General features: G+C 43.5%; 1 protein-coding gene across 1 annotated transcript; it reads left to right on the top strand.

The window, feature by feature from the left end:
- Window positions 1-16,834: 16,834 nt before the first annotated feature.
- Window positions 16,835-49,649, top strand: XRCC2 (X-ray repair cross complementing 2). The gene is made up of 3 exons (XM_025380402.1): window positions 16,835-16,949; window positions 36,667-36,748; window positions 48,271-49,649. The coding sequence occupies exons 1-3, from the start codon at window positions 16,911-16,913 to the stop codon at window positions 48,990-48,992; spliced, it is 843 nt and encodes a 280-aa protein (XP_025236187.1). The 5' UTR covers window positions 16,835-16,910; the 3' UTR covers window positions 48,993-49,649.
- The last annotated feature ends 22,440 nt before the right edge of the window (window positions 49,650-72,089 follow it).

Below are 72,089 nucleotides of genomic sequence, written 5' to 3'. Positions count from 1 at the left end.
TCTCCCAGGCTGGAGTGCAAAGGTGTGATCTCGGCTCACTGCAACCTCTGCCTCCTGGGTCCAAGCAATTCTCCTACCTCAGTTGCTCAAGTAGCTGGGAATACAGGTACCCGCCACTACACCCAGCTAATTTTTGTATTTTTAGTAGAGACGGGGTTTTACCATGTTAGTCAGACTGGTCTCGAACTCCTGACCTCAGGTAATCAGCCTGCCTGGCCTCCCAAAGTGCTGGGATTACAGGCGTGAGCCACCGCACCCGGCCCATTTAAGGAATTTTTTTTTTTTTTTTTTTTTTTTTTTTGGGACGGAGTCTTGCTCTGCCGCCCAGGCTGGAGTACAGTGGCCGGATCTCAGCTCACTGCAAGCTCCGCCTCCCGGGTTTACGCCATTCTCCTGCCTCAGCNTTTTTTTTTTTTTTTTTTTTTTTTTTTTGAGACGGAGTCTTGCTCTGCCGCCCAGGCTGGAGTACAGTGGCCGGATCTCAGCTCACTGCAAGCTCCGCCTCCCGGGTTTACGCCATTCTCCTGCCTCAGCCTCCGGAGTAGCTGGGACCACAGGCGCCCGCCACCTCGCCCGGCTAGTTTTTTGTATTTTTTAGTAGAGACGGGGTTTCACCGTGTTAGCCAGGATGGTCTCGATCTCCTGACCTTGTGATCCGCCCGTCTCAGCCTCCCAAAGTGCTGGGATTACAGGCTTGAGCCACCGCGCCTGGCTAAGGAATTTTTAAAAATACAGCAAGGTAGACTTACTGTTAAAGTCGCAGTGAAACTGGCAACTGCTATTCCTCTGGTTGCATTTTCCATTTCATAGTTCTAATCTATACTGTCACTCTACTTCCCAATTTCCAATTGACACCCTTTGGATGTACATTTTGGGTTGATGCCTGGGGACATTTAAAAATAGTTTAGTGCTGAGCATCAGCTAAATATATTCCCATAATTCCTATGCTAATCAATTATTTATCCCTTACAAATGCTAAGATCAAAAATGAAAAAAAAAAAGTTACATATTTCAGTTTGACAGGAGGTCTTGGGAGACTAGCAAGAATAAAAAAAACTTTCAAGTCCAAAGTGAGTAAAATGGTTATACTTTAAACAAGGCAAAGAATACTCTTTTGCCACCAGTAGTTAAAAATAAATGTATAAATTATGAGAAATTTATAATTTATATGAAATGTTTTAGTCTTTTAACATGAGAATCATTGGGATTCTCTACTATAACTGGCAAATATATTGTGATATCTGCCACACTTTGCCCTTCATTTTTGCTTTAATACAAAAGGTGATCGAATACAATAAATTATCACTTTAAATAGAATCTGTTTATCCTTAAATGTTTCATTTGTGCTCATATATGTGTATATAAAATAAATATAAAATATATAAAATATATATATATATATTTTTTCTCTCTCTCTCTTTTGAGACAGAGTCTCGCTCTGTCACCCAGGCAGGAGTGCAGCAGCGTGATCTTGGCTCACTGCACCCTCTGCTTCCTGGGTTCAAGCAATCCTCATACCTCAGCCTCTCATGTAGCTGGGACTACAGACACGTGCCACCACGCCCAGCTAATTTTTTTTTGTATTTTTGGTAGAGACGGGGTTTCACCATGTTGGCCAGGCTGGTCTCCAACTCCCAAGTTCAAGCGATTCACCCGCCTCGACTTCCCAAAGTGCTGGGATTGCAGGCATGAGCCACCACACCTGGCCTAGTTCTATAATTTTACATTTACAAAAAAAAAGTGGAGACAATCGTGCAGAGTTCCCATATACCCAGCACCCAGTTTCACCCATGAATGGCATCTTACATTGGTATGGTATATTTGTTACATTTAAAAATATTAAGCCGGGTACAGTGGCTCATGCCTGTAATCTCAGCACTTTGGGAGGCCGAGGCTGGCAGATCGCCCGAGGTCTGGAGATCGAGAGCAGTCCAACCAACATGGAGAAACCCTGTCTCGACTAAAAATACAAATTAGCCAGGCGTGGTGGTGCATGCCTGTAATTCCAGCTACTCAGGAGGCTGAGGCAGGAGAATCACTTGAACCCGGAAGATGGAGGTTGCAGTGAGCAGAGATCCCGCCCTTGCACTCCAGCCTGGGCAGCAAGAGCAAAACTCCGTCTCATTAAAAAAAAAAAAAAAAAAAAAAAAAAGCTCCAGGCTGGGTGTGGTGGCTCATGCCTATAATTCTAGCGTTTTGGGAGACCAAAGCAGGTGAATTGCTTGAGTCCAGGAGTTAGGGAACAGCCTGGGCAACATGATGAAGCCCCATCTCTACTAAAAAAATGCAAAAATTAGCAGTCATGGTGGTGTACTCCTGTAATCTCTACTACTCAGGGGGGTGAGACAGGAGGATTCACCACTGAGCCTGGGAGTTTGAGGCTACAGCGAGCAGAGATTGCATCACTGCACTCCAGCCTGATGACAGAGCAAGATCCTGTCTCCAAAAAAAAAAAAAAAAAAGCTTCAGACTCATTCTGTACATTTCTGCCCCAGTTCTAGAATCAACCATTTCTCTGAGGAACCCTGATTCCTTTTGTAGGAAAATGGTATTAGAAATCATGGTCTTAGCCCGAGCACTGGGGCTCATGCCTGTAATCTCAGCACTTTGGGAGGCCAACGCAGGTGGATCACCTGAGGTCAAGGAGTTCGAGACCAGCCTGACCAACATGATGAAACCCCATCTCTACTAAAAATACAAAAATTAGCCAGGCATGAGGGCATGTGCCTGTAATCCCAGCTACTCGGGAGGCTGAGACAGGAGAATCGCTTGAACCCAGGAGGCAGAGGTTGCGGTGAGCCAAGATCGTGCCACTCCACTCCAGCCTGGGAAACAAGAATGAAACTCTGTCTCAAAAAAAAAAAAAAAAAAAAAAAAAGAAAGAAAGAAAAAAGAAAAGAAATCATGGTCTGGGTGCTATTGTATTCTAATGATATCAGAAATCATGGTCTGGATGTGCTCACTACTACTGTGATATCATTGCTCCTAAGACCTCTCAGATGACAGAGCACATAAATATGCATGAGTATAGTAACCCTCCTCATATCTGTAAATATTTATATATGTTACTACATGTATCTATATTAAGCAACATACGAGTTCTTACTAATCCATCTAACTCTATTCCATTACCATATGATTGTTCTAGCCTACTTCCCTTGCTTATATGTAAATTCCCACCCCAACAGTAAGACACCTTGCTCCCATCATTCACTATCTATCTATCTATCTATCTATCTATCTATCTATCTATCTATCTGTCTATGTTTATCTTTTGAGATGGAGTCTCACTCTGTTGCCCAGGCTGGAGTACACAGGCATGATCTGGGCTCACTGCAACCTCTGCCTCCCAGGTTCAAGCAATTCTCCTGATTCAGCCTCCCGAGTAGCTGGGATTACAGGTGTGTGCCACCACTCCTGGCTAATTTTTATATTTTTAGTAGAGACGGGTTTTTGCCATGTTGGCCAGGCTAGTCTCTAACTCCTGACCTCAAGTGATCTGCCCACCTCGGCCTCCCAAAGTGCTGGGATTACAGGCATGAGCCACCAGGCCTGGCCTTTACTGAACAATATTCTGTCCATACCATTTTCATACCTATATATAGATTTACATCCACTATGAGAGCTATGTACTATTTTGTTACATGGAATCACCATAATTTATTAAGCTAAGCATTTATTTACAGATATTTGTATTATTTTACTTTTTCTAGTACAAAGATACAGTTCACATCTTTGCAAATATTTATGTATACGTGCTATTATTTCTTCATTTTATTAGATTTTTTTCTTGTATAGATAGAGTATCACTATGTTGCCCAGGCTGGTCTTGAACTCCTGGCCTCAAGCAATCCTCCCACTCAAGTCCCCAAAGCGCTGGGATTGTAGGCATGAGCCACTGCACCTGGCCAGTGTGCTAGTATTTCTGACAGATGGATACTTAGAGGGGCATTGAGGAGTCCCAGGATATTGGCTGTAGTCTTTTAAGCCTTCTAGAAATAAAGATTTTGAAATAGTGAATCTGTTTTGTTAGTCTTATTTCTCCATCTTATTCACGAACTATTAAATGCTTGGTTTAATAAAAATATATCATCTCTATGACAATTGCATGATAAAAGGGCTTACTCATTTTTAGAGACTTATCTTTCTTTGACCCTGTTCTCTTTCAAATTATCTGCCCACACAGTTTCAGCTCTATTTTTTCCCTTCTCTGAAATTCTACTATTCTTAGGTCTAGGACATATCCGACTGGACCCCATGCTTCCTCTAAGATTACAAGCTTTTTTTCCATTGCCCTTTCCACTCTGTCAGAATTAAGTTGTTGCAGAATTAAGGTTTTTTTTTTTTTTTTTTTTTTTTTTTTTTTCATATAGATGGAATCTTGCTCTGTCACTCAGGCTGGAGTTCAGTGGCATGACCTCGGCTCACTGCAACCTCCACCTCCTGAATTCAAGCGATTCTCCTGCCTCAGCCTCCCGAGCTGCTGGGACTACAGGCATGCACCCCCACACCTGGCTCATTTTTTGTATTTTTAGTAGAGACGGGGTTTCACCATGTTGGCCAGGCTGGTCTCGAACTCCTGGCCTCAAGTGATCTGCCAGCCTCGGCCTCCCAAAGTGCTGGGATTACAGGCATGAGCCACGGAGCCTGGCCCAGAATTAAATTTTATGTAACAATTCCTCTCATTTAACATCCCTTTGAACAGTTTTTAAATTTTGTTACATCCAAGTAAAGTTTGTATCAGATGCTCTGTTTCCAACAGAACCAGATATCCACCAGCGAGCAGACGGCTTAACCTTTGTGTGCTCCTGGGATGGCTTTGCCTCTCATTTTCCCCATGGGCCTGGCAGTCTCTGGCTGGCTCTCCCCACAGTCACCTCCCTTCTCCATTTCTGCTTTCCTAAGCTTCCCACCATCTTCTCCACCAGGATGTGTGTTCCCACTAATAGGTGCACAGGGTTTTCTGTTGTTGTTGTTTATTTTTTATTTTTTAATTTGTTTTTGTTTTATTTTCATAGATTTTTGGGGAACAGGTGGTATTTGGTTATATGAGTAAATTCTTTAGTGGTGATTTGTGAGATTTTGGTGTACCCATCACCTGAGCAAGCACACAATGAACCACCCAATTTGTAGCCTTTTTTTTTTTTTTTTTTTTTCAGATGGTGTCTCACTCTGTCACCCAGGCTGGAGCAAAAACTCAGCTCGAGGTGTAACAAACACAGACCAGAAAAGAGTGCAGTTGTAAGATTTAATAGAGTGAAAACAGAGCTCCCATACAAAGGGAGGGGACCCAAAGAGGGTAGCCGTTGCTAGCTGGAATGCCTGGGTTTATATCCTGAGGTGGGCAGATCACAAGGTCAGGAGTTCAAGACCAGCCTGACCAACATAAGTCAAACCTGTCTCTACTAAAAATACAAAAAGTTAGCTGGGCATGGTGATAGGCACCTGTAATCCCAGCTATTCTGGAGGCTGAGGCAGGAGAATCACTTGAACCCGGGAGGTGGAGGTTGCAGTGAGCCAAGATCCCGCTATTGCACTCCAGCCCGGGAGACAGTGCGAGACTCCGCCTCAAAAAAAAAAAAAAAAAAAAAAAAAAAAATTGGCAGCAGTGGCTCATGCCTGTAATCCTAGCACTTTGGGAAGTCGAAGCAGGTGGATCACTTGAGGTCAGGAGTTCGAGACCAGCCTGGCCAACATGGTGAAACCCTGCCTCCACTAAAAATACAAAAATTAGTTGGGCATGGTGGCACATGCCTATAGTCCCTGCTACTGGGGAGGCTGAGGCAGGAGAATCGCTTGAACCCAGAAAGCAGAGGTTGCAGTGAGCTGAGATCACACCAATGCACTTCAGCCTGGCCAACAGAGTGAGACTCCATTTCAAAAAAAGAAAATCAAAATAACAACAACAAAAAACTATCCAGACTGGATTTGAATAACTATTTTAGTGTAGCAGTTCTCAAACTTTTGGGGCCAGTAACTCTGTACTCTTAAAAATTATTGCTGGCCTGGTGCGGTGGCTCACGCCTGTAATCCCAGCACTTTGGGAGGCTGAAGTGGGCAGATCATCTGAGGTCAGGAGTTCAAGACCAGCCTGACCAATAAGGAGAAACCCCATCTCTACTAAAAATACAAAATTAGCCGGGCGTTGTGGCGCATGCCTGTAATCCCAGATACTTGGGAGGCTAAGGCAGGAGAATCACTTGAACCTGGTATTAGCGGCGGGGGCGGGGGGGGGTGGTCCTTGCTCCAAGAGCTCCCAAGATGGTGGTAGGCCACTTCCAAGATGGTGGCAAGCCTCATGTTCTCTGACCTGGGGTTCTTGGCCTCACGGATTCCAAGGAATGGAATCTTGGGCCATGCGGTGTTATAGCTGTATTAGAAGCCATGGGTCACAGAAGAGAACCATGGAACCCAGTGACTAGTGTTCAGCTCCATTAGGATGAACCCGGGCCCTTAGCCGTGCAGGGACAATGACAAGCCTTTAGCCCGATTGGGGCAGCAATGGGCGCCTCGCTGGATCAGGAGCACAGCCGACACCCTGCCGGATCCAGAGGGATGGAAGTTGGCAGCGGGTCTGCGACAGCGGCAAACAGCAGTGGTGAATGGCGAGCAAAAGCTCAGCTCGAGCTGTAACAAACACGGACCAGAAGAGAGTGCAGTTGCAAGATTTAATAGAGTGAAAACAGAGCCCCCATAAAAGGGAGGGGACCCAAAGAGGGTAGCCGTTGCTGGCTCAAATGCCTGGGTTTATATCCCAGTCATTGTCCCTCCCGCTGCACTATCTGGCGATAGATGATTGGCTATTTCTTTACCTCCTGTTTTTGCCTAATTAACATTTTAGTGAGCTCTCTTTACTACCTGATTGGTCGGGTGTGAGCTAAGTTGCAAGCCCCGAGTTTAAAGGTGGATGCGGTCACCTTCCCAGCTAGGCTTAGGGATCCTTAGTCGGCCTAGGAAATCCAGCTAGTCCTGTCTCTCAGCGGAGGTAGAGGTTGTGGTGAGCCAAGATCGCACCATTGCACTCCAGCCTGGGCAACAAGAGCAAAACTCTGTCTCAAAAATAAATAAATAAATAAATAAGAAATAAAAAAATTATTGCCAGGTGCAGAGGCTCACACCTGTAATCCCAACACTTTGGGAGGCCTAGGCAGGTGGATCTCCTGAGGTCAGGAGTTTGAGACCAGCCTGACCAACATGGCGAAACCCTATCTCTACTTAAAAATACAAAATTAGCTGGGCTCAGTGGAGCATTCCTGTAATCCCAGCTACTCGGGAGGCTGAGGTAGGAGAATCTCTTGAACCCAGGAGGCTGAAGTTGTAGTGAGTTCATTGCACTCTAGCCTAGGCGACGGAGCAAGATTCCATCTCAAAAAAAAAAAAAAGTATATATATATATATATATATATACACACACACACACACACACACACACACACATATATATTAAGGACCCCAACAAGGTTTTTGTTCAGGAAGGTTATATCAACTGATATTTACCATACTACAAGTAAAATGGAGAAATCAAAATTTTCCTTATTTATTCAACCGATTACATGTGCACATAAAAAACTTACTTTATTAGAAACATTTTCTGGAATAAAATATTGGGAAGAGTAGCATTGCTTTTCATTTTTGCAAATCTCTTTAATGGCTGGCTTGCTTGAATGGTTAGCTGCAAGCTCATGTCAGCTTCTGAACTCAGTCTGTCATGGTACCAACGTAATGCGAATAGCCAATGCAACAGAAAAAGAAAATGACCTCTCAGTATTTTTAGGAACATAGTTTTGATCTTGTGAACCCTGTGAAAAGCCATCCTGAAAAGTCTTCAGGGGTCATTTTTTTTTTTTAATTTTTTTTTTGAAACAAAGTCTGGCTCTGTTGCCCAGGCTGGAGTGCAGTGGCGTGATCTCGGCGCACTGCAACCTCCGCCTCCCAGGTTCCAGGGGTCTTTAGATCATACTTTTACAACCACTGGTTAAGGCCAGGCATAGTGGCTCACATTTGTAATCCCAGCACTTTGTGAGGCTGAGGTGGGCAGATCACTTGAGGTCAGGAGTTCAAGACCAGCCTGGCCAACATTGTGAAATCCTGTTTCTTCTAAAAATACAAAAATGAGCCGGGTGTGGTGGTGTATGCCTGTAATCCCAGCTACTCAAAAAGCTGAAGTGGGAGAATCACTTGAACCCAGTGGTGGAGGTTGCAGTGAGCCGAGATCGCGCCACTGCATTACAGCCTGGGCGACTGAGCAAGGCTCCGTCTCAAAAAAAAAAAAAAAAGAAAGAAAAGCACAGTTAGGCCTTAAAATATGGTGTCCATAAAAAGGGGGAAAACTAAATGTATCAGCGGGGGATTAATCAGGAAAACAGAAACTACTTTAAGTTTTTTTTTTGTTTTTAGACGAAGTTCCACTCTTGTCAGGCTGGAGTGCAATGGCGCATTCTCGGCTCACTGCAACCTCTTGCCTCCCGGGTTCAAGCGATTCTCCTGCCTCAGCCTCCCTAGTAACTGGGATTACAGGCGTGCACCACCACACCTGGCTAATTTTTTTGTATGTTTAGTAGAGATGGGGTTTCGTCATGTTGGCCAGGCTGGTCTCAAACTCCTGACCTCAGGTGATCCGCCCACCTCGGCCTCCCAAAGTGCTAGGATTACAGGCATGAGCCACCATGCCCAGCCCCTTTAATTATTTTTTTATTATAAATATTAACTCATTTAGACTTTAAGCACTTTTAAAATAGAATTTGGGCTGCTTCTGGAAAGGGAGCATCTGCCGCCTTCCTCTTCCTCCCTCCTTTAGGCTCCCCACTGTAAGCTCAGAAGGAAGCTCACCTGGGAACCTGGAAACGCAGTTGGAAAGGTCAGCCCATGCCTCCCCTCCTTGCCACCCCGCTCTCCCGTCCCCTGCCCTCTCCTGCGATACAAAGCGGAACAAGGAAAGAAGAAGAGAATTTGAGAGTAAAAGATACCAGCCTGAACACCGACTGATCACAACTCTTCATACAAAGTACAAATAAGAACGCATTCAAAACAAAACTACTTTTTTTTGGCAGGGAAGTTATAGACACAAGTAAATATTTAAAATACATTAGAGTAATTGCCTATGCAGGGATGAGATAGGAAGTAAGAAATGGGACTAAAAGGGAATAAATAAATGAAGAAGAGCAGGGCCTGCAGGAGCCGAGAACTGGCCACAAACTGAAAAGTGCAATTAACTAACCCCAAGGTACATAAAAAAGTTCAGTGAGAATGACTTCAGCATAAGGGAATATTCATTTAGCTGATACTCATTTAGCTGTTGTTATTCCCCTGGGAAAAGGGAGTGGCAATTTAGGTTATGACCTATTGGCACCTTAATAAACATGCCCATTTCCTCGATCTTCTTGCTTCTTCATATTAAAGAATCACAGAATCTAGCCTTGTAAATGGCCTTCGATCCTTGGAATCATCTGGAAGCAACTTAACATGTTAGAAAGACCACAGGCCTTATAGTCTGATGGAAGATCTGTCATCTCATCCAAACCCCTCACCTCACCAAGAAAGAAGTGGAGGCCATCGTGTCTCAGAGGCCGGGCCCGGAATCATGTAGGGAGAGCAGAGCTGATGACAGATTTTGAATCTCTTGATCCTCATTCCAGAAACATTCCACCCGGCTATGCTGCTTCTGTTTGTCTGCTTCACCCTGAACTGTATTAATTGAAAGGCCAACGATTGAATGACTCTTTAGGCAGAGGTTTTTTGGTTTTTTTCTTTTTTCTTTTTTTTTTTTTGGAGATGGAGTCTTGCTCTGTTGCCCAGGCTGGAGTGCAATGGCATGATCTCGGCTCACTGCAACCTCCGCCTTCCAGGTTCAACCGATTCTCCTGCCTTAGCCTCCCAAGTAGTTGGGATTACAGGTGCCCACCACTATGCCTGGTTAATTTTTGTATTTTTAGTAGAGACAGGGTTTCGCCATATTGGTCAGGCTGGTCTGGAACTCCGGACCTCAGGTGATCCACCCACCTCGGCCTTCCAAAGTGTTGGGATTACAGGCTTGAGCTACCCCGGCATTTTTTTTTTTTTTTTTTTTAAAGACAAGTTCTCACTATGTTGCCCAGGCTGGTCTTGAGCTCCTAAGCTCAAACAATCGTCCCACCTTCGCCCCCCAAAGTGCTAGGATTATAGGGATTAGCCACCATACCTGGCCAGGCTTAGCTTTGTAGATTGACTTTCTATTTGTTTCTTATGATTTTAAATAAGTGAATTTGAAATTAGTTCATACTAATAGAAATATCTTTAGGAAAAAATCTTGGCCGGGTGTGGTGGCTCGTGCCTGTAATCCCAGTACTTTAGGAGGCTGAGGGGGGTGGATCATCTGAGGTCAGGAGTTTGAGAGCAGCCCGACCAACTTGAAGAAACCCTGTCTCTACTAAAAATACAAAAATTAGCTGGGCGTGGTGGTGTGCACTTGTAGTCTCAGCTACTCAGGAGGCTGAGGGAGGAGAATTGCTTGAACTGCGGGAAGCTGAGGTTGCAGTGAGCTGAGATTGTGCCACTACTCCAGCCTGGTGACAGAGCAGGACTGTGTCTCAAAAAAAAAAAAAAAAAAGATGTCTAAAGACATCAGTGTATATTTTCTTGAAACAAAGGCTTTCTCTCAGAACATTAGAGCATCATTTCAACATTATGAAATTAATATTGATAAAAAATTATCTAAATTATATACGTGGCCAGGTCCAGTGGCTCACAGCTATAATCTCAGCACTTTGGGAGGTCAAGATGGAAGAATCACTTGAGCCCAGGAGTTCGAGACCAGCCTGAGCAACATAGCAGGACCCTGTCTCTACAAAAATACAACAACTAGCCAGGTGTGGTGGTGCATGCCTGAAATCCCAGCTACTTAGGAGGCTGAGGTCTGAGGATCACTAAAGCCCAGGATGCAGAAGTTGCAGTGAGCCCAGATGGTGCCACTGCACTACAACCTGGGTAACAGAGAAAGACCCTGTCTCTGAAAAATAAACAAATAAATAACAGATGTATTTGACTTTTGTCAACTGTCTCACTAATGTATTTTTCTGGTTCAGAATCCAGTTCAGGATCACACATTATATTAATATATAGGTGTCATGCCTCTTTAGTCACTCTTAATCTGGAATATTTCCTCAGTCCTTGTTTTGTTTTGTTTTGTTTGAGATGGAATCTCACTCTGTTGCCCAGGCTGGAGTGCAGTGTCATAATTTCTGCTCACTGCAACCTCCATCACCCGGGTTCAAGCGATTCTCCTGTCTCAGCCTCTGGAGTAGCTGGGATTACAGGCACCTGTCACCATGCCTGGCTAATGTTTGTATTTTTAGTAGAGACGGGGTTTCACCATGTCGGCCAGGCTGGTCTTGAGCTCCTGACCTCAGGTGATCCACCCACCTCAGTCTCCCAAAGTGCTGGGCTTACAGGCAGGAGCCACTGTGCCCAGCCACGTTTTTTTTGTTTTTGTTTTTGTTTTTGTTTTTTTTAATGTAGATTTTTCAAAGAATACTGGTTGGTTACATTCTAGAATATAATGTACCTCAGTTTGCGTTTGTGTAATGTTTGTGCATGATTAAATTGGGGTTATGCATTTTTGGTGGGAATACCACAGAAGGGATGCTGTGTTCTTCCCAGTGCACCGTACTAGGAGGCACGTGATACCTATTTTTCTCATTACAGGTGATGTTAACTTGGATCACATGGTTAAGGTGACGTTTGATAGGTCTCTCCATGGCGCTAGGCATGGTGCCTCACACCTGTAATCCCAGCACTTTGGGAGGCTGAGGCAGGTGGATCACCTGAAGTCAGGAGTTTGAGACCAGTCTGGTCAACATGGTAAAACCCCGTCTCTGCTAAAAGTACAAAAAAATTAGCTGGGCAGAAGGCCACGGTGGCTCACACCTGTAGTAATCCCAGCATTCTGGGGGGCCAAGGTGGGCACATCACGAGGTCGGGAATTCAAGACCAACCTGGCCAATATGGTGAAACCCGGTCGCTACTAAAAATACAAAAATTAGCCGGGCATGGTGGTTCACATCTGTAGTCCCAGCTACTAGGGAGGCTGGGGTAAAATAATCACTTGAACCCGGGAGACAGATGTTGCAGCAAGCTGAGATTGCGCCACCGCACTCCAGCGTGGGCGACAGAGTGAAACTCCGTCTCAATAAAAAAAAAAAGAAAAGAGAAATAAAAAAAAGTTTTCTCCATGGCATGGTCACTCTTTTCTTTGTAGTTAACAAGTATCTTGTAGGGACAGACTTTAGGCTATAGTCTGTCTTTAATTATACTTTTATCTAATAATTTTAGTATCAATTGATTATCCTTAATCTCTTCCAAACTATTACTGTGGCAATTTTTTTTTTTTTTTTTTTTGAGACGGAATCTTACTCTGTCGCCAGGCTGGAGTGCAGTGGCACAATCTCAGCTCACTGCAACCTCCACCTCCCGGGTTCAAGTGATTCTCCTGCCTCAGCCTCCCGAGTAGCTGGAACTACAGGTGACTGCCACCACGCCTGGCTAATTTTTTTTTTTTTTTTTTTTTTGAGACGGAGTCTCGCTCAGTCGCCCAGGCTGGAGTGCAGTGGCTGGATCTCAGCTCACTGCAAGCTCTGCCTCCCGGGTTCACGCCATTCTCCTGCCTCAGCCTCTGGAGTAGCTGGGACCGCAGGCGCCCGCCACCCCACCTGGCTAGTTTTTTGTATTTTTTAGTAGAGACAGGGTTTCACCGTGTTAGCCAGGATGGTCTCGATCTCCTGACCTCGTGATCTGCCAGTCTCGGCCTCCCAAAGTGCTGGGATTACAGGCTTGAGCCACCACGCCCGGCCAATTTTTTTGTATTTTTAATAGAGATGGGGTTTCACCATGTTGGCCAGGATGGTCTCGATCTATTGACCTTGTGATCCACCTGCCTTGGCCTCCCAAAGTGCTAGGATTACAGGTGTGAGCCACCATGCCCAGCCTCTCTCTCTTTTTTTTTTTTTTTTTAGACAGAGTCTTGCTCTGTCACCAGCCTGGAGTGCAGTGGCGCCATAGACCTGAGCCACCGTGCTTGGCCTACTGTGGCAATTTGTAAACATTTTGATTTTGGGTTCAGGGGTACATGTGCAGGTTTGTTATACAGATAAACTCATGTCATGGGGGTTTGTTGTAGGAATTATTTTGTCACTACTAAGCCTAGTATCCAATAGTTATTTTTTCTGCTCTTCTCCCTCCTCCCACCCTCCACTCTCAAGTAGGCCCCAGTGTGTGTTGTTCCTTTCTTTTCGTGCATGAGTTCTCATCACTTAGCTCCCAATTATAGGTGACAACATGTGGTATTTGGTTTTCTGTTCTTGTGTTAGTTTGTTAAGGAGAGTGGTCTCCAGCTCCGTCCATATTCCTGCAAAGGACATGATCTTGTTTTTGTTTTGTTTTTTTCTTGTTTGAGACAGAGTCTCACTCTGTTGCCCAGGCTGGAGTGCAAGGGCATGGTCTCAGCTCACTGCAACTTCTACCTCTCTGTTCAAGCAATTCTCCTGTCTCAGCCTCCCGAGTAGCTGGGATTACAGGCATGCACACCACACCCGGTTAATTTCTGTATTTTTAGTAGAGACAGGGTTTTGCCATGTTGGCCAGGCTGGTCTCAAACTCCTGACCTCAGGTGATCTACCAGCCTTGGCCTCCCAAAGTGCCGGGATTATAGGCGTGAACAACTGATAATTTCTTTTTTAGGAGGTAAAACATCAGTATGATTCTAAAAGTTAGAGCTGGCCAGTCATGGTGGCTCGTGCATGTAATCCTGGCACTTTGGGGATGCCGAGGTTGGTGGATCACCTGAGATCAGGAGTTCCAGACCAGCCTGACCAACGTGGTGAAACCCCATCTCTACTAAAAATACAAAAATTAGCCAGGCGTGGTGGCAGGAGCCTGTAATCCCAGCTACTCAGGAGGCTGAGGCATGAGAATCACTTGAACCCAGAGGCAGAGGTTGCAGTGAGCCAGGATTGTGCCATTGCACTCCAGCCTAGGTGACACAGCAAGACTCTGTCTCAAAAAAAAAAAAAAAAAATTGGAGCTGTCAAAAAAAGTTACATGTAGAGAAGTATCCCTCATGCCATCTCTTTTACCCTATTTTCATCCTCTATTTTTTCCAACCTATTTTTATCCACCCTCTGTAGATAAAGAATCCTGTTTGTTTCTCATGTATTTTTCCTGTGTTTCTTTTTACCCAGATGAGCAGAGACATGTGTATCTTTTTCTTTCCCCCTCCCTTGTTACAAGAAAGCTAGCAAACTGTAGACACCCCTTCCCATTTTGCCTTTTTCACTTAATGCTATATCCTGGAAATCATTCCTTACAAATGTATAGAGATCTTGGCCATTCTTTGTTGCAGCTGCATACTGCTCCATTTTGTGGCAGTGCCATATTGTTTTCAACCACTCTCCTATGTATATGCATTTAGGCCATTTCCAGGATTTTGCAATTACAAACCATGCTGCAATATGCTTTTTTGCATACATGTTTTTGCAATGTTGGAAATATGACTTCAAGCTAAATTCCTAGAATTAGGATTGCTGGGTGAAAAAGTTAATAAATGCATCATTTTGTTAGATAGTGCCAATTTCGGCCAGGTGCAGTGGCTCATGCCTGTAATCCCAGCACTTTAGGAGGCAGGAGGATCACTTGAGCCCAGGAGTTGTAAACCAGCCTAGGCAACATGGCGAAACCCCATCTCTATTAACTTAAAAAAAAAAAAAGATATTGCCAAATTCCTTTCCAAAAAGACCGTATGTTTTCATGTCTACCAGCAATTTCTGAGAGCGCTTCAAGTATCCTTTTAAACAAGAAGGGATGTTTCTGGAGCATTAAAACTGAAGTAATTTCAAAACCATGTTGTGCTCACACAAACAGGTGTGCACTTAATGGACTAAACTAGTTCAGCTGACATGTCGTCTTCATTAGGAACAGTGTGGAGACTGAAAAACTAATTTAGCCTAGAGCAGTTATTCAATTGTAAAGTCTCCTTTCTCAAATATTGATTTACTATGTGAGGAAATATTTACTTTGTATAGAAGTGTGTGGAATGGACGAGGGGGTTGACCTACATATGTGGTTTGGTCCACACATATCCTCATTACAGAGGGCATAATGAAGATAGAGGTGGTTCGGCACCATAGGAAAGGGAAAAAAGAAAAAAAAAAAAGACGGTAGAGGTGGCCTCCCAAGCATCCACTCTCACTCCTCTTGTTAGTGATTCACAATTTGTTGTTATTGTTGTCATTCACTGTTCTGCACACCTTTCCACAGAGCCTATGTGCTTTGAAAGAATATGTCTGTACTCCGGATAGAAGTGGAGCACATGGGGCCAGGTGCAGTGGCTCACGCCTGTAATCCCAGCACTTTGGGAGGCCGAGGCGGGCGGATCACAAGGTCAGGAGTTCGAGATCAGCCTGGCCAATATGGTGAAACCCCGTCTCTACTAAAAATACAAAAATTAGCCAGGCGTGGTGGGATGTGCCTGTAGTCCCAGATACTTGGGAGGCTGAGGTAGAAGAATCACTTGAACCCGGGAGGCAGAGGTTGCAGTGAGCCGAGATCGCGCCACTGCACTCCAGACTGAGTGACAGAGCAAGACTCAGTCTCAAAAAAAAAAAAAAGGAAAAAAAAAAAGGAAAAAAAGAAGTGGGGCACACGGCTCAGGCCTGAGCTAACCAGACCAATCTCACTCCTGATGGTTGTTAATGTTTCAGATGTGGGTCTGCAACCCTAGGTAGAGAAGAGGCCAAGGTAGAAAATATGAATCTGAGGTAAAAAGAAATGAGGTACTTGTTTGCCTAATCAAGCCTCTCAATTAAACTAAACTTGAAGCCGGTCTTACCCTTGGACTTCTAGTGATGTCACCCGGTAAAGCCCATTTGTTTCAGTAAATAAGAGTTGGGTTTTCCGTGACTTGCAACCAAAACCATTCTAACTTACAAAACGAGCAACTTTAATATTACGTATGAGAAATACTTCATTGTTACATGCTCTTTCCCAGCGTTTTTGTAAACTAAACTAGGTGGGCGAAAAGTATATCTTTGCATGAAACTTTTTCATTCCAGAAAACATTTTGTCATCTTGATAATAATGGCTAGTGCTACTACATCCAAATTTTTGTCTTTTTTTTTTTTCCTGAGACAGAGTCTCGCTCTGCCGCTCAGGCTGGAGTGCAATGGCGCAATCTCGGCTCACTGCAACCTCTGCCTCCCTGGTTTAAGCGATTCTCCTGCCTCAGCCTCCCTGAGTAGCTGGGATTACAGGCGCCTGCCACCATGCCCGGCTAATTTTCGTATTTTTAGTGTAGACAGAGTTTTTCACTATTTTGGCCAGGCTGGTCTCGAACTCCTGACCTCAAGTGATCCTCCTGCCCACCTCAAAAAGCAACTTGATAAATCCACAGGACGGGTATATTTTTAAAATTCTTTTAAATATAGTATACTTTTCTTTTTTTCCAGAATTAACCAGGAATCGCACACACAGCCTGAGGCTTTTAACCCGAGAACGGACAAAGGAGCCTGCTTGTGCAGTACAAGTATTTTTAAAGGTTAAACAAATTAAGTACATAAGGTCAGTTTTACCTAATGTAATAATAACGAACCAAAGTTTACAACAGGGAAGAAAAGCAAAGCACCAGCTGTCCCCGCCACCCCTGCCCGGTCTCCAAGGAGACGCTGGAGAGCGCCACGGGGGCCGCGGGAGTCTGACGTCACAGGAACTGGGGGCGGTGGTGGCCCGCACACCCTATTGCGCATGCTCCCGCCTCCCCGGCGCGGCCTGGCAGAGTGCGCACGCGCGCGCGTGGGCTGGTTTGACGGGCAGTGGCGTCTGCGCCGTTGGTGAATGGCGTTGGTGGCGGGAAAGTTGAGTGTCTCTTGCGCCGAGCCTTCGGGGCGATGTGTAGTGACTTCCATAGGGCTGAGTCTGGGACCGAGGTGAGAGCCGCCGGGTTGGGAGCGAGGGAGATGGGAACAAGGCCGCAGGTGGCGAGGGGAGCCGAGGGAACCCGGGAGGCTGGGAGGCTTGAGGCGGCGCGGCCTGGCCAGGCTGGGACCGGGCTCTCGGCCTGGACACCGGCGATGCTGGCACCCTCTGCCACCTCTCACCTGGGCCCCAGGGGTCCGCCCCTGGGCAACCTGGAGTCCTCCGAGGTGCGAGGCCCGGGCGGAGGTGGAGGAAGTCTTTCTGGATAGTTTGGAAGACATGCTGTCTGCCCAGATCGATGTAACATAGGAGGTCTCTCCTCCCAAGAGTGATGGTCTAAAAACCCGTCACAAATTACTGTTGGAAGTGGCAAGCTATGCAAGAAAAGCTAGAAAAGAGAGGGGTCGCCCGTTGGAGCATTTGGAGCTTTTCTGGAACAGGTGGTGTTTGCGGAGGTTGCCTCACCTCCCTGTAGTCCACGTGTCTCTGCTTAGGGCATCTGCGGCCCCCCAGTATTCATTTCCAGCCCAGGTAACTCCAGAGCCACACAAGCCGATGGAGGCCCCTCAAGAATTGAACTAAGTGTCCAGCGCTTACTGTGTGTCAACTACGGGTTAAGGGATAGGAGTAAGCAACAAAAGACAACTTCTGCCATTAAATAACTAGTAAGGGAGGCTGCTGTAAGAATTACAGTATTGCACAACAGTTTGTTGTCCATTAGAGGGGCGGGCATCATGGAAGATGCAGGAGGAGATGACTGAAGTTCCAAGGACCATTTGAAATGATTTGGCAAGGAGAGGATGACATTCAGAGCGGAGACAGTCGGGAGTACATGGATTCTGAATTAAGCAAGAGCATGGCTTATTTAGATAACTGCAACTTTCTGTAAAATTGGAACAAAGGGAGTGAGGGACAATAGGTTGGGAAGTTAGTGCTCAGCAGTGGGCAGGGTATGAAGGATCTTTTATGTAGATGAGAGAGGAAGCAATCTCAAAAGAGTCAGCAAACTTTTTTGTGGAGGGCCATATGGTAAATATTTAGGCTTTGCAGGCCATGCCGTTTCTGTCACAACCACTCAACTCTGCTGTTCTAACGGGAAGGCAGTCATAGATAAAGGCACATGGCAGCGTTCCAAGAAAGCTTTGTGTTTTGGATTTGGCCTGCTGGCCATAGTTTGACAATCCCTGTTCCTAAAGAGTAGAGCCACTGCTTAGTATAAGAACGGCTACAGTTAAAATCATATATATATATGTTTAAAAATATATTTATATATAATATATAGAAAGTATATAATATATAAAAACACATTTTTTATATATAAATATATATTTTTCGAGATGAAGTCTTCCTCTTCTTCCCAGGCTGAAGCGCAGTGGTGCAATCTCAGCTCTCTGCAACTTCTGCTTCCCGGGTTCAAACGATTCTCCTGCCTCAGGCTCCCAAGTAGTTGGGACTACAGGCACGTGCCACCACACCCAGCTAACTTCTGTATTTTTAGTAGAGACGGGGTTTCCCTGTTTTGGCGAGGCTAGTCTGGAACTCCTGACCTCAGGTGATCCGCCTGCCTCAGCCTCCCAAAGTGCTGGGATTACAGGTGTGAGCCACTGCGCCCTGCCAAAACCTTATGTTTAAATGATTATTTGAAACCCAGGTTAAGGTCTGATGATTTTTGCCATCAGAACAAGCCTCACATCCAAAAAATGGGAGTGTAGCACAGTTAAGTCATGGAACAAAGAACTTAACATCCTATCATTTGCCTACCTTGTCTGTGTGGCAATCCTAAGCTAGTTCATATTATTCTGGAGTAGAGTGGGGTGGAATGGAGACTAGGAGCTAGGCGATTGGCGCTGCTCTGTTTTCCTTTTTATTAACAAAACCAGTTAAGCCAGCCTCTTTCCCTTTAAGTGTCTTGGGGAACTATGTGGCCACTGCCAAATTGGTTTGAACTCTAGCTTCTTTGTACATTCATCTACTTTGAGTTTACTTGGAGGGATTGTGTTGACGAATATATCTGAAGCCATAAGCTAACCCAAGAAACTGAAATAAGCTACTTTAAATTTTTTTTTTTTTTTTTTTTTTTTGAGGTAAGAGTCTCACTCTGTCGCCCAGGCCTGGAGTGCAGTGGCATGATCTCGGCTCACTGTAACCTCTGCCTCCCGGGTTCAAGCAGTTCTCCTGTCTCAGCCTCCTGAGTAGCTGGGACTACAGGCTCACGCCACCTTGCCTAGCTAATTTTTTTTTTTTTTTTTTTTTTTTTTAGCAGAGACCAGGTTTCACTATGTTGGCCAGGCTGGTCTTGAACTCCTGACCTTGTGATCCACCTGCCTTGGCTTCCCGAAGTGCTGGGATTACAGGCATGAGCCACCACGCCCAGCCTCCTTTAAAATTTTAATTCGCTAGAATTAGAACCTAATAAAATAGTTAACCTTTCTTGTGAATATCAGGGAAAATACATTTCATACGGGGTCTTCAAGAAAATAAAGTTGTAAGAATATTTTTTTAGGCTGGGTGTGGTGGCTCATGCCTGTAACCCCAGCACTTTGGGGGGTTGAGGTGGGCAGATCACCTGAGGTCAGGAGTTAAGAGAGAAACCCTGCCTCTACTAAAAATGAAAATTAGCTGGGTGTGGTGGTGGGCACCTGTAATCCCAGCTACTTGGGAGGGTGAGGGAGGAGAGTTGCTTGAACCCGGGAGGCAGGGGTTTCAGTAAGCCGACATCACGCCTCTGCAGTCCAGCCTGGGTGACAGAGCACGACTCGGTCTCAAAAAAACCGAATATATTTTTAGCAGATTCTAGGGATGAAGTTTATGGTAAGCCAGGTGGAGAGTGGAGAACATATGTGCCCTTGATTTAAAGAAGACAAGCATTTGACTACAGTTTACAATAGACAATCTATTTTTACCTTTGCATAGTAGCAATCGGATTTTTACTTTTATGTCTCATTGAGATTGTGAGAAAAGATTCAGTGATTTGGGCAGTAGTTTGGTATCATCCACCAAATGGCTTCATTTGCGTATAGTTGTTAAATAATGGTGTACTTTGCATTTTTTCAAGAATGGTAATATGCCTTGAGTTTAAAAATAATTGGTAAATAAAAAATGGGAAGCGTGTCCAGTTTTGGTTGCTATGCACAGCATGCCATGTTTTTTTTCTTTAAAAAACTAACTCAATTATATTTATTTATAAAGCAGTTCATGTACATGGCAGAAAATTCCAATAGCACTGAAGTGAAAAGTAGGAAATGTCTCCACATTATCATTACCCAAGGATAGCCCTGTGAATATCTGTACATTCTTCCAGGAATTTTCTAATGACATACTTTGGAGGCTGAGATCTAGAGAATACTGGACTAGAAGTTCAGAAACCTTGGATCTGCCAGGAGCAAGCATTGTGATTTTGGATAAGTCATTTAACCTTTGCTGTACTTTTGTGAAATGAGGGTGGTAGACTGATTTCTCAGTTCCCTTATAGCTCATATACTTCTTTGTATCCTTTGAACTAAACACAGTGTCTGCATAGTAAACGTAGATTTACTGATAATAAAGGTTGGCTTTCTTAAAAAGAAAAGCTACAGGGTGGTCTTTTTGCTAGAGGCAAATATTACATAAGACAAATATTTAATATTTCTTGTAAAATAATAATTGGTGTTGTGTAATCACAGACTTTTAGAATAATGCTTATCACCTTTTATCTTTGCTTCCTTTTTACCCAGAATAGAATCCATATTCCTTCATTATAATTATTCCATTATAATTGCCATCAAATTACTTGCCTCTTAACACCTCTAATCTATTTACCCAACCATGGTGAAAACCAACTGTCTACTTCCACTCAGCTGAATATTACTAGAGAAAATCACAACTAGGCTGACTTGATTTTATTTTAAATTTGTATATTTTCATGTTTTTGAGAAAGGGTCTCGCTCTGTTAGGCTGGATGACACTGGCATGATTACAGCTCTCTGCAGCCTTGACCTCCTGGGGTCAGGTGATTCTCCCACCTCAGCCTCCTGAGTAGCTAGAACTAAAGGGACACACCACCTTGCCTGGCTAATTTTTGTATTTTTTGTAGTGATGGGGTTTCACCATGTTTCCCAGGCTGGTCTCAACTCCTGGGCTCAAGTGATCCACCTGCCTTGGCCTCCCAAAGTGTTGGGATTACAGGTGTGAGCCACGGTGCCTGGCTCCATTTTAAATTTATATTCATCAATCTTAAATGGGCACCCAGTCTAACTATATTTCTCTAGTAATTCACTTTCTCACTACAAAACATCCAACCTTCTCCTGGAATTCCAGACTCATGTTCTATCATTTTGACATCACTATGTGTATGTTTAATAGGAATCCCAGATTTAACATATTCATCCTCAATTGTGTCTAGATCCAGGGAAAATATAATAAAGAGTATATGTATTAGAGAAGGGTCTTGTATGTATCAATGTTAAATTTATGATTGTGATTGTAATGTGACTATGCAGAATACCTTTTTCCTCTTTTTTGAGTTTATTATTTTGGTTTTGTTTGTTTTTGTTTGTTAGGAATATCTTTTTGCTTAGATACATATTAAAGTAAATGAGGGGAAGTTCAACAAAAGAAAAAGTTAACTCAGATTTGGCAAAATGTTAGCAATTGGTGGATCTAGGTGAAGTTACTGGGTGTTCACTGTACTATTCTTACACTTTCTCTGGAGGTTTTCCTTTTTTTTTTTTTTTTTGAGATAGAGTCTTGCTCTGTCGCACAGGCTGGAGTACAGTGGCCTGATCTCGGCTCACTGCAGCCTCCGCCTCCTGGGTTCAAGTGATTCTCCTGCCTCAGCCTCCTGAGTAGCTGGGATTACAGGCACCTGCCACCATGCCCGACTAATTTTTGTATTTTTAGTAGAGATGGGGTTTCACCATATTGGCCAGGCTGGTCTTGAACTCCTGACCTCGTGATCCACCCGCCTTGGCCTCTCATAGTGCTGGGATTACAGGCGTGAGCCACCGCACCCGGCCAAATTTTTCAAAATTTAAAACTTGGGGGCAAAAACTTAATGTGCCTCAAACTGAAGTCTTGTTGACCACCACACACGTGCACTCACCCCCAGCCTGCTGCTTTTCAGGTCTTCCCTGTCTTGTTAAACGGCGGCTTCATTCTACCTGGTGCATAAGCCAAACACCTTGGAGTCCTCCTTGACTCTGCTTGTTCTCACATATCTCCTGTCAGTCCACTTGATTCATAAGCAAATTCTGTCTCCCGTACATTCAACATACATTGTGAAACTGACCACTCCTCACTGTCTTTACCGCAGCCATCATTCCTGCTGCTGTCGCCAGCACCTCCTTTTATTGCGGCAACCTAAATGGTCTCCGCTTCCAACCTTTCCACACTTACCCCAGGCTGTTTTCTACATAATATCCAGAGTGATTCATTTTAAACATAAGCAGACTCTACTGCCAAAAGCTTCCCAGAGGCTCCCATATCATTTACAGTAAAATCCAGAGTCTTTATCCTCTAATATAGCATCACCCTGTAGCCCCACCCATACCCTTTGTCTCAGTCTCCTGCCCTTTTGTTCTCATCTCCTGCTCTCCCAGTCTTCTTCAGACATTGTCCCTTGAATATGCCAAACATGGTTCCATGTCAGAGCTGTTTGCACTTCCTGATCATTCTGCCTCGATTGTGCTTCCCTCAGAAATTCACATAGCTCACTTCCTCAGGTGCTTCCAGTTTTCGCTCAGATGTCAGCAAACAGGAGAAGCCTTTCCTGCTCATCCGTGTGGAGCAGCCCTCCTGTCAGCCCTGACTCCTTTACCGTTTGTTCTTTTTTTTTTTTTGAGATGGAGTCTTGCTTTTTTTTTGAGGTGGAGTCTTGTTCTTGTCCAGGCTGGAGGGCAGTGGTGCTATCTCAGCTCAATGCAACCTCTGCCTCCCGAATTCAAGTGATTCTCCTGCCTTAGCCTCCCGAGTAGCTGGGACTATGGGTGTGTACCACCACACCCAGCTAATTTTTGTATTTTTAGTATAGACCGGGTTTCGCTATGTTAGCCAGGCTGGTCCTGAACTCCTGACCTCAGGTGATCCTCCTGCCTTGGCCTCCCAAAGTGCTGGCATTACAGGCGTGAGCTACTGCACCCGGCCAAGTGTTCATTTTATATTTACTCAAATACTATGATTTTTCAGTTAATAAGGGTTGCTCCTAAAAAAAAGGGGGGGGGAATTATGATTTTATCCTTCTGAAAATTATATATACTGATTTCTTTTCAGAATTTCCTCTTCCTAAAGTAGAGTAATATTTTTTTCTCTTCTTGGGCCAAAAGAAGATAAAAGTAAATAAATAATAGAGTCATAATTTTTGCTCCTAGGAAAGGGCAACTTCTGTACTTGTGAGATGGGTCCCCTCCGTCCCATGCGTCCTCCTCAAGGACATCACACCTGCCGTCCTTCCTGCTTCAGTCGTTTTTCTCTGGCTTCTGCATTTTTTCTCCCCGTCTTTTCCATCAGGATCCCAACCTAAAACAATGGAAACAAGACAAACGAAAGACCTCCCTCTCCACCACCCGCCACCCCAGTTCTGTACCCTTCATTACAACGATGAGTGGTCTGTGCTCTCTGCCCCCACTTCCTCCTCTCACAGCAGCCTTAGCCCACTGTGTTCTGCTTCCCTCTCCACCCTGTTCATTGAAAGTGCTCCCATCACGGTGATCAACCACCAGCTGCCAGCGCGGCACTCGTTTCTGTGTCCTCCTCCTACTGGACCTCACAGTTGATCATGTATCTTCCTTCCCTTAGGACTCTTAAGGGCCTGCCTCAGTCTAACTTAGGCCTAAAGGAATACAGGAAAATGCATGCTTCCTGCAGGCAAGCTGTCTGAGGAGGGGGCAGATTCATGCATGTCTAGTTTCTGCTCTTAAAATTACCCATAGAAAAATCTCTCTTTCCTGGAAGAAGAGAGAAGGAAAAGATGGGAGAAGATGCCAGAAGTATTTTTCCAGCGGAATTCTTCCCATACAAATGGGGTAATGAGTATTTCACCATCAGGAAGCTCCTGCAGTTTTGATTTTGTGCTTTCCTGCCTCTTGCTATGATCTTGCATATAGATTATTTTTATGTCTAAATGAAATTTTGAAGCAGTCTGATAAAATTTTCTAGTCTTAAGGATTCATTTAATGGAATTAACAAACTGGGAAACTTCTTTTTTTTTTTTTTGTCTGAGACGGAGTCTCGCTCTGTCGCCCAGGCTGGAGTGCAGTGGCCGGATCTCAGCTCACTGCAAGCTCCGCCTCCCGGGTTTACGCCATTCTCCTGCCTCAGCCTCCCGAGTAGCTGGGACTACAGGCGCCCGCCACCTTGCCCGGCTAGTTTTTTGTATTTTTTAGTAGAGACAGGGTTTCACCGGGTTAGCCAGGATGGTCTCGATCTGCTGACCTCGTGATCCGCCCGTCTCGGCCTCCCAAAGTGCTGGGATTACAGGCTTGAGCCACCGCGCCCGGCCTGGGAAACTTCTTAAATTTAAAATTTAGTACTACAATCATGATAAACTGTCCATGAAAACAACTTCTAAAAAATAGTCACGTATAGATAATTTTCGCTTGACTTTTTATGTATTCTTCTATTTTCCCTTTCCTCTTACAGGATGATTGCTTTTTAAAAAGTAATTATAAGGCCGGGCATGGTGGATCCACGGGGCCAGGAGATCGAGACCATCCTGGCTAACATGGTGAAACCCCATCTCTACTAAAAATACAAAAAAAAAAAAAACATTAGCCAGGCATGGTGGCGGGTGCCTGTAGTCCCAGCTACTCGGAAGGCTGAGGGAAGAGAATGGTGTCAACCCGGGAGGTGGAGCTTGCAGTGAGCTGAGATCGTGCCACTGCACTCCAGCCTGGGTGACTGAATAAGACTCTGTCTCAAAAAAAAAAGTAATTAAGAAAGCAGCAGCCCTTCAGGGAATATACTTAGAAAACAATGGTATTTGAGTAATAGTTGTCTTTTCTATAAAATTTAGACAAATGCTTTACTGAAGAGCCAGCACCATGCCTTGAAGGACAACTGAATTTTCAAAGTGGCAGAGAAGTCTGATTTCACATGTGATGGAGAATTAGTCCTCTGATTCTAGGAAATGCGGTGATAAGGGCCAAGCTTTACATTGATCCCACATGTCCTCACATCACTACAGCTCTCCTCTGCCTCCTACTCATTCCAGCTGCTCTCTGCTTTCCCTGTGCTACCAGGTTACACACACATTTTTGCTTGAAGTGAACTGCCTCTACATATCAGTAGTACAACTATTAAGACTTGTATTTGGTCGGGCGCAGTGGCTCAGGCCTGTAATCCCAGCACTTTGGGAGGCCGAGGCAGGTGGATCACCTGAGGTCAGGAGTTCGAGATCAACCTGGCCAACATGGTGAAACCCCATCTCTATGAAAAATACAAAAATTAGCCAGGCGTAGTGGCTCACGCCTGTAATCCCAGCTACCTGGGAGGCTAAGGCAGGAGAATCACTTGAACCTGGTAGGCGGAGGTTGCAAAGAGCCAAGATCCTGCCAATGCACTCTGGCCTGGGCAACAGAGCGAGACTCCGTCTCAGGAAAAAAAAAAAAAAAAAGAATTGTATTCACTGTTTTGTATTCAGGGGTAAAAAAGACAAAGGAAAAAAAAATATTCAACATGTAGGTGGAAATCCAGGCCTCTTACAGAGCAAGGTTGGGAATATTTGGTTTCGCATGTTTGCTTCTTTAGGTAGCCTTTTCCACTGCTTAAACTGGTTTGAAACCTTGCCAGTGAGTGGGGTCCATTTCCAAGCAGATTTAATCACAAAAGGGGTGAGGAGATAAACCTTTATCCAAATGGGTCTTGTATTGGGCCATTCTTGCATTCCTAAGGAATACCTGAGTCTGGATAATTTATTTCAAAAGAGGTTTAATTGGCTCCCGGTTCTGCAGGCTGTACAGGAAGCATAGTGGCATCTACTTCTGGGGAGGCCCCAGGAAGCCTCCAATCATGGTGGAAGGCACAAGAGCAGGCCCGTCACCTGGTGAAAGCAGGAGCAAGAGGAGAGAGAATAGTGGAGAGGGATGTGTGACACGTTTTTAAGTGACTAGATCTCTTGTCATGGGCTCACTTATCACCAAGGGGATGGGCCCAACCCATTCAGAAGGATCTGCCCCCGTGATCCAAACACCTCCCACCATCAGGCCCTACCTCCAACAACGGGGATTATGATTCAACGTGAGATTTGGGTGGGGACAAATAGACAAACTATATCAGGTCTTATGTACATGTTTGTTTTATACATGTCATTCATTTCTGGTTAATTTAAGCACTCCTTGCTGTAGTGTAGGCTTTTTTTTTTTTTGAGGTGGAGTTTTGCTCTTGTCGCCCAGGCTGGGGTGCAATGGCATGATCTCAGCTCACTGCAACCACCACCTCCTGGGTTCAAGCGATTCTCCTGCCTCAGCCTCCTGAGTAGCTGGGATTACAGGCACCTGCCACCACGCCCAGCTAATTTTTTGTATTTTTATTAGAGGGGGGTTGTCCAGGCTGGTCTTGAACTCCTGACCTCAGGTGATCCACCCACCTTGGCCACCCAAAGTGCTGGGATTAGAGGCATGAGCCACCATGCCTAGACTAGCGTAAGCTTTTCTAAATGGTGTTTAAAAGCAATTATATGGGTCAGGCGTGGTGGCTCAGTGAGCCTGTAATCCCAGCACTTTGGGAGGCCAAAGTGGGCGGATCACCTGAGTTCAGCAGTTCCAGACCAGCCTGACCAACATGGCAAAACCCTGTCTCTACTGAAAATACAAAAATTACCTGGCATGGTGGCACATGCCTGTAATCCCAGCAACTCAGGAGGCTGAGGAAGGAGAATTGCTTGATCCCGAGAAGACGGAGATTGCAGTGAGCTGAGATCATGCCACTTCACTCCAGCCTGGGTGATAGAGTGAGACTCGGTCTCAAAAAAAAAAGAAAGTCTATATAATATGTATTCTACTAAATAGCCAATATACTGATTGCCCTAAAACAGAGCAATGTTAGTACCTTGATGGTAGTCATAAGGATGTGTACTCATGGACTTGTGTGTAATAGAGGTTTGCATCAGTTATCCAAACCTGAACATCTAAATAGTTGGAGGTTCTTTACTCTCCCCGTTCTTTCCCAGTTCTGCCTGCACATGCCTTGTTTGCCTATAGTTTAATAGGCAGCTATTAAGTTTCTACCAAGCATAAAGCATTGCATTTTGGAATTGGTAACCAAGCCAGTATTGATCTCTTTCCTTTTAAGTGTTTATATCCAGATGAGGGAGACTGGCTGGCAATGTGTTCTTAAGGATAGTAATAGCTTCATGGAGGGAAGGAGCCTTGAAGAGTGCCCAGAATTTTCATTCATTCAGTAGGGAATTTACTTGGAGGAAATAGGGTAAAGATATTCCAGGTAGAAGGAAAAAAGGCATTTCTCTATCAGTGCACAGTTTATATGTACCTGAAATAACTATGTACCAGAATCTCTCACTCAAAATTAAAAGTCACTCTCATGCAGGTTAGAATTGGCCAACTCTCTTTTATGCCCTCACAATGCCCCATGTGTATTTCTGTTACAGCACCTGCCTAACTGTATTGTACCTTTTTTTTTTTTTTTTTTTTTTTTTTTACAACTTTTTGACTCCTTAGTTTAAATATGTCACACTATGTTGCTAGCCTTGGCTCAAGAAAGTGCTGGGATTACAGGCATGAGCCACGATGCCCTGCCTCCCCATCAATTTAGTTGAAAACAGCAACTGTGTTGGCTACATCTTTATATCCCTAGCACTTACCGCAGTTCCTGGAACATACTTGACTTGCATGAAATGTTCACCGGTAAATGGCCGGGCGCGGTGGCTCACACCTCTAATCCCAGCACTTTGGGAGATTGGGGCAGGCAGATCACTTGAGGTTAGGAGTTTGAGACCAGCCTGGCCAACGTGGTGAAACTCCATCTCTACTAAAAATAGAAAAAGTAGCTGGATGTGGTGGTGGGTGCCTGTAATCCCAGTTACTCAGGAGGCTGAGGCAGGAGAATCACTTGAACCCAGGGGTTTGCAGTGAGCTGAGATTGCGCCTCTGCACTCCAGCCTGGGCGACAGAGTGAGATTCCGTAAAATGTTTACCATTAAATGTCTGTATAATTGAGCATTATCCCTTTTGCAGACTACAAGCTTGCTCCAGCAATGCTGCTGCTGCTGAAGACGTTTGGGACACCTTGTTAGTGTTCGAGTTTCCACTAAAGGAATGGTTGAAAGAAGTCAGATAGTTGCCCAGACAGGACTTCAGATGGCTTTCCTCCTGTTTTTTAATTTTTACCTTTATTTTTCTGTAGAGGTGGGATCTCACTATGTTGCCCAAGCTGGTCTTGAACTCTTGGCCCCAAGTACTCCTCCTGCCTCAGCCTCTCAAAGTGCTTGGATGACAGGTGTGAACCACTGCACCTGGCCTGATTTTCAGTTTAATAGGTCCAAAAACTCAGTTTAGTCCTTGTACTCATATTTGATTAGTCTTAGTGATACTGAGGTTGTATAGTCTAGTCGAAAAATTCCAGGCTTTGAGAATCACAGAGATCTTGATTAAATACTGGCTCTGGCATTTACCAGTTTTCTCATGTGAAAAGCAGAATAGTAACAAATAGGGTTGATGTAACAATTAAAGGATATAATATAAAGAATGTACTGCTGATACTGCAGTAAGCTCAAATAACTATTATTAGATAGCTATTGTTACAATAATAGAACTTAGCAGATGCTGATTTACAATCCAAATATCAAATCTATTGACTCACAATATTAGTGAAACTGTCAAATAGATTAAAATTGTTATGTCCACTGTGTATTCTTTTCTAGTTAGGAAATTTTGCCTTGGAAAGGTTGCTTAGAGAATTAAGAGAAACAGTTTGTCATAATGGCTACCATCACCAAGCTCTGATGCCTGATGTATTAGTCTTCCCTAAGAGGATTAAACTGTCACGTCAAGCAGAATTTACTTGGGTTCCCTTTATCCTGGACACTTAACAAACTCTTCTTTCGCTCTGAAACTGCAGGTTGACCATACCTTGCTTCTATTGACTCTTTCGTTGAATCTGCACATCATTAATTTTAATTTTTTATAATAGGCCTATGTCAGATTTTTGGAGTACCTCTTTTCTTGTCCATGGAGGATATGTTCCAAGACCCCCAGTGGATGCTGAAACTACAGATAGTAATGAACCCTATATACACTATGTTTTTTCCCATACAGTAATGAACAGGTAGTGAATGAATACAGCATGGATATGCTGGATAAAGGGATGATTCATGTCCCACTTGGGGCAGAACAGGATGGTACGATATTTTATTATGCTACTCAGAATGACGTGCAATTGAAAACTTGTATATTTCTAGAATTTTCTGTGTAATAGTTAAGAACTGTGGTTGGCTATAACTGAAACCACAGAAAATGAAACTGCAGATAAGGGGGGACAAGTGTATTTTCTGCTTATGTTTAGAAGTTTCTCTTTTTTTTTTTGAGATGGAGTCTCGTTCTGTCTCCTAGGCTAGAGTGCGGTGGTACGATCTCGGCTCACTGCAACTTCCACCTTCTGGGTTCAAGTGACTCTCCTGCCTCAGCCTCCCGAGTAGCTGGGATTACAGGCGCCCACCACCACACCTGGCTAATTTTTTGTATTTTTAGTAATGATGGGGTTTCACCATGTTGGCCAGGCTGGTCTCGAACTCCTGACCTCAGGTGATCCACCTGCCTCGGACTCCCAAAGTGCTGGGATTATGGGTGTGAGCCACAATTACAATTGTTAATTGTAATATTAACAATTCGCTTGGCTTGTGAATTGTAATAATAATATCCATTACTTGTAAATTTAAATCCATTTCCTATTTCTGGGAGGTTCCTTCACCCCCTTTATAATTCAGTATACTCTGCTTTGACATTATAAAACATTGCTTTGGATATTCTCAATGGTGGACAGTTTTTCTCCTTTGAAAATAAATTTGATTTTTTAAGTAACAGAGGAAAGTCTGATGCAGATTGCCTAATCCTTGTGAGTAACTAAGAGGAGCAATACTATCTTCACTCAAAAGAGTCCTGTCAATAAAATTATAATGCTTTTTTTTTTTTTTGAGATGGAGTTTCGCTCTTGCTGCCCAGGCTGGAGTGCAGTGGTGGGATCTTGGCTCATCGCAACCTCTGCCTCGGATTCAAGTGATTATCCCGCCTCAGCCTCCTGAGTAGCTGGGATTACAGGCATGTGCCACCACACTTGGCTAATTTTGTATTTTTAGTAGAGATACGGTTTCTCCATGTTGGGCAGGCTGGTCTCGAACTCTCAATCTCAGGTGATCCACCCTCCACCTTCCAAAGTGCTGGAATTACAGGCGTGAGCCACCACGCCTGGCCTGTAATACTTTCTTGAATACTATTTTGCCAGAATTTCTCAGGGGTGAGGATTCTAAAGTGTTTTGAGTAATGACAGTAAGAGTAAACAATTGGAGTGTCTTCCCAAGTTAATCTAATGAGGATGTTATTCATTCGTATACATGCCTTTGAAGATATTTTGTAGTTGTTTCCACGTGCTCTTTCTTGTCCATGAAAGCCTCTCCGTCTTGCTGAGCGCGGTGGCTCACGCCTGTAATCCCAGCACTTTGGGAGGCTGAGGCAGGTGGATCGCCTGAGGTCAGGAGTTTGAGACCAGCCTGACCAACATGGCGAAACCCCATCTCTACTAAAAATATAAAAATTAGCAAGGCATGGTGGCACATGCCTGTAATTCTAGCTACTCAGGAGGCTGAAGCAGGAGAATCGCTTGAACCCAGGAGGCAGAGGTTGCAGTGAGCCGAACTTGTACCACTGCACTCCAGCCTTGATGACAAAGCGAGATTCTGTCTCAAAAAAAAAAAAAAAAAAATCTGTATTTTTCTTTGAGTTATACTCTTGCGGTCTTATAGCCCAGTGGTTCTTATACGTTGTAGCCTTAGGACTACAGAACACATTTAAAAATGGGAGATTCCACTGGGCATGGTGGCTCATGCTTGTAATCCCAGCACTTTGGGAGGCTAAGGTGGGAGAATTGCTTGAGCCCAGGAGTTCGAGACCAGCCCGGACAACACAGGGAGACCCTGCCTCTGCAAAAAGTAAAAAAATTAGCCGGGTGTGGTGGCACATACCTGTGGTCCCAGCTACTCAGGAGGCTGATATGCAAGGATCTCATGGGCCCAAGAGGTCACGACTGCAGAGAGCCATGATGGCATCACTGCACTCCAGCCTGGGTGACAGAGCAAGACCCTGTCTCAAAAAAAAAAATTGAAGAATCTAAAGAGCTTTTGTTTATGTTATATGTATCCATGAAACAGAAATTTAAATTTTTAAAATATTTACATTCATGTACAGTGACACATTGAATATTTTCATAAAACATTTTTATGAAAAATAGCTGTATTTTTCTAAGAAAAATCTTAGAAAAGTGACGTCGTTTTACATATTTGCAAATCTTTTTAATATCTGGCTTAATAGAACTGGGTTCTTATGCAGTCTGTTATCATATGTTGATCGGGTTAAAGTACACGAAGAACATCCATTCTCTCAGAGAAAGTCACGTTGGGAAAGGGAGGAGTATTTTAAGACCTTTTCAGAGAATTATAGATATTCTTCTTGGTTACTGTACCAAACCTTGACAAGTAGTAGTTTTCCTAAAGGCTAACTATAATGTGGGATATAAAATCTTAAGACCTTGGCCAGGTGCAGTAGCTCACACCTGTAATTGCAGCACTTTGGGAGGCCAAGGCAGGTGGATCACTTGAGCCTAGGAGTTCCAGACCAGCCTGGGCAACATAGTGAGACCCTGTCTCCTAAAAATAACAAAAAATTAGCTGGACATAGTGGCACGAGCCTGTAGTCCAGCCACTTGGGAGGCCGAGGTGGGAGGATCACTTGAGCCTGGGAGGTTGAGGCTCATCGTGCCATTGTACTCCAGCCTGGGTGATGGGAGTAAGTTACACCCTGTCTCAAAAAAAAAAAAAAAAAAAAGTCTGTCTTACAGTTGGAGTGAAATCTACCCAGGAATGATTTCACATCATGCATCTTTTGGATGGTTCACTGAGTTATGTGTTAGGCACAGTTCTCCAGAGGAGAAACACAACCAATAGGATACATGTAGATACATAAGAGGAAATTTATTATGGAAATTGGCTCACATTGTTACCAGGGCGGCAAGTCCAGTTGGGATCCACAGTCCTCAGTTCTTGTCTTCTTGGAAGAAAGAATTCAGCCAAGACAGAAGTAGATTCAAGGCAGGAGTGAAGGTTTTTTGAAGTAACGTTCACTTGGAAGGGACCAAATGGACAACTTGAAATATTGAATGCCCCTATTTCCTGATCCTTCCTGGTCTCCTCTCATCCTTCTCCTTGGGTGGGCTGCTGGCTAATTGCCTCATGTGCAGTGACTTGCCAGTATCTGAAAGGGTCCACGGGTGCCATTTGGTGTTTGGAGTTCTGTGCATGCTTGCGTAGGGCAATTTTCCCTTACTGGTCTACTGCTCCCAGAGGAGGGTCATGTACTGGTCACACTCCACCATTTTGCTCCTTACTGCACATTCCTGGACGTATTTGCTCAATTCCTAGGATCTTATCAGGAATTTGTTGCCCATAAGCCCAAGATGTTTCCTGTTAGGAAATTTTCCCCTCCCTGGTGCCAGCTGCAACCAGTTATCATTCCTGAAGAGGCCACCTGGACATTCCTTGGGGCCTGTCCTGCCCCACTCACACCTGCCTGTCTACCTACTCTAACAGCGTGATTATGGAGGCCAAGAATTCCCAGACACACCATCTGCAAGCTGGGGAACCAGAAAGCCTGTGGTGTAATTCAGTCTGAGTCTGAAGGGCTGAGAGCCAGGAGGGCCCATGGTGGAACTTCCAGTCCAGGGCTTTAAAGGCTTGAGAATGGTGAAGGGTTGTGGGACAGGCAGCACTGGGGTAAGTCCCAGAATCAGGGGCTCCAATATCTGAGGGCAGGAGATGGGTGTCCCAGCTCAAGAAAAGAGGGATTGGAGGATGCCCGTCCACATTGGTGAGGATGGATCCTCTTTTTTTTTTTTTTTTTTTGAGACGGAGTCTCGCTCTGTCGCCCAGGCTGGAGTGCAGTGGCCGGATCTCAGCTCACTGCAAGCTCCGCCTCCCGGGTTCACGCCATTCTCCGGCCTCAGCCTCCCGAGTAGCTGGGACTACAGGCGCCTGCCACCTCGCCCGGCTAGTTTTTTGTATTTCTTAATAGAGACGGGGTTTCACCCTGTTAGCCAGGATGGTCTCGATCTCCTGACCTCGTGATCCGCCCGTCTCGGCCTCCCAAAGTGCTGGGATTACAGGCTTGAGCCACCGCGCCCGGCCCCACATTGGTGAGGATGGATCCTCTTTAATCAGTCTACTGATTGAAATGCTCATGTCCTCCAGAAACACCCTCATGACACACCCAGAAATCATGCTTTACCAGCTATATGGGCATCTCTTAACCTAATCTAGTTGACACATACAATTAACCATCACAGCCACCTTCAGGCTTAATAAGTCTCTAGAAGAACTCAGAACTCAATGAAAGCTGTTATGCTCATGGTTATGGTTTGCAACAGCAAAAGGATATAGATTAAAATCAGCCAAGGGAAGAGACACAATAGGACAAAGTTCAGGAAGTTCCAAGCACAGAGCTTCCAGCTGTCCTCTCCCAGTGGAGTCATCAGCAGTGCTAAATTCTCCCAGCAGCAATGTGTGACAATAGACAGAATATTGGCAAGCAGGGAATCTCAGCTAGACTCTGATGTCCAAAGGTTTTATTGGGGCTCTGCCATGTGGACATAGTCAACTGCCTGCATAGCTGACCTTAGCTTCCAGCACCTCCAGGTTGGCCTGTCACTGCATGACCCAAAGCCCCCACTGTAAATCATTCTTGTGTAGCCCAAGGTTCCCTTGTAAACAGACACTATTTTTTGGTGGGGGGTGGTAGGGGACAGGGTCTTGCTCTGTTGCCCAGGCTGGAGTGCAGTGGCACAATCTTGGTTCACTGCAGCCTCAACCTCCAGGACTCAAGCAATTCTTCTCTGTCAGTCTTCTGAGTAGCTGGGACTACAGGCGTATGCCACCATGCCCAGCCAATTTTTGTATTTTTTGTAGAGACAGCATTTCGCCATGTTTCCCAGGCTGGTCTTAAACTCCTAGGCTCAAGCGATCCTCCCACCTTGGCCTCCTGAAGTACTAGGATTACAGGCGCGAGCCACTGTGCCCTGCCCAAAGACACTTTTATCAGGGAAGACATTCCAAGGGTTTAGAATTACCGCTCAGGAGCCAAGGACAAAAACCAGACCTCCCTTTGGGCAAGGTTAAATTGTTCACTACACAGTATGTTTCTCATGTCATCACAAAGAATAGTTTTAAAATATTTTTTACAGTGTACTCAAGGGTCATGATTTAGTAAAACCAGTCTTTTTTTTTTTTTTTACTTCATCAAAGACATTCTTACATAAAACTGGTTTTGTTTGTTCTGCTTGAGTGCAGGTAGTGCTTGGCGATGTGTGCTAATACATTTCCACACCACTGCCTTGATTACACTAGCTGTCAGCAGGTACCCACTATTGCTTTTACGACCTTAGTGTCAAACTAGGCAAATAACATCTTAATTTTTACTTTTTCTGTTTACAAAAATAGTTTCGGCCACGGTTATGCCCTCAGAACCTCTGCTCTAGCTAAGCACCCTATATCTTTACCTTGTTTTATGACATAAAGCAAGAGGACCGAGACTGTACATTCTTTGAGGGTAGGTTGCCATCTTCATCTTTGTAGTCAACATTTTACCTAGCACAGTGCTTCATATGCAACAGAAATTCAACGAACGCCTGTTAAATGAATGCATAGAACTTTTAATCACTTCAGGAAGTCTTTCCACAACTTGATTTGGTTTTAAAAAAATGCAAATAAAAGGTGACTTTTTCTTCCCATTTGTGATAGATTTTTTTTCTTTTGTCATATAGAAGCGTTGTCAAATCTGTGCTGATTCCCAAGAAACTGGAGAATCAGTTTTGATTCCCTAGAGAATCAGTTTTGTCTCCCTTGTGACAGTTAAATCCTTCACCGAGGTTGCCGCCTGTGATCCTAATGACTTCTGTCATGGTGCAGACACTCCTCCTCCAGACTAGGGTGACAGACTCCAGCCCTCTCCATGTATGGTTTTACTCTCCTCACATCTGTTCCCTGGTAACCACCAAGATGGTCTGTTTGAAATGTGGATAGGCTGGGCACGGTGGCTCACGCCTGTAATCCCATCAGACTGGGAGGCCGGTGGGGGCGGATCATTTGAGGTCAGGAGTTTGAAACCAGCCTGGCCAACATGGTGAAACCCTGTCTCTACTAAAAATACAAAAATTAGCCAGCTGTGGTGGTGGGTGCCTGTAATCCCAGCTACTCAGGAGGCTGAGGCAGGAGAATCACTTGAGCCCAGAAGGCAGAGGTTACAGTGAGCAGAGATCGCACCACTGAACTCCAGCCTGGGCAACAGGACAAGACTCTGCCTCAAAAAAAAAAAACAAAAAAAAAACGGATAATAAGCCAGGTACTCTTTTCACATATTTAATCCTCATCATCCTTACGAGGGAGGGTGCTGTTTGTTATCCTCACTTTACAGATGAGAGGCCTGAGGACCTCAGTGACCTAGCAGGTCTGGCTCTGGGGTCCCAGATGTCTCCTCTTAACTATGTGCTAAATACTTCTCACTGCTTAGTGTCACACCTGTTGGCTGTTGTCTACAAGCCAAAGATAAGCTCCCAAACATGACATCTGAGCCCTTCCATGCTCTGACTTCTGCTCTTAGGGCTTCCCTGTGTCCTGCCTGTTTGGTGCTGCTACAGTCTCTAGGAGTTCAAATCTGCACACAGCGTCCCTGTGCACAGTGCTGTTTATAGCCTCTGCACTGCGGCTGCTCCTGTCCCTGCTAGCAGGTCTGCTAGGCCTGCCTGTGCCCCTTTCACCTGGCAGAGTCTTACTTAGGAGAGAGCTCAGGTGGTGACTGCTCAAGGAAGTTCTCCTCCACCTTTCTCCTTTGTCCCCTTCCCCAGTGAAATGAAGAGCTCACAATGAGTGGGGCAGACAGATGAAGGCAGGTAACTGTAACAAGTGTGGTAAGAATTACAATGTGAGAGTTAATTATAAGGAAGGTAAAAATTTTTCCATAGCAGTTTGTCCTATATCCTAAACTAGACTATCCATTCCTTTGAGGGTACAGACTCATACTGTCAGTATTTGGTAGATAAACAAAAAGTAAAATATCTGAAAAATAAGTAAACACAGCATTTCTCCTAGATTTCCTATTTCATATTTTCTTCCAAATCCACAAAATTATGAAAAATTTTTTTTGAGATGGGGCCTCACTCTGTCACCCAGGCTGCAGCCTCTGCCTCTTGGGCTCAAGTGATCTTCCCACCTCAGCCTCCTGAGTCGCCGGGATTACCGTGTGTGCCACCATGCCCAGCTAATTTTTGTATTTTTTTATAGAGTCGGTTTCACCATGTTGCCCAGGCTGGTCTCAAACTGGACTCAAGCGATCTGCCCACCTTGGCCTCCCAAAGTGTTGGGAGCACAGCACCCAGCCTAAAGTTTTGAAATCTTACAGACTTTCGGAAAATGGTATAAATACAGATGTGTAGGGTTTTCTATTTTTAAATAATGAGTTTTCCTTCTCGCTTTTCTTTTGTCAGCTCCTTGCCCGACTTGAAGGTAGAAGTTCCTTGAAAGAAATAGAACCAAATCTGTTTGCTGATGAAGATTCACCTGTGCATGGTAAAAATACAACCTTTATAAAAATATAAATGCAAATAAAAGCTTTATAAAAGGACTTTTCACATCAGCTCACATGTATACACATATTCCTGCAAGAGGTTATACAGGTTAAACTGTCCAATTGAAAACTGAGACACAGGTTGTGACAGGAAGCTTTTAAGCTTTCCTCACCGGTGTCAGACAAGATAAGTTTGCTTCTCTGCAGTAAATCTTCATAGTCTGCCTTGACCTCGGTCTTATTCCCAACACACAATATTTATAGTTTATTTTGAAATTATTTTTCTTTAGAAGTTTGCGGAGTTACAGGGAAGTCCTTAGGTACCCAATTGTTCTCTTAGTATTTCTACAGCAGGGAAAACTTACAAAGGGCGTGTGCTTAGGTTGATTTTTTTTCTTTTTATGTAGCGGCTTCATAGAGATAAAATTCACCCACTTAAGTGTGCAGTTAAGTGATTTTTAGTATATTACACAGTTGTGCAACCATTACCACAACTGATTTTAGAGCATTTTATCTCCTCATAAAGAAGCTCATTTCTAATCATTGTCATCTCCCATGTTCCCCAGCTCTAGGCAACTACTAGTCTACTTTCTAACTATAGATTTGCCTTTTCTGGACATTTCCTATAACTGGAATCATGTAATATGTGATCTTCTGTGACTGGCCTCTTTTACTTTGAATAATTTGCATTGTATAATTCATTGTCACCACATCATAACACATACTAGTAGTTCACTTTTTGTTAAATATTTCATTGCATGGGTATGCATGTTGCTTATCCGTTTGTTAGCGGATGGACATTTGGGTTGTTTCATTTGCTGGCTGTTATGCATAATGCTGCTGTGGTTATCTGTGTACGTGTTTTTCTGTGGATAGATGTTTTCAGTTCTATCGGGTAATACCTAGCATAGGCGTTGCTAGGTCATATGGCAATTCTACATTTGACCTTTTGAGAAACTGCCAGACTGTTTTCCAGAGGAGCTTCACATTTTATTTGCACCGTCATTGCATTGCCAGCAATGCAATGACGGTTCCAGTTCCCATATTCTGGGAATACTCGTTATTGTCTGTCTTTCTGATAATAGCCATCCTAGTCAGTAGGAGGTGTTAGCTCTGTGTGGTTTTTGACTTACATTTTCCTCACGGCCAGTGATGTTGAGTATCTGCACAGGCTTATTGGCAAATTGTGTATCTTTGGAGAAACGTTTGCTCATTTAAAAAAATGAGCAAACGTTTTTTCATTTTTCGTTTGCTCATTTAAAAAATCAGGTGATAGCCAAGCGCGGTGGCTCACGCCTGTAATCCCAGCACTTTTGGGAGGCTGAGGCAGGCGGATCACAAGGTCAGGAGTTCGAGACCAGCCTGGCCAAGAGACCAGCCTGGCCAATATGGTGAAACCCCATCTCTACTAAAAATGAAGTTTCCAACTGTTATTGTTGAATTGTCTGTTTCTCTCCTGAGTTTTATCATTTTTTACTTTTGTATTTTGGGGCTTCATGTATTGTTAAGCACACATAACTTTTTATTTTGTCTTATTGCTGGTTGACCCATTTATCATTATAAAATGTTCTTCTTCGTCACCTCACATCCATTAGGAAGGCTACTATCAAAAAAACAGGAAATAGCAAGTGTTAGCAAGGATGTGGAGAAATTGTAACCCTTTTGCACTGTCGGTAAGATTGTAAAACAGTGCGACCATTATGGAAAATAGTATGGAGGTTCCTCAAACAATTAAAAATAGAGCTACTGTATGAGCCCATAATCTCACCTGTGGGTATTCATCCAAAAAAATCGAAAGCAGGATCTTGGAGAAATATTTGTACACTCTTGTTTATAGCAACACTATTCACAATAGCTAAGAGGTAAAACCAACCTAAATGTCCATCAGTGTACTCATGGAAAAGTATCCATCAATGGTTGAGTGGTATATGCAAAATGTGATATATACATGCAATTGATATATTATTCAGCCTTACAGAAGAAGGAAATTCTGTCACTTGATGACAGATGAACCTTGAGGACATTGTGCTAAATGAAATAGGCCAGACAAAAAGACAAACTGCTTGATTCCACTTACATGTAGTTTCTAAGGTAGTTAAGGTAGTTAAATTCACAGAAAAGAAAGTAAAATGGTAGTTATCAGGAGCTGGGGAGGTGGAGGAAGTGAGTCATTGTTTAATGGATGCAAAATGTGAGTTTTGCAAGATGGAAAAGTTGTGGAGTTCTGCTTCATTGCTTCACAGCAATGTGAATGTACTTCACACCGCTGAGCTGTACACTTCTAAATGGTTAAAGTACAGGCTGGGCACGGTGGCTCATGCCTGTAATCCCAGCACTTTGGGAGGCCGAGGTAGGTGGATCACCTGAGGTCTGGAGTTGGAGACCAGCCTGGCCAACATGGTGAAACCCTGTCTCTACTAAAAATAGAAAAAATTAGCCGGGCGTGGTGGCGGGTGCCTGTAATACCAGCTACTTGGGAGGCTGAGGCAGGAGAATAGCGTGAACCCGGGAGGGATTCTGTGAGCTTGCAGTGAGCCGAGATCGTGCCACTGCACTCCAGCCTGGGTGACAGAGCAAGACTCTGCCTCAAAAAAAAAAAAAAAGAAAAATTACCCAGGTATGGTGGCTCATGCCTGTAATCCCAGCTATTCGAGAGGTCAAGACAGGAGAATCGCTTGGACCTGGGAGGCAGAGGTTGTAGTGAGCCGAGATTGTGCCATTTCACTCCCGCCTGGGTGACAGAGCAAGACTGTCTCAAAAAGAAAAAAAAAACAAAACCAAAGACAAAAAGCTTATGATTGTCATTTTGCTGTTTTTTTATATATGTCTTATGTCTTTTCTGTTTCTTTCTCCTTTACTGTTTTCTTTTGTGTTATTTTCTAGTGTACCATTTTAATTCCCTTGTCATTATTTTCACTATATTTTTCTGAATTATTTTTCTAGTGATTGCCCTGGGATTACGAGTAACATCATAATTTCTAACGATCTAGTTTGGATTAATACAAACTTAATTTCCATATTTTGTAAAAAGCTTTGTTTACTGTGTAGCTATTCCCTACATGATTATACATCGTCTGGTCATCAGCACATTTAATATTATTACTGAATTAAAATAATTAAAATGATTACTTAAGAATACTTTCTGTCCAGGTGCGGTGGCTCACACCTGTAATCCAGCACTTTGGTAGGCTGAGGTGTGTGGATCACCCGAGGTCAGAAGTTCAAGGCCAGCCTGGCCAACATGGTGAAACCTCGTCTCTAAAAAATTAGCCGGGCATGATAGCGGGTGCCTGTAATCCCAGCTACTCGGGAGGCTGAGACAGGAGAACTGCTTGAACCCGAGAGGCAGAGGTTGCAGTGAGCTGAGATTTCACCACTGCACTCCAACCTGGGCAACAGAGCAAGACTCTGTCGCAAAAACAACTTCCTTCTTAAATCAGATAGATGAAAAAATAGTTACAAATATAAAAACACATTTATGCTATCTTTTTTTTTTTTTTTTTTTAGATGGAGCCTCACTCTGTTGCCCAGCCTGGAGTGCAGTGGTGTGATCTCGGCTCACTGCAACCTCCACCTCCTGGGTTCAAGTGATTCTCCTGCCTCAGCCTCCCCAGTACCTGGGACTACAGGTGTGTGCCACCACACCTGGCTAATTTTTTATTTTTAGTAGAGATGGGGTTTCACTATGTTGGCCAGGCTGGTTTCAAACTCCTGACTTCAAGGTGATCCACCCGCCTTGGCCTCCCAAAGTGTTGGGATTACAGACATGAGCCACCACACCCGGCCTGTACTGTCTTTCATATTTACATAGATAATTACATTTCCCTATGCTTTTTATTTTCTCATTTGGATTTCAGGTACTGTCTAGTGTCCTTTCATGTAGCCTGAAGCACTCCCTTTAGTATTTCTTGTACAGCAGATTTGCTAACCAAAATTCTCCATAATAAAACACAAATTTTGATCGAGTACGTAAGACAAAAAACAGAATGGTCTTTGTACACTCTCTATAGGGAAGGATATTAATAAGGTGAGCCTTATGAAACTGACATTAATATGTTAAAATGTGTTTGTGGAACAACTTCTACATTAGAATATTATAGAAACATTGAAAAACATCATCATGTTTAGTCACTAACAAAAAAGTTTACTGAAAACTACTGAAGATCCTGTAGCTGTAAAACTAGTTAGATGAGTACTCCATTGGAACAACAGCAGATAGAAGACTGGGATTATAAAGATTATTTATTAACAATAGAAGTTTATCAGAACTTGTTATAGAAAAGCTTAAGTTGAAGTAGTAAGAGATTTAGGGGTTATAGAGTCTCGATGCCATTGTAAACTTTTTTTTTGAGACAAAGTCTTGCTCTGTCTCATCTGTATTTTTAGTAGACATGGGATTTCACCGTGTTGGCTGGGCTGGTCTTGAACACCCAACCTCAGGTGATCCGCCCACCTTGGCCTCCCAAAATTCTGGGATTAAGGTGTGAGCCACTGCACCCATCCAAACTTTTTAAAAATTTTAATTTTAATTTAATTTTATTTAATTTTAAATTCTGGGATACATGTGCAGAACGTGAAGGTTTGTTACACAGATAAACACGTGCCATGGCGGTTGCTGCACCCATCAACCCATCACCTAGGTTACTCGTCTTAGCTATTTGTCCTGATGCGTTCCCTCCCCTCATGCCTTCGGCAGGCCGCGGTGTGTGCGACTCCCCTTCCTGCGTCCATGTGTTCTCATCCAAATGTTTCATTTTATTTTATTGTTTATTTTATATTTATATTTTATATTTTATTTTTTATATTTTATATTTTACATTTTATATACTTTATTTTATTTTACATTTTATATTTTGTTTTATTTTATTATTATTATTTTTTATTTTGAGACAGAGCCTCACTCTGTCACCCAGGCTGGAGTGCAGCTTGATCTCTGCTCACTGCAACCTCAGCCTCCCAAGTAGCTGGAATTACTGGCGGTTGCTACCAGGCCCAGCTAAGTTTTTGTATTTTTAGTAGAGACAGGGTTTCAACATGTTGGCCAGGCTGGTCTTGACCTCAAGTGATCCACCCGTGTTGGCCTCCCAAAGTGCTGAGATTACAGGCATGAACCATTGTGCCCAGTGCCAAACTTTTCTTTTTGAGACAGGTCTCACTCTTGTTGCCCAGGCTGGAGTGCAGTGGCGCAGTGACGGCTCGCTGCAGCCTCAACCAGCCCCGGGCTCAGGTGATCCTCCCACCTCTGCCTCCTTAATAGCTGGGACCACAGATGTGTGCCAGCATACCCAAGTAATTTTTGTATATTTTGTAGAGATGGAGTTTTGCCATGTTGCCTAGGATGGTCTTGAACTCCTGGGCTCAAGCCATCTGCCCACCTCAGCCTCCCAAAGTGCTGGGATTATGGGCATGAACCACCATGTCCAACCTGTAAACATATTTTTAATGCTTTTTTGGATAGGAGTTATTCAGTACCATGTACCAATTCATTACTTCTTTACTTCTGTAATGATTATAATCTGCAAATTCAACATATTTGTTATATAGTTGGTAGGCTGGTACCAAGATGATAGATTTTTTGGCTTTTCCTTTCTTTTCCTTATTTTGAAGGATCTTTAGATTCATAACTCTTTCTGACAATCTGTTACCCAAACTCCTTACAGCATTCTATTTGTAAGAGTAACTGTCAAGGCCAAATCATCCAGATTTTCTGATTTAGTTTAATATCTTCAAGTGCCAAACCTTAGGGTTTTTTTTACTGCAAGTCGCCACGTTCCATACTTTGGCTGGACAAGCATCCTGTAGCAGCCACAGAAACATATGAGATGGTGACTTCAAGTACATTGAAAAGGATGATGTCCCTTCTGTAGGACATAATATTTGATTACAGGTTTTGATCTTGAGGATCAAACAGTAAATGTTTATAAAATCAGTAAAACTGATTTCAGTTCATCATTAAACGTATTTGTGAGGAATTTAGTTCAAGGACCTTAATAATAATTCATGTGTCTCTTGCAAGTTTGCAGTGTCTTCCCTGGTTGTTATAAATGCCTTTTTTATACCTGATTTGCTATTAATGTGTAAAAGGAAAAGAGTAGGCAGGGATTTAACCCTCAACTTCTTTGCCTCAGTTTCACTGGTTGGGAATCTGCTCTGTCATTGCTGTTACTCTAGAAGCAGTGAATGCCTAGGCTAGTCCTGTTGTCTCCTGTCTTCTGAGTATCTCAGTTTTAAAAGTTTGGTTCACAAAATAAGATGTTAAATATGCTTTTGCGGACTACACAATTAATGCTCCAAGGTCACTATTTTGGACAAACTCAGTGATCTTTTCCCGCCATTTTTCATTGTCATGACTTTTCTGCTGCATTTATTATTTAGTGCTGTTTCATTTTCTTGAAACAGTCTCTTTTGCCCGGTAATATTTTTCTTCCTGGTTTTCCTATTAAGTTTCTGTTTTAGCTGTCTTCTAATGCCTCTTCTAACTGTGGATATATCTCAAAAATTTAGTTTTGGCCTTAATTTTAGGTCCATATTACCCACCCATCAAAGAGATTTTTGGTTTTTCTCTATTATTTCTATGTGGATTACTCTTAGACTGCTATAACCAGCCCCTTATTACCATCTTGAATCTTTTTTTTTTTTTGAGATGGAGTTTCACTCTTGTTGCCCAGGCTGGAGTGCAGTGGCGCGATCTCAGCTCACTGCAACCTCTGCCTCCCAGGTTCAAGCAATTCTCCTGTCTCAGCCTCCCAAGTAGCTGGGATTACAGGCGCCCGCCACCACGCCCAGCTGATTTTTACATTTTTAGTAGAAGTAGGGTTTCATCATGTTGGCCAGGCTGGTCTTGAACTCCTGACCTCAGGTGATCCACCTGCCTCATGCCTCAGCCTCCCAAAGTACTGGGATTATAGGCGTGAGCTACTGCGCCTGGCTTACCATCTTGAATCTTATATCTTAGTGGCTGTAGGGCATTTTCATTTTGTGACACCTAGAGATACATTAAAAAAAACCCATACCATTTTGAAAGCTAAATTTTTGCTGGAATACTCAATGTGAATTATGTGAATTAAAAATTTCTACTTTGGGCTGGGTGGGGTGGTGCATGCCTGTAATTCTAGTACTTTGGGAGGCTGAGGTGGGTGGATCGCTTGAACTCAGGAGTTTGAGATCAGCCTGGGCAACTCAGCAAGACCGTCTCTACAAAAAAATACAAAAATTAGACAGACGTCGTGGCACACACCTGTGGTCCCAGCTACTCAGGAGGCTGAGGTGGGAGGATGGCTTAAGCCCAGGAGGCGGAGGTTGCAGTGAGCTGAGGTCACGCCGCTACCGCTACACTCTTGCCTGGGCGACAGAATAAGACCCTGTCTCAAAAAAAGTCTACTTTGTGTCTATATTTGATGTGTGCAGGTACTTCCAAGCCTATCTTTCAGAAGAACTTTTAAATCACCACATTAGGTTTACCTGCTGTAAAAGGTAACCATTTTCATGCTGCTGATAAAGACATACCCAAGGGGTATGATAAAGACATACCCAAGACTGGGCAATTTACAAAAGAAAGAGGTTTAATTGGACTTACAGTTCCATGTGACTGGGGAAGCCTCACAATCATGGCAGAAGGCAAGGAAGAACAAGTCCCATCTTACATGGGTGGCAGCAAGCAAAGAGAGCTTGTACAGGAAAATTCTCCCTTATAATAACCATCAGATCCCATGAGACTTACTATCACGAGAACAGCACAGGAAAGACCTCCCCCCATGATTCAATTACCCCCCACTGGGTCCCTCCCACAATACGTGGGAATTCAAACGAGATTTGGGTGGGGACACAGCCAAACCCTATCACCTGCAGGACTGAGGCCCTCACCACGCTAAGTGTGAGACCCTGTGGTCTCTGGCAGCAGGCCCCACACCGGGCAGTTTGCTTCTCTTGCTTTGCCTCCTATGTTGGTCCCTGTGTCAACCCTGGTCTAGGACCTTCTTACCTGCTGAGCTCTGCCACCAAAGCCACACACCCCACCTGTCGCTCCCTACCAGACCTGCTTCCATTTAAAATGCCAGTTTCACAATTGGCTTTTAGGCCCTTAACCCTCACAAACCAAAACTCGTATTTTTATTCTTTAGATGTCTCTCATGAGGATCTTAAGAAGAAGGTAACTGATGAAGCACATTCAGAAGATCCTGGGTTTTGTGCTGGGGACAGAATACCCAAGTCCCAACATTAGAGAAGCTAACAGGAAATGTAATCAAGTAAATAGTGCTTATATAGTGTGATCCGTGTGATGATGGGAGACGACAGAGTTTGTTATTTTCCCTACCTCAGTGTTATTAGGAGCAGACAGGACATGTCTGAAGCAGCCTCTTTAAGGCATGCAGTACTCTAGAAAGGTGAGTAGCTGTGGGTCAGCCTCCCTGGCTGCCTCTCTGGGAGCAGGAGAGGGAGGATTTGCTGTGGTCTGCTTCTTGGTTTCCCGTCTGCGCTTCTGCATGGTCCCTGTTCTCTATCACATAGGGCAGTAAAAGACGCTTGGTAGGAGTGGTGGGTTCAGCGTAGCTCCTCAGTAACATAGTAAGAGAGGGCACACTGAACATCAGGGTGGAATACAGGTTTAGCTGCTCTGTTAACTTTTAATTAGATGGACAGTTGTTAATATGAAAATAATTTTACTCCTTGAGCCTGGAATCTCTTTTTTTCTTTCTTTCTTTTTAGAGAAAGGGTCTCCCTCTGTTGCCTGGGCTAGAGTGCAGTGACATGATCACGGCTCACTGTAGCCTCAACCTCACAGGCTCCCACTTCACCCTGAGTAGCTGAGACTGGGACTATAGGCACATGCCACCACACCCAGCTATTTCTTTTTTTAAATTTTTTGTAGAGGCAGGGTCTCCCTATGTTGCCCAGGCTTGTCATGAACTCCTGGGCTCAAGTGATCCTCCCACTTCAGCTTCCAAAGTGCTGGACTACAGACCTGAGCCACTGTGCCCAGCCATGTGTAGAATTCTTAAATACAAAAGAGAAGTCTATGAGAACTGATAACATACTGCGCTACAAGAAAGCCGAAGCCAGGTGTGGGGGCTCATGCCTGTAATCCCAGCACTTTGGAGGCTGACACAGGCAGACCACTTGAGCTCAGGAGTTCAAGACCAGCCTGGGCAACATGATGGAATCCAGTCTCTACAAGAAATACAAAAATTAGCCAGGCATGATGACACATGCCTGTAGTCCCAGCTACTTGAGAGGCTGAGGTGGAATCAGTTTTTAAAGTTCTTCTTAAGGTAAATTTAGAATTGCAAGTTGTATGTAAGATTATGGTAGAAATTTGGTGCAGTCTTGGCTCACTGCAGCCTCTACCTCCTGGGCTCAGCTGATTCTCCAACCTCAGCCTCCCAATTAGCTGGGACTAGTGATGCACACAACCATGGGTGGCTGTTTTTTGTTTTTGTTTTTTTTTTTTAATTGTAGTGTCGGTGTCTCACTATATTGACCAGGCTGATATCTGACTCTTGGGCTCAAGTGATCCTCCTGCCTTGACCTCCCAAAGTGCAGGGAATTACAGGCATGAGCTATTGTACCCAACCTAGATTTCTTAAACATTATTTGTGAATACTCCAACTTACAACGGTTTGTTAATAATAAGAAGAAAGGCCGGGTACGGTGGTTCACACCTGTAATCCCAGCACTTTGGGAGGCTGAGGTGGGTGGATCACCTGAGGTCAGGAGTTTGAGACCAGCCTGGCCAACATGGCAAAACCCCATCTCTACCAAAATACAAAAATTAGCTAGGGGTGGTAGCGCACACCTGTAATCCCAGCTACTCGGGAGGCTGAGGCAGGAGAATTGCTTGAACCTGGGAAGCGTTGCAGTAAGCCAAGATTGCACCACTGCACTCCAGCCTAGGCAACAGAACAAGATTCCATCTCAAAAAAAAATTAAAATTAATCATAAGAAACAAAGTAATTGAATTCTTTTTTTGTTTGTTTTTTGAGACGGAGTTTCGCTCTTGTCACCCAGGCTGGAGTGCAATCGCGTGATCTCAGCTCACTGCAACCTCTGTCTCCCGGGTTCAAGTGTTTCTCCTGCCTCAGCCTCCCAAGTAGCTGGGATTACAGGCGCCCACCACCACGCCCAGCTAATTTATTGTATTTTTAGTAGGGTTTCACCATGTTGGCACATGCACCACGCCCAGCTATTTCTTTGAACTCCTGACCTCAGGTGATCCGCCCGCCTCTGCCTCCCAAAGTGCTGGGATTACAGGTGTGAGCCACTGTGCCCAGCCCTTGAATTCTTATATAGACCATCATTTGGTTGGGGATAATAGTTGGCATTTTAACATAGTGTTTCCAATCAGGTAGTTCAGCCATACATTAATAATGACAAGCAAGAGTTGAATGCCACTGTTGAGTGCATTTTGAAAAGCTCTGGAAGCAAGGCAACTTCCCCAGTGTCATTTGATTTAACTTGTGCTGTCCTCAATGAGTTATTTGAGCCTATATAGAAGGAGAGTTGGAGTCTTTAACGTTCAGAGTAGTTGACTTTGATTTTTAATGCTAGGAAAATAATTTCTAATGCAGCTGGACATGGTTTCAAGAGATAATTCAAATAGCAGAGAATAACTGAAGGCAGTTTGGGAACGTGTGAGGTTGTTTTCAGTTGAAGGGTGCTGTTGGCATTTAGGGCCTGCGAGCCATGGGCTCTTGCCTCAGTAATGTGTGAAACCACAAAATCCAGAATTGTTCACCCCATAACATCAGTAACATTGAGAAACCCTAATTAGGGAGTGCTTTCACCTGCAGGTCATAGAAATCCAACTTAGCAGCTTGCCCAGGTGGAGGCTTGTTTTCCTCACATCCTGAGTGGCACAGAGGCAGGCTGTGCGTGGCTGGTGGGGGCTCCATATGCCCAGAGTCCTGGGCACCTTCTGTCTTCCACGCCACCATCCTGAGCAGGGGCTTTCATCCTCACTGCTTCCAGATGGCTGCTCCACCCCCACAGGAGGGCACGGCAGGGCAGAAGGTGTCCCTGGATAGGAAAGAATCATCAACAGAGAGCAGCCTGCATCTCACTGGTGACAGCTGTGTTACCTGGTAACCTTTCTTTTCAAAGGAGACCATGAAAAATAGTTTTAAAGTGGACACATTTCCCTCCTCATCAAATTAGGATTTTATACTTTAGGAAGAGGGGAAGAATGGATATGGTGTAATCAACTACCAGAAATGGTGTGTACTGTAGTAATCAGATTTTTGAAAGGCCCTAGATCTGTGGCTCTTAATTTTCAAATCTCGCAAATTGAAGTGGAAGTGCATGTGAGCCTGGCCCGAGGAGAGTCCCCTAGCCTCTCCCAATCTTCTCACCGGGCTCTGATTTCCTTGTTTCTTGTGTTTGCTTGTACAGCTCCATTTTGGCAAAAGTGTATTTAGATTTTCTTTCACATTCCAGTAAATGTCTTTTTAAACTTTTTTGCAGACTTTGCATTTTGTAGCCTACCCTTGAGCTACTGCATTTTGACTGAGATTTTTAAATTTTTACACAGGTGATATTCTTGAATTTCATGGCTCAGAAGGAACAGGAAAAACAGAAATGCTTTATCACCTAACAGCACGATGTATACTTCCCAAATCAGAAGGTGGCCTGGAAGTAGAAGTCTTATTTATTGACACAGATTACCACTTCGATATGCTCCGGCTGGTTACGGTTCTTGAGCACAGACTATCCCAAAGCTCTGAAGAAATAATCAAATACTGCCTGGGAAGATTTTTTTTGGTGTACTGCAGTAGTAGCACCCACCTACTTCTTACGCTTTACTCGCTAGAAAGTATGTTTTGTAGTCACCCGTCTCTCTGCCTTTTGATTTTGGATAGCCTGTCAGCTTTTTACTGGATAGACCGTGTCAATGGAGGAGAGAGTGTGAACTTACAGGAGTCTACTCTGAGGAAATGTTCTCAGTGCTTAGAGAAGCTTGTAAATGACTATCGCCTGGTTCTTTTTGCAACGACACAAACGATAATGCAGAAAGCCTCGAACTCGTCGGAAGAACCTTCTCATGCCTCTCGACGCCTGTGTGACGTGGACATAGACTACAGACCCTACCTCTGTAAGGCATGGCAGCAACTGGTGAAGCACAGGATGTTTTTCTCCAAACAAGATGATTCTCAAAGCACCAACCAATTTTCATTAGTTTCACGTTGTTTAAAAAGTAACAGTTTTAAAAAACATTTTTTTATTATTGGAGAAAGTGGGGTTGAATTTTGTTGATACGTATCATAAAATAGTCTTTTGCAGGGTACTATGCAAACCTTAAAATTTTTCTTTCTCAAGACAGAGTCTCACTCTGTCTCCCAGGCTGGAGTGCAGTGGCACAATCATGGCTCACTGCAGCCTTGAACTCCTGGCCTCAAGGGATCCTCCTATGTGTGCCTCCCAGAGTGCAGGGATTACAGGTGTGAGCCGCTGCTCGCGGCCACAAGTTTTCCTTTCTTTTCTTTTCTTTTTTTTTTTTGAGACAGTCTCACTCTGTTTCCCAGGCTGTTGGAGTGCAGTGGCACGATCTTGGCTCACTGCAACCTCTGCCTCCTGGGTTCAAGCGATTCTCCTGCCTCAGCCTCCCAAGTAGCTGGGATTACAGGCACACGCCACCACGCCGGCCTAATGTTTGTATTTTTAGTAGAGACAGGGTTTCACCACGTTGGCCAGGCTGGTCTCCAACTCCTGACCTCAAGTAATCCACCCGCCTCGGCCTCCCAAAGTGCTGGGATTGTAGGCCCGTGCCTGGCCCTAAAGTTTTAAACTCCAGGGGAATGAACAGTATTTCTTTACAGAATGGATTTGTTAAACTAGCACAGTAAAACTAAAGACTATTCTGTTTCTAGGCTGTTGAATCAAAGTGATTTTAGCAATTAAACTTTGTATTAAGCTTGCTTTAAAAGGAAATAAATAATATATACATATATTTCTGCCTAAATAAAATGGACATATTTAACTTTGTGTCACATTTTTGGAATTCAGTTAAGTCCTTTGTTGTTTAAGAAAGTTTAAATGCATTTATTTATTTATTTGTTTTGAGATGGAGTCTTGTTCTGTCACTCAGGTTGGAGTGCAGTGGCGTGATCTTGGCCCACTGTAACCTCCGCCTCCCAGGTTCAAGTGATTCTCGTGTCTCAGCCTCCCAAGTAGCTGGGAGTAGAGGCATGCGTCACCACATCCAGCTAATTTTTGTTGTTGTTGGTTGTTTGTTTGTTTTTTGAGACGGAATCTCGCTCTGTCGCCCAGGCTGGAGCACAGTGGCGCAATCTCGGCTCACTGCAACCTCCGCCTCCCAGGTTCACACCATTCTCCTGCCTCAGCCTCCTGAGTAGCTGGGACTACAGGCGCCCGCCACCATGCCGGGCTAATTTTTTGTATTTTTAGTAGAGACAGGGTTTCACCGTGTTAGCCAGGATGGTCTCAATCTCCTGACCTTGCAATCCACCCGCCTCGGCCTCCCAAAGTGCTGGGATTACAGGCATGAGCTGTTGCGCCTGGCGTCTTTTCTTTTCTTTCCTTTTTTTTCTCTCTCTCATATGTCTCTTTTTTTTTTTTTTTTTTTTTGAGAGACGGGCTCTCAGTCTGTTTCCCAGCCTAGAGTGCAGTGGTACGATCACAGCTTACTGCAGCCTTGACCTCCCGGGCTCCAGTGAGCCTCCTACCTCGGCCTCTTGAGTAGCTGGGACTATAGGCATGGACCACCACATCCAGCTAATTTTTGTATTTTTTTGTGGAGATGGGTTTCACCACGTTGGCCAGGCTGGTCTCAAACTCCTGGGCTCAAACAATCCATCTACCTCGGCCTCCCAGTGTGCTAGAATTACAGGTGTGAGCTACCATGCCCAGCCAATTACTAGTATTTTCTTACCTATTTAGAATAGTCAGGCATACCTCAAAATGGATTGAATCATTTCCAGCTGAGAGCTGGACAGGCTCTTTTTTTGTTGTTTTTAAGATGGACTCTCTCCCTCTGCTGCCCAGGCTGGAGTGCGGTGGCACAATCTCGGCTCACTACAATCTCCACCTCCTAGGTTCAAGTGATTCTCCTGGCTCAGCCTCCCGAGTCGCTGGGATTACAGGCATGCACCACCACGCCCAGCTGTATTTTGTATTTTTAGTAGAGATGGGTTTGCCATTTTGGTCAGGTTGGTCTTGAACTCCTGACCTCAAGTGATCCGCCTGCCTCGGCCTCCCAAAGTGCTAGGATTACAGGCGTGAGCCACCGCACTTGGCATGGACAGGAACTTTGGTGCAGGGATGGCCCGAATGGGAGTGTGCACCTCAAGGGGTATACAAGGTGATATGGTGGAGGAAGAAAATTTTAGAAATTCTATTAATACATTTTAATTCAAGAAAAGATCCATTTATATTGGTTTGATATTTAGATTGGCTTCAGCAGTCTCCTTCAATCTGTATGTCAGAGTGTCATATGTCACATATGTATCTGAGTTACTGCACGGGAAAAACGGAAGGGATTTAGAGTAGTGTTCTCATGGGTTTGTTCATTTGTATGTTACCTCTTCAGTTAAAACTATTTCACTGTAAATGCACTTATCTCATGAACGTTCTTTTCAAGGGTTTAAGAGGAACACTGCAAAGAAACTGAGCTGGAAATCATGTTCTTCATAACGCAGCCTAGCAGATGCAGCAGGTCCTGTCCATGCCCACCCACCAGTCCTGGTTCTCTGGCCCACCACTGTTTCCAAACAGCCAGGGCTTCTGAGGGTGTCTTCTGGACGTCACAGCCTGCTGGGCTGCATGTGGGGCAAGCTGGGCTGTCCTTCCATCAGGGGCATTTGGTGCATAAACACCTGGATGTGCTCAGCCCTCAGTGAGAGGACACTGAGCTGTTTCTCAGAGTGGCCCCAGCAGGAGGCACTCCCAGTTGCTTACAGTGATAACCTCTTCATGGACACATCACTTGCTGCCCTTCCTCCCTTCCATTCCTCACTTCCCACTTTCTCAGGGGCCACCTGGGATGTCTCCCTCGTGAACAAGGCCTGTCTTAGGAACGTGTCAGCACACAGTAAAAAGTCATCAGACTAACAGCCCTTCAGTGGTGTTTGCCCTTCAGCCACATTACGAAATTAAACAGGATGGCAGTTGTTCACACCCACACACCTGTACGCTCCCACTAAATATTTTATCATGAAAATATATATATATGTATATGTGTGTGTGTGTGTGTGTGTGTGTGTGTATATATATATATTTTTTTTTTTTTTTGAGACAGAGTCTCTGCCACCCAGGCTGGAGTGTAGTGGTGTGATCTTGGCTCACTGCAACCTCCGCCTCCTGAGCTCAAGCGATTCTCCTGACTCAGCCTCCCAAGTAGCTGGGATTACAGGCGCCTGCCACCACGCCTGGCTAATTTTTGTATTTTTAGTAGAGATGGGGTTTCACCATGTTGGCCTGGCTGGTCTTGAACTCCTGACCTCAGGTGATCCACCCACCTTTGCCTCCCAAAGTGCTGGGATTAAGACTTGAGCCACTGCGCCTGGCCATGAATATATATTTATTTTTTAATAGTTCATCTTTCTGAATTTTGTGTACTTTTATTATATGCAATACATGTTATACTTAAGTAATCTATAAACATTTGTAAGTTGGGGAAATATGTTAATTTTCCCCCATCAGGGTGTATGGTCAGTACAATTCAGAATCTTTCTCTACTCTAGACTCCTACTTTCAGCTCTGCAGAAAAGATGTGAATATTCAGTTACCTTCCCTTTCAAGCTCTAAATTGTGCGTGCCAAGTGTGTATGAAAAACTCAGCAGCTCACAGCAGAAGTCTAGCCTTGAATATGATAGGATTTTCCATTTCCCCTTTCTATAAAAGAAGTGTTAATTTAATGGACTGTTATTCACAGATTTATAACTTATTCTTCAGGAACATGATTAAAAAATAATGAGCTTTCATATTAAATTATCAATTATATATTAATGTATCAGACTAAAGACTTCATTATCTTAAAAAGATTTGTTATTTGACATGTTGGAAGGAATTAAGAATACTGGCTAGGCCGGGCGCGGTGGCTCATGCCTGTAATTCCAGCACTTTGGGAGGCCGAGGTGGACGGATCACTTGAGGTCAGGAGTTCAAGACCAGCCTGGCCAACATGGTGAAATTCCGTCTCTACTAAAAATACAAAAATTAGCCGGGTGTGGTGGTGCACACCTGTAATCCCAGCTACTAGGGAGTCTGAGGCAAGAGAATTGCTTGAGCCCCAGAGGCAGAGGTTGCAGTGAGCTGAGATTGTGCCACTGCACTCCAGTCTGGGCAACAGAGTGAGACTGCATCTCAAAAAAAGAAAAGAAGAAAAGAATACCGGTTAATTAAAAAAAAAAGACTTATACACTAGAAATTTTAAGGCTGGCATGGTGGCTCACACCTGTAATCCCAGCACTTTGGGAAGCTGAGGCAGGTGGATCATTTCAGGTCAGGAGTTTGAGACCAGCCTTGCCAACATGGTAAAACCCCATCTCTACTAAAAATATTTAAAAAGTTAGCCAGGCAGTAGAGGCATGTGCCTGTAATTCTAGCTACTCGGGAGGCTGAGGCAGGAAAATTGCTTGAGCCTGGGAGGTGGAGGGTGGAGTAAGCCGAGATTGTGCCACTGCATTCCAGACTGGGCAACAGTAAGACCCTGTCTCAAAAAAATAGAAAAAAAAAAATTTTTAGCACTTGTAAAAAGAATTTACCTTATAAAGAGAAAGAGAGACACCACATTGTAAGTTACATATGTAGCAGACACCAGGGATGCAGGATAGAACCAGAAGAATAATAGAAGTGCATGTTTACAAATCTTAGAATATCCCATGTATTTATTTACCTGCAAACAACAACAGCAACAAATGAGGATCATAAAATACTTTTCTTCTCAGGGTCATTTTAGTGTTCATTCATTCAGAATCTAGTGAAAAAAATACATGTGAAAAACAGTTCAGACATTCATTTCATATATACTATACAAAATAAGGTATGTGCCCTATCACTTGCTTCAAATATATAGTTTTCTGCTTTTAACTATAAGATGCTGTATGATCAATATCATTAATTTTTTATGTAGACTACTCTTATATACGGGTTATCTAAGAATGAGAGTGAAATAGACATTTTCAGATAAAGAAAAACAGAATTTACCACAAAAATTTCTTCACTAAAGGAACTTTTAAAAGATTATCCCAGAAAGTAAATCTGAGATGTCAGAAGTAATGATGAGTAAATGGTAAGTACTTGAGTAAATCTAAAGAAATATTGACAGTAAGGCAATCCTAAGCAAAAAGAACAAAGCTGGAGGCATCATGCTACCCAGCTTCAAACTATACTGTAAGGCTACAGTAACCAAAACAGCATAGTACTGGCACAAAAACAAACGTAGACCAATGGAACAGAATAGAGAATTTAGAAATGAGACCACACACCTATAATTTTCAGATCTTCGACAAACCTGACAAAAACAAGCAATGGGCAATAGATTCTCTATTCAATAAATGGTGCTAGGATAAATGGCCAGCCATATGCAAAAAATTGAAAATGGACCCCTTCCTTATGCCATATACAAAAATTAGCTCAAGATGGATTAAAGACTTAATGTAAAACCCAAAATAATAAAAATCTTGGAAGACAACCCAGGCAATACCATTCAGGACATAGGCACAGGCAAAGATTTCATGATGAAGACGCCAAAAACAATTGCAACAAAAGCAAAAATTGACAAATGGGATCTAATTAAACTAAAGAGCTTCTGCACAGCACAAGAAACTTTCAACAGAGTAAACAGACAGCTTACAGAATGGGAGAAAATTGTTGCAAACTATGCATCTGAGAAAGGTCTGAAATCCAGCATCTATAAGGAACTTAAACAAATTTAGAAGAAAAAACCACCCCATTAAAAAGTGGGCAAAGGACATGAACAGACACTTTTCAGAAGACATCTGTGGCCAACAATCCTATGAAAAAAAGCCCAACATCACTGTCATTAGAGAAATGCAAATCGAAGCCACAATGAGATACCATCTCACACCAGTCCGAATGGCTATTATAGAAACGTCAAAAAATAACAGATGCTGGTGAGGTTGTGGAGAAAAAGATATGCTTATATACTGTTGGTGGAAGTGTAAATTAAATTAGTTCAGCCATTGTGGAAGACAGTGTGGGGATAAAGACAGAGATACCATTCGACCCAGCAATGTCATTACCAGGTATATACCCAAAGGAATAGAAATCATTCTGTTATAAAGACACATGCACGTGTATGTTCACTGCAGCACTGTTCACAATAGCAAAGGCATAAAATCAACTTAAATGCCCATCAGTGACAGACTGGATTAAAAAAATGTGGTACATACATGCCAGGGAATACTATGCAGCCATAAAAAGGAACAAGATTGACCGGGCATGGTGGCTCATGCCTGTGATCCCAGCACTTTGCGAGGCTGAGGTGGGTGAATTGCCTGAGCTCAGGAGGTCGAGACCAGCCTGGGCAACATGGTGAAACCCCGTCTCTACTAAAATACAAAAAAATTAGCTGGGCATAGTGGTGTGCACCTGTAGTCCCAGCTACTCAGGAGGCCAAGGCAGGAGAATTGCTGGAACCTGGGAGGCAGAGGTTGCAGTGAGCCGAGATCGTGCCATTGCACTCCTGCCTGGGTGACTCCATCTCCAAAAAATATAAATAAATAAATAAAAAATAAGGAACAAGATCATGCCTTTGCCAGGGACATGGATGGGGCTGGACGCTATTATCCTTAGCAAACTAACATAGGAACAGAAAACCAGATACTGCATATTCTCACTTATAAGTGGGAGCTAAATGATGAGAACTCATGGACACAAAGAAGGGAACAACACACTGGGGCCAACATGAGGGTGGAGGGTTGGAGGGAGAAGAGCAGAAAGAAAAACTACTGGGTACTAAGCTTAGTTCCTGGGTGACAAAATAATCTGTACAACAAATCCCTGTGACACAAGTTTACCTATATAACAAACCTGCACACGTACCCTTGAACTTAAACATTTTTGAAAAGTTGATAGTATAAAACAATATTTGATTTGTGGGGAAAAAACATGACATAAAGTTAAAATTCAAGATAACCCATTGTCTCCTTTAAGCCTAGCATATGTAAAGTAACTGAACTTATTCGACCTGAAGATCTTGTAGTATTCTTTTTTGTTTTGAGGCAGGGTCTCACTCTCTCACCCAAGCTGGAGTGCAGTGGCGTGATCTTGACTCACTGCAGCCTGCACTTTCTGGGCTCAAGCATCCTCCTACCTCAACTTCCTGAGGAGTTGAAATTACAGGTGTGCACCACCACGCCTGACTATTTTGGGGGCAGGGTTACGGACAGGTTCTAGCTATGTTGTCCAGGCTGGTCTCAAACTCCTGGGCTCAAGCAATCCTCCTGCCTAAGCCTTCCAAACTGGTAGAATTTCTTTTACAGGCAGCCCTTCCAAATTTCAACTTCATAATCAAGGCTAAATTTGGTCCATATCTTTACTCGCCTTCAGAATAAGCCTGTCTCTACAAAAAAGTTTAAAAATTAGTCAGGCATAGTGGCAGCACCTGTAGTCCCAACTACTCAGGAGGCTGAGGTGGGAGGATCACTGGAGCCCAGGAAGTTGAGTCTACAGACAGCCATGATTGTGCCACTGCACTCCAGCCTGGGCTACAGAGTGACACCTTGTCTCAAACTAAGAAAAAAAAAAAAAAAAAGAGGGGCCAGGCACAGTGGCTCACGCCTGTAATATCCGCACTTTGGGAGGCTGAGGCGGGCCGATCACCTGAGTTCAGGAGTTTGAGACCAGCCTGGACAATATGGTGAAACTCTGTCTCAACTAAAAAATACAAAAATTAGCCGGGCATGGGTGGCAGGCACCTGTAACCCCAGCTACTTGGGAGGCTGAGGCAGGAAAATCGCTTGCACCTAGGAGGCAGAGGTTGCAGTGAGCCTAGATCATGCCACTGCACTCCAACCTGGGCGACAGCAAGGCTTCATCTCAAAAAAAAAAAAAAAAAAAAAAAGCATCTAAAACAAAGATACAGAAATGTTGAAAACCAAAAGATGAAAAAAAGATATACTAGAGAAATAACAAAATAAATCTCCTGTAGTTATATAAATAGACCTTTTTTTGGTAAAGACGGGGTTTCACTATGTTGCACAGGCTGGTCTCGAACTCCTGGCCTCAAGCCATCCTCTTGCCTCAGCCTCCTGAGTAGCTGGGACTACAGGCACATTTTTTTGGCTAATTTTTGTAGTTTTTGTAGAAATAGAGTCCTACATTGCCCAGGCTGGTTTCAAACTCCTAGTGATCCTCCTGCCTTAGCCTCCCAAACTGCTGGATTACAGGCGTGAGCTGCTGCGCCTGGCCATGTGTAGAATTCTTACACACACAAGAGAAATCTATGAAAACTTAATGCTTGTAAGACAGCCTCAGCTGCGCATAGTGGCTACGCTTGTAATCCTAGCACTTTAGGGGGCTGAGGCAGGCAGCTGGAGCCCAGGAGTTCAAGACCAGCCTGGGCAACGTGGCAAAACCCAATTTCTATTCAAACAACAACAACCAAAAATTAGCCAGGCACGGTGGTACATGCCTACTACTCAGGTGCCAGCTACTCAGGATGCTGAGGTGGGAGGGATCACAGGAGCCTGGGAGGACAAGACTGCATTGAGCCCCAGTCACTGTAATCATGCCTGTAATCCCAGCTACTCAGGAGGCTGAGGCAGGAGAATCACTTGAACCTGGGAGGTGGAGGTTGCTGTGAGCAGAGATCACGCCGCTGCATTCCAGCCTGGCAGCAAAGCCAGACCCTGTCTCAAAAAAAAAAAAAAAAAAAAAAAAAAATTTGACACATCAAATTTTAAAGAATTACAATGGAGACCACTTTTCTTGGTCATAATGCAATTGTCGGAAGTCACAACAGAGGCCAGGCACTGTGGCTCACGCCTGTAATCCAACACTTTGGGAGCCCAAGGCGGGTGGATCACTTGAAGTCAGGAGTTTGAGACCAGGCCAACATAGCAAAACCCCAGCTCTACTAAAAGTACAAAAAGTAGCTGGGCGTGGTGGTGGGCACCTGTAGTCCCAGCTGCTCAGGAGGCTGAGGTGGGAAAATCGCTTGAACCCTGGAGGTGGAGGTTGCAGTCAGCCAAGATCGTGCCACTGCACTCCAGCCTGGGTGACAAGAGTGAGACTCTATCTCAAAAAAAAAAAGGAAAAGAAATCATATTCAAAATTTAAAAACACTAATATACAACTTAAATTATATAAAGAAAAACAAAGGACACAGAAGGAGGAAATAACAGCAGAAACTAATTAAATAGAAAACCAAATAGGAAAAACAAGGGTGAAAGCCGGTTCGATTCAAGTATGATTACAAAGAGTACGTTTAAAACTTAAGTTCAAAACAGTAGGAGGCATGAGTAAGAGGACAGAATTATAGATAGAGCAGAGATTTTTTTTTAGAATATTAACTTTATATGGATAAATTTGAAAACACAATAGGCACATCTTACTAAAACTATCTCCAAGAAAACAGGAAAACTCTCTCTAAAATGGACATATTTTTAAAAGCAACTATAATGACAAGCCTTGAATCAGTAATTTGAGCTCTCCCCAGATATTTAGGGAGATTTCCATTTTCAGTAATAAAATATGTAATTTAGATAAACTCACCCCCTAAAATGAAGAAAAGGGATAAAATACAAACGTATTTGACACTTCAAAGAGCAGCGAAGCAGTTGGTGAAGAAGCCGGTGAAGATCCTGAAGAGGGTGGACGTCCGTACGCCGCTTGCAGCAGCTGAGAGTGAGTTGTGCTTTTGGTGGTGTCCCTGGGGGAGCAGTCAACCACAGCCCACTGTCACTAGGACCCTGAAGAGTGGTGCCCGAGGGTTAAGGGCGAAGTGGAAGTCAACCAGCCTCTTACCCAGACTGCAGTTCAGTCTCACATCATTTGAGTGGCTTAAAAAGTCACAAGCCGCCGGGCGCGGTGGCTCACGCCTATAATCCCAGCACTATGGGAGGCCGAGGCGGGCGGATCACGAGGTCAGGAGATCGAGACCATCCTGGCTAACATGGTGAAACCCCGTCTCTACTAAAAATACAAAAAATTAACTGGGTGTGGTGGTGCGTGCCTGTAGTCCCAGCTACTCGGAGGCTGAGGCAGGAGAATGGCGTGAACCCAGGAGGCAGAGCTTGCAGTGAGCCGAGATGGTGCCACTGCACTCCAGCCTGGGCGACAAAGCGAGACTCTGTCTCAAAAAAAAAAAAAAAAAGTCACAAGCCAAGCTATGATCGCACCACTGCAGTCTAGCCCGGGCAGTCTGGGTGAGGGAGTGAGAACACGTTTCAAAAAAAAGTCACAAGTCACAAACCTTAAAAAATATTAAAAAAAAAAAAAAAATCTGGTCAGGCTCCGTGGCTCAGGCCTGTAATCCCAACACTTTGGGAGGCCGAGGCAGGAGGATTAGTTGGGGCCAGGAGTTTGAGATCAGCTTGGGCAACATTCTGAGACCCCCGTCTCTACAAAAATATTTTTAAAATAAAGTTGGGGATAGACAGATGAAAGGAAAGTGGTAAAATATTGGTAACTGTTAGGGTATGGTACCAATTGAGGTGATCTCTGATTTTTAGTGTCCCTAAGACCCTATGAAAATAAAAATTATCTCTGGAAGATGATAACATCATCCTAGGCCTCAATTTGTTTGTAAAAGTGAATTTTCAAATGCGGTGTCTGAAGTACAATCGGTAACATGGCACATACAAAGGCAAGTCTCAACTGGGCACCTTGGCTCACGCCTGTAATCCCAGCACTTTGGGAGGCCAAGGTGGGCGCATCACAAGGTCAAGAGATCGAGACAATCCTGGCCAACATGGTGAAACCCCGTCTCTACTAAAAATACAAAAATTAGCTGGGCATGGTGGCCACTACCTGTAATCCCAGCTACTTGGGAGGCTGAGGCAGCAGAATTGCTTGAACCTGGGAGGCAGAGGTTGCAGTGAGCCGAGATCACGCCACTGCACTCCAGCCTGGGCGACAGAGTGAGACTCTGTCTCAAAAACAAAACAACAACAACAACAACACAAGTCTCCCTGAATGAGAAACTGCAGAAACAAATGACTCCCTCAAAATGCGCATGCACACACACGCACACACGCACACCCTCTCACAGACTTAGAACACGTGGCACGAACAGCATATAATTTGACATTGGGAGCAGAATTGGTGTTCTAAGGTCCTTGCATTATCTGGGAGAAGGGGAAAAGTATCAACATTAGACATTGATAAAGAGTCTGCACCTTTTGATTTCTTAACCACTCAAGGATAGAAAAAGGGACATAACTTTAAAATGAAACAGGACAATGATGGGCTGATTTTTAAATTTAAAAGAACTGAAAACAGCAGGACAGATCCAAAGCACAGAGGAGATGGTGTATTTAACCCCATCCACACCAATCATTACATTATATGCAAAGGGACTGAGGACTCCAGTTAAAATGACAGTTTTAGACTGTTTTTTAAAATACATATTTGCTGCTTTATTTTTAGAGACAAGGTCTCGCTCTGTTGCCCAGGCTGGAGTGCAGTGGCATCATAGCTCACTGCAGCCTTAAACTCCTGGGTTCCAGTGAACCTCCCACCTCAGCCTCCAAAGTAGCTGTGACTACAGGTGTGTGCCACCTTGCCCAGCTCATTCGCTGGTATTATTTCAAAAGGTATTATATTGAAAGTATTCCTTTGTAAATTCTTTAAGAAAAATCAGCAGACTCCACCCCTAGCCCCTTCCTCTCCCTGCCCAACCCACCCCTTCCTTAGCCTCTGAAAAAAAGAAAAAGTTAAAAAAAAAAAAAGAAAATTCAGGATTACGTTTGTATGATTTATTGACTGTTTATGCATCCGATAGTAGTGCGTTCATTTTTAATGCTGTTGAGTGCTTCCTTGTATGAATATGCCACCATTTGTTTATCCATTCTGTTGTGAATGGATGTTTGAGTTGATTCTGGCTTTCGTTGTTATAAATAATGCTAATATAAATATATTTATGCATCTTTCCTGATACACATGAGCAAGAATCTCTCAAGGATATATGCCAACTTGAAGGCTATATGTGTATTTAACTTTGAAAAATAATGCCAAGCCGGGCGCGGGGGCTCACGCCTGTAATCCCAGCACTTTGGGAGGCTGAGGCGGGCGGATTACGAGGTCAAAAAAATCGAGACCATCCTGGCCAATATGGTGAAACCCCATCTCTACTAAAAATACAAAAATTAGCCGGGCGTGGCGGCGGGTGCCTGTAATCCCAGCTACTCAGGAGACTGAGGCAGGAGAATCACTTGAACTCGGGAGGTGGAGGTTGCAGTGAGCCGAGATGGCACCATTGCACTCTAGCCTGGGCAAAAAGAGTGAAACTCTGTCTAAAAAAAAACTTCAATATAATACTTTTTAAACTAGCTTTATCAAGACATAACTCACTTGGGAGGCCGAGGTGGGCGGATCACCTAAGTTCAAGAGTTCGAGACAAGCCTGGCCAACATGGTGAAACCCTGTCTCTACTTAAAATACAAAAATTAGCTGGGCATGGTGGCGTGTGCCTGTAATCCCAGCTACTCGGGAGGCTGAGGCAGGAAAATCACTTGAATCCAGAAGGCAGAGGTTGCAGTAAGCCGAGTTCGCACCATTGCACTCCAGCCTTGGAAAAAAAAGCAAAACTTCATCCAAAAAAAAAAAAAAAAAAAAAAAAAAGACATAACTCACATACTATACAATTCGCAATTCGCTCATTTAAAGTATACTATTTGGTGGTTTTAGTAAACTCCAAGTTCTGCGACCATTTAATTTTAGAACATTGTCATCACCCCGAAAAGAAAAGAAAAGAAAAGAAACCCCATAGCACTTAGTAGTCACTCCTCATACCCTTCTCTTCCCCAGCTCCTGGTAACCCTATCCTGGTTTCTGTCTGCATTTGCCTGCTATGCAAATTTCAAATACATAGAATTATATACTCTGTGGTCTGAGTCTTCTTTCATTTAGTATAATGCTTTCAAGATTCATCCATGTCATAATATATGTCAATAGTTTATTCCTTTTTTTTTTTTTTTTCAAGACAGGGTCTCACTCTGTCACTCAGGCTGAAGTGCAGTGGCCTGATCTCAGCTCATCACAACCTCCGCCTCCTGGGCTCCAGCGATTCTCCTGCCTCAGCCTCCTGAGTAGCTGGGAGAATTACAGGCATGCACCACCACGCCTAGCTAATTTTTGTATTTTTTGTCGAGATGGGGTTTTGCCATGTTACAGAGGCTGGTCTTGAACTCCTGGGCTCAAGTGATCCACATGCCTCAGCCTCCCAAAGTGCTGGGATTATAGGAGTGAGTCACTGCACCCAGCCAGTTTAGTCCTTATAGCTATATAATATTCCATTGCACAAATACGCCACTTTTTAAAAATCCATCATCAATGGATGGATATTTGGGTTGTCTCCAATTTGGGGCTATTTAGATGAATGCTGCAATGAATATCAATTTACAAGTCTTTGTGTGGAGATGCCTTTTAAAATAAGATTCAAAAACAAAACTAAACAATATATGCTAAAATTAGAAGAAAAGCAAGGGACCAGCAGCGTGCTCTTTGGGAATGTTCCAGTAAGTTCATCGAGGTTATTTTTTTAATATTCCTCATAACTCATCACGTATTACAATAATCATAACATACACACACACACGAATGGGTGTTCTGGTCTCCACATTTTGTAAAAAGCTTCACGGTTGGATGTGGGAGGGAAAGTAGCCTTTAGAAAGTGCAAGTAGGCCGGGCGCGGTGGCTCAAGCCTGTAATCCCAGCACTTTGGGAGGCCGAGACGGGCGGATCACGAGGTCAGGAGATCGAGACCATCCTGGCTAACACGGTGAAACCCCGTCTCTACTAAAAAAAAAAAAACTAGCCGGGCGAGGTGGTGGGCGCCTGTAGTCCCAGCTACTCGGGAGGCTGAGGCAGGAGAATGGCGTGAACCCGGGAGGCGGAGCTTGCAGTGAGCTGAGATCCGGCCACTGCACTCCAGCCTGGGCGACAGAGCGAGACTCCGTCTCAAAAAAAAAAAAAAAAAAAGAAAGTGCAAGTAGACTTTGGTTTCTTAGGGGAGCCTGAGCTCTCATTTCTTATACAGACTCGTCCACCTTCTCCCTTTCTGTCCCACCGCACTCCCGCTTCCAAGCATGTCCAGTTCTCTGCTTAGCTTTCACAGCATCTGCTCTGTTATGTCCACAGACCTACCCCACTTTACCAGCTTTAAATATTGGAATGTTTCAGCCGGGGGCGGTGGCTCACGCCTGTAATCCCAGCACTTTGGTCGGGAGTTTGAGACCAGCCTGGCCACTAGAGTGAAATCCTGTCTCTACTAAAAATACAAAAAAATTAGCCGGGTGTGATAGTGGACACCTGTAATCCCAGCTACTCGGGAGGCTGAGGCAGGAGAATCGCTTGAACCCAGGAGGCAGAGGCTGCAGTGAACTAAGCTCGTGCCACCGCACTCCAGCTGGGGCAACACGCGAGACTCCGTCTCAAAATAAATAAATAAATAAATAAATAAATAAATAAATAAATAAATGCTGGAATGTTTCAACAAAATACAGAAAATAACAATTTAAAAAAATTAATTGGAATTAGGGAAACTCTGAGCTTATGAGTCTATTCTGGTTTGGGAAACCACCCTATTTTAAAAAGAGGGGGAATTGCTATTGTCTTCCCTCCTTTTCTTTTTTTTTTTGTCTTTATGGGTTTATGCTTTTTTCCCCTTTCCTGTGATTTTAGTAGGTTTCAGGAGGAATTACTGGTTAACAGGCATGTTCAACTGCAGTGGTTATCCAGAAGTTTTATCATTAAAGCTGATTCTGGGTTTTCTATTCCTTGCAGTTAAAATAATCTTGATTTGACGGAATTGCAATAGTATTTACCCACAGAAATATTTTATGATTTTTAATGAGTACATCGTATTTCCTCTTATGGAATAAATATGTAATTATTTAATCACTCTTGAAATATTTGAGTGACTTCCAATTTCTTTGATTTTTGAAAATAGAAGTAAAAAAATTTAAAAAGTTTACAAGAATTATACAATTTTTCTGCAATTTTTTAGTGTTATCAAACATCTCAAACTGGGCACAGTGGCTCACGTCTGTAATCCCAGCACTTTGGGAGGCCAAGGCAGGAGGATGCTTGAGTTCGGGAGTTCAAGACCAGCCTGAGCAATATAGTGAGACCCTCATCTCTACAAAAAACTTATTTATTTATTTATTTATTTATTTATTTATTTATTTATTTATTTTTGAGACAGAGTCTTGCTCTGTCGCCCAGGCTGGAGTGCAGTGGCCCGATCTCAGCTTATCGCAACCTCCGCCTCCCGGGTTCAAGAGATTCTCCTGCCTCAGCCTCCTGAGTAGCTGGGACTACAGGCACAAGCCGCCACGCCTGGCTAATTTCTGTATTTTTAGTAGAGGTGGGGTTTCACTATGTTGGCCAGGCTGGTCTCCAACTCCTGATCTCCAGTGATCCCCCCACCTCCTCCTCCCAAAGTGCTGGAATTATAGGCATGAGCCACCGCGCCCGGCCTCTACAAAAATTTAAAAATTACCCAGATGTGGTGGTGCATGCCTGTGGTCCCAGCTACTTGGGAGGCTCAGAGAGGAGGATCGCTTGAGCCTGGGAAGTCAAGACTGCAGTAAGTCATGATCAGGCCGCTGCACTCAAGCCTGGGCAACATGAGTGAGATCTTGTCTAATTAAAAAAAAAAAAAAATCAGCTAGTCACAGTGGCTCACGCCTGTAATCCCAGCACTTTGGGAGGCCAAGGCTGGCGGATCACTTCAGGTCAGGAGTTCAAGACCAGCCTGGCCAACATGGTGAAACCCTCTCTCTACTAACAATACAAAAATTAGCTGGGCGTGGTGGTACATGCCTGTAATTCCAGATACTTGGGAGACTGAAGCACAAGAATCACTTGAACCCAAAGAGGCTGCAGTGAGCTGAGATGGCACCACTGCACTCCAGCCTGAGTGACAGAGACTCTGTCTCAAAAAAAAAAAAAATCGCAAGAATATTTATATCAACTTATGCTCCTACCCTCAGAGGAGGAGAGTATCAGTATTTTCACACTCAAAACAGCAGGCAGTACTTATATTGTCTTATTTCCTAATTACATTCATTTGAAAAAATTCAGAAAAATAAAAAGCCATGACCTCACCATCCAAAGATCTCGAACATTATCATTTGGAGTGCATCATTCCAGACGAGTCTCTATACTTTTTTTTTTTTTTTTTTTTGAGATAGGGTCTCACTGTCACCCAGGCTGGAGTGCAGTGGCGCAATCATGGCTCACGTGTTCCTCCCACCTCAGCCTCTTGAGTCGCTGTGACTGCAGGCACGCACTACCACACCTGGCTAATTTTTAAAATTTTTTTGGAGCGAGAGAGTCTTGCTCGTTTGCCCAGGCTGATCTAGAAATCCTGACCTCAAGCCGTCCTCCCACCTCGGCCTCCCAAAGTGCTGGATTACAGGCATGAGCCACTGCATGTGGCCCACATTGTTCTTGAGGGAGTGTTTTGGCGTTTAGTTGTTTTCTCCTTGCTGGACATACTGTTTTTTATTTGCTTTGTTCACTTAACAATGGGTTTTGCACATCTTTCCATATCAGTATATCGATCCAATCATTTTCAAAACTCTGTACATCATACTTTGCTTAACCCACTGCTATTGATGGGCATTTAAATTGTTTATATTTTTTCCTAAATCCTTATACACACAGCTTGGCCGTTACCCAATTATTTCCTTTACATAAATAAAGAGATATACTTCTTGGTTAAAGGATGTTTACTTTTGTGAGTTTTCAACACGTTAATATGTACCACTAAAGGTAGAAAAAAGCGAGGCCAGTGACAAAGCAGGTCTTGGGCAGAATCATTTGATCTGCAAAACTCAGTTCTTGGACTTTTGATTTATATGAGGTAATGATTTACATTTTGCCTATTCTGGCAAAATCTGACATTTGTAATTTCAAATTCTTTCTAAAGTGAGACATTTCACTTAACTATACCTGTATTAGTATTTCAGTAACATAAAGCTCAGATTTCAGCTGTGATGGGAACTGCAAAATGGTATGATTCATGTGAATGCTAACAAATCATTCAAAATTTAGGAAGTTTGCATCTGTTTTATGTAGCTATGTTTAAATTATGAATATGGATTAATATTTGGAGTATTCTTAGCCTAATGTATTATATTATATTGCATCTGAAGGCTTGAATTGACATGAATTAACCTATACATCTTTAAATATTTGCAAAATTATATTTTATATGAGTCAGTAATAAATGACCATATTACAATTCAGAAGCTGAAAAGTGTAAGGAGGGTTGCCATGGGAACCTTAATGTGATATTCCCTTGCTTTCATTTAAATTTCATTTTTAATATTGCATTAACATTTTTGCATTTAATGGATAGATATTTGAATTAATATTGAAGTGCTCTTTCTAATATAAATAAAATATAAGAAATGAAAATGTGATTTTTCTTCCAATGAACAAATGAACATATAATCCAAGATCTTGTAGAAATAACAGCACTTGAGTTTTAAATTATTGGATTCCATTCATTTATTTTGAAGTTTCTTAAAGGATCTTCTTTAAAGATTCAGAAATATTTATGGATAGTCACATAATTCATGCCTTTAACATTTCAAATATGATTCAGAATTTCCTGAAGGCTTTTTGGGGGTAATTCACTGTGCCAAAGTTGATTCTTCTGTATTTCTGACTGGCTGACCTCTCATGTCACTTCTACCTCTCCAAGCGCATATTGGGGTAATGATCATTTATAGGGTGATACGCTTAATCTTACTTAAAACAAAATACAGATTACCAAATACCGGTTTGTCTATTTAAATCTTCTATATAAAAATCTAACTTATGCCAGAGATAAATTATAGGGTATTACTTATGGATTCTTGACTATAAAAAGTATTCATACATAAGGGTATATGTGAATAGCGCACTGAAAACATAAATAGCTACAATGTGTGGACAACAGAATCTGATCGCAAGCAGCTCTTGGATGTCGGGAGCCTTGCGATCTTGCTGATGTGGCGTGGCCCACTGGATGTGCGACTGTGCAAGCTACTTAATCTCATGGATAAGACAAAGAGTCTGAATTAGGATCACTAGCTTCTTTTCTACTAAAGCATTCGCTAAAAGAAATTTGGAAAATTATGTATCCCCTTACATGTTTTGACTTAACATTCAAACTTTCATTCGTAAGTATTTAATTTATGGCATATTCACATTTTAAAATAAAGCATTTATTTGAAATATCCAATAAAATCTACATATCACAGCAGTTTGATACCCACCATACTTTTTTTGTTTTGTTTTGTTTTATTTTTTGAGAAGGAGTCTCGCTCTGTCGCCCAGGCTAGAGTGCAGTGGTGCCATCTTGGCTCACTGCAACCTCCGCCTCCCAGGTTCAAGTGATTCTCCTGCCTCAGCCTCCCGAGTAGCTGGGACTACAGGCTTGCACCACCACGTCCAGCTAATTTTTGTGTTTTTTGGTAGAGACAGGGTTTCACCATGCTGCCCAGCCTGGTCTCGAAATCCTGACCTCAACTGATCTGCCCACCTTGGCCTCCCAAAGTGCTGGGATTACAGGCATGAGCCACCACGCCCGGCTGCACCATACATTTTCTAAAATACAAAAATAAAGCTCCATGATTCTACCTATGGGAGGTACCTGGAGTGGTCACATTCACAGAGACAGGAAGCAGAAGGTGGGGAGCAGGGGCTGGGGATGGTGCTGGAAACTGCAGAATGATGTGAACATACTTCACACACTGAGCTGTACACTTCTAAGTGGTGAATGTGGTAAATATTACATGTATTTTACCACAATGTTTTTACAATTAAAAATTAATTATAAAAGTAATGCTTGTACTTGTCAGAATTTTTACATAATTCCTAGTTTCATTCATTTCTATTCCATTCCTATTCCCCAAAGAGTTTTAATCTGATATAATTGTGCCTTTTATATTTGAAAGTCCTTTATTGACTTTGTTGGCCCAGTCACAGGTCTCTGTAACAAATATGTGCATATAAATGTAAATTTTCTCCCCAGCCCAGGCAAGATAGCAAAACCTTGTCTCTATAAAAAAAATTTTTAAAAATTAGCTGGGCACAGTGGCACATACCTAGAGTCCCTGCTGATCAGGAGGCTGAGATGGGAGGATCACTTGAGCCCGGGAAGTCCAAGCTGCAGTGAGCTACGACTGCAACATTGCACTCCAGCCTGGGTGACAGAACCAAGACCTTGTGTCAAAAACAAAAAAAGAAAGGAACCATTTTCTCCCAGGACCTTAAGACTCCAAATACTAAGTAACTGAGTAATTGTAATAGCTACTAGTAGGACACAATTCATCAAAACAACCTAAATGTTTCAGATATTGATAAATAATGGGTAACAAAAAGCAAAATGTGTCAGAAACGTCTTTCTTTTTTTTTTTTTTTTTTTTTTTTTGAGACGGAGTCTCGCTCTGTCGCCCAGGCTGGAGTGCAGTGGCCGGATCTCAGCTCACTGCAAGCTCCGCCTCCCGGGTTCACGCCATTCTCCTGCCTCAGCCTCCCAAGTAGCTGGGACTACAGGCGCCTGCTACCTCGCCCGGCTAGTTTTTTGTATTTTTTAGTAGAGACGGGGTTTCACCGGGTTAGCCAGGATAGTCTCGATCTCCTGACCTTGTGATCCGCCCGTCTCGGCCTCCCAAAGTGCTGGGATTACAGGCTTGAGCCACCGCGCCCGGCCAGAAACATATTTCTTAATAAGATCTGTCAGTTAGGTCTAAATATAGTAAGTACATAATAGGACTGAATAAATGAACATAATTAGCTGATCCGTAACCTCAGGAAGGAGACTTGCCTCAGTTCAAAAATAAATATGGATTTTAATATTCAACAAGCTAAAAGTTAATGAAACTGTAACATTAACACAAAACATTGACTTACCTTGAGTTTATGTTCCTTTCACTTATCTGTCAAAAGAAAACATGGACATTTTCACGCTTCTTCCTTGCAGTCGGTCAAAATATGAAACTGAGACACAAGTGAACGACCATAATCGTCAAGTTCTTTCCCATTATCAGGAACTCTGAAATTACAGAGAAAATGCATTTTGTAAGAAACTGGCATTCCCCAAAATGTTATCTACACATATTGAGTATTTTAATTATTGGACGGATAGATGCTTGAATGGATGGGTGGGTGGGTGGGGTGGATGGAATAGATAGCTGGGTGGCTGATAGATAAGTGATAGATAGATAGTAGATGATACAGATAGATGGTAGATTGATACATAGATAATAGATAGATGATATAGATAGATTGATACATAGATGATAGATGATAGATACAGATAGATGACAGATTGATACATAGATGGTACAGATACATAGATTGATACATAGATGATAGGTAGATGATAGATAGATAGATAATAGTTAGATATATAGATGATAGGTGCTCAGATGATAAATAGATGATAGACAGACAGAATCACCAAGCATGGCCATGTCATTGCCTGGATGAAGCCTCCACTGCCTTCAGTCATTTCCACTCACCCCTCTTTGCACACAGTATTCTCCCCATAAGCGATGCATTCTCAATAATCAGAGATACTAGGTCACTAAGAGAACTGTTCTTTTCTCCACTGGCCCACTGTATAAAGACAGCCCACCTTTAACCTATGAGAGGGGAAAACATGAAACTCTACTATGGCTTCATGGTTCTTTGATTCAAGGAATCCTCACAGACATCAGTGTTTTAAATTGATCCCCTTCTCCCTGCCACCCCTTATTTTTGGTGCTCAAAAGATTCCACCTCCAACAGCAGTGTGCCGTAATAAGGTCTGGTATGGGTGGGAAAAAGCCCTCTCGGGTAAAATGAGGATTTCCTGTGATGCTCCCATGCCCACTGATAGCTGTCAATGAGGAATTGAAGCAGTCGTGCCAGGCAAGGGCAAGGCAGTGAAGGGCTCGGATCCCTTGCAGATGAAAGTCTGGATCCCCTCAGCTGGTAAACGAGCCAGACCAGCCAAAATTTTGGCTGAAAGTGGGACAGCCTGGAATGGATGGTGAGAGGGAGATAACAGACACCAGTTACGGGCTGGGAGCCGCTATAGCGGCAGGGACTGGATCTGGGTATGCCTGGGAGATGGCCACGGCCACTACTGTTAACACTACGCTTTCATTTGTTCTTGTGGGGAAGCAGTGAGAGCATTCTTCTCCTGTGACAGCTGGATATCATAAGAGGAAGTGAGTAGACTGGAGTGGTACAAAGGGTTGACTGTCCCACCCAGTGTTTATGTGCCAACCAAAATTCACATGGCCACGCCCATTTCACGCCCTGCCTCTCCACACCGCAGTCTCTCAGCTTCCACACTGGACCAACATTGCATGGCTCACGTTCCTCCCTTGGTTGTAGAACCAGTCCTGCTTGCTGCCACCACTGCCCTGCAAATAAGGACTCTCGAAGACAATAAAAGCCAATGCCTGTGCCTGCCCACCGGTCATCCAGGGGCCCTACCTCCCCAATAGCTGCCCAGAGTGGCGAGGTGACACATCCTGAACGTTTAGGGGACTGATCTCCCTGTAGGGCTGACCTTAACTAAGGAGAGTCAGGAAAAGAAGACAAGAAGCGTGGAAGTCATTTTCTTCCTCCTGAATGCAGCGTTTCCTATGACGTCACTGCGGACACCCCATGAGACCAGGCAGTCAGTTGAGCGTGTTGAGATGCCATGACCCAGTCATGCAACCCTGTGGATCCGCCAACACACCTGGCTAATTTTTGTATTTTTAGTAGAGTCAGGGTTTCTCCATGTTGCCCGGGCTGGCTTTGAACTCCTGATCTTAGGTGATCTGCCCACATCAGCCTCCCAAAGTGCTGAAATTACAGGCGTGAGCCACTGCACCCGGCCTATTTCTTTGCTTTTTCTCTTTAAAACTTGCTGTGTTTTGATGACCTTTACATATAGTCTTTGTACTAATGTCTAATTATTTTCATAAGGTAAATTCTTAGTATTGAAAATGCATTTCTAGAAGTTGTGCCAGTTTATATTCCTATACTGTATATGAAAACATTCGTTTCTTTATATACTTGCAAGCCACGAGTATTACCTCTCCTGGAAAATCTTGGTCATACTCCTGTGTTCAAAATGGCATCCATTTTGCTTTCCATTTCTTTGGTTAATAGCATTATCACATACAATTTTCAATGTGCATTGGCCATTTCTATTTGTTTTGTGAACTGTCTACAACATGGGTCTCTTTATCTTTTTTTATTTTTTATTTTTGAGACAGAGTCTCGCTCTGTCACCCAGGCTGGAGTGCAGTGGCACGATCTAGGCTCACTGCAAGCTCCACCTCCCAGGTTCATGCCATTCTCCTGCGTCAGCCTCCCGAGTAGCTGGGACTATAGGCGCCCGCCACCATGCTTGGCTAAGTTTTTGTATTTTTTTTAGAGGAGATGGGGTTTCACTGTGTTAGCCAGGATGGTCTCGATCTCCCGACCTCGTGATCTCCCTGCTTTGGCCTCCCAAAGTGCTGGGATTACAGGCGTGAGCCACCACCGCCGGCTGGGTCTGTTTATCTTTTCTTTTTCTTTTGAGATGGAGTCTCGCTCTGCTGCCCAGGCTGAGGCAGGAGAATGGCATCTCCTGCCATTTATAGGTGTTAGTCACCGAGCCTGGCGTTATCTTAGTATTTTTATCTCAATCTATCACTTGTCTTTGTTTATAGTATCCTGTTAATATGTTTTTCTACATAATTAGTATCATTTTGAGAAAAAATTATTACAGCAATTCTTCATTTATTCACAGTCATTCCTTTTAGAGAATTTTCTGGTCAAATGGGTATTAAACACTTCAAGACCCAGCTCAAATGTCCCTTTCGCCATGAAGTCTTCCCTGACTTCCTCTAACTCAAGCACCACTTAATCCATCATCCATCCCGTGTTCCCACGTGCACACTTAGCACTTCATTCACACTTTGTTGTATGAAATATGTTTACCAAGATATTTACCCTATTATAAGCTTTTTGAAAGCAGGAACAATATCTCATTTCTATGAATACAACCCAGGACTCTACACAGAGCCTATATTCAATACAAGGGCTTGATTTGTTCTTTAATTACCAATGCTTTTAAATTTTTGAATACTTTTGAGAGAAATATTTCTGGATTATGTGTTTGCATACTTTTTTTTTTTTTTGAGACAGGGTCTCACTCTTTTGTCCAGGCTGGAATG

The sequence above is a fragment of the Theropithecus gelada genome, chromosome 3 (genome assembly GCF_003255815.1).
Source record: "Theropithecus gelada isolate Dixy chromosome 3, Tgel_1.0, whole genome shotgun sequence".
Classification (NCBI taxonomy): domain Eukaryota; kingdom Metazoa; phylum Chordata; class Mammalia; order Primates; family Cercopithecidae; genus Theropithecus; species Theropithecus gelada.
Note: the sequence above shows the minus strand (reverse complement) of the source record. Positions and strands in the feature narration are given on the sequence as shown.

What these genes read in the sequence shown, in the direction of transcription:
- XRCC2 (XM_025380402.1), top strand. Translation starts at nt 16,911, where the DNA reads ATGTGTAGTGACTTCCATAGGGCTGAGTCTGGGACCGAG. An exon ending in GGGCTGAGTCTGGGACCGAG is followed by an intron (nt 16,950 to 36,666) that starts GTGAGAGCCGCC and finishes TTCTTTTGTCAG; the next exon opens with CTCCTTGCCCGACTTGAAGG. An exon ending in TGAAGATTCACCTGTGCATG is followed by an intron (nt 36,749 to 48,270) that starts GTAAAAATACAA and finishes ATTTTTACACAG; the next exon opens with GTGATATTCTTGAATTTCAT.